The 72,089-nt window shown below is 43.9% G+C and overlaps 1 non-coding gene across 1 annotated transcript; it reads right to left on the reverse strand.

Annotated features, from left to right (window-relative positions):
* Window positions 1–23,391: 23,391 nt before the first annotated feature.
* On the reverse strand, window positions 23,392–23,463 carry TRNAC-GCA (transfer RNA cysteine (anticodon GCA)). The gene has a single exon. It is a non-coding gene; the product is annotated as a tRNA-Cys (tRNA).
* Between the last annotated feature and the right edge of the window lie 48,626 nt (window positions 23,464–72,089).

The following is a 72,089-nucleotide window of genomic DNA, read 5'->3' on the forward strand; positions in this document are numbered from 1 at the left end:
GTACCATACAAAGTTATTAACCAGAATTGGTCATTCTAAGGGCTTTTGTGGATGTTTAATAAAAGATTATTTATCCAAACAGTTCAGACATGACAGTTTATGAATTAGTGATATTTCTAGAATTAAACATCATATCCAAATAGCACATTTATTGAAAAATAAAATAAAAATTTTATTCTGCCAAGCATCTTCTGAACACCTACTCTTTCTTTTCCTTTTACTTATGTATTAAGTGACTGCATGTATATTACATGTTTGTGTCATGCTTTCTAACAGTTGTCATCCTCTCAATCGGCTAGGAACTTGTTTTCCATCAAATAAAAGAGAAGCAGGTTTATGTTACCTTAGACAGATGAGGTTTAGTTTTTCTTATACAAACAGGAGACTGTGGCTGCTGAGGGCTCTGTGTCCAGACTAAAGTCTCTGTTAATCCTCTTGACTTTCTCTCATGGTCACAAGATGGCTGCCCAAGCTCCAGGCATCTATCTTCACTCCAGATGGAAGAAGCAAAGAAGTTGGCAATCCCTTCTTTTTTTCCTTAGCATCCTATGCACAAGCTTTAGTTTTTAACAGCTTTATTGATATATCATGGATAGACAAAGAATTTCATATATTCAATGTGTACATAAGGAAACCTCCATGATACAATCACCATAATCAAGATACTAGACAATTCTAGCACTTTCTAGAGTTTCCTTGGATCACTTTGGTTTGGTTTTTTGATGAGAACACTTAATATGTGGTCCTCTCACTTAATTTTTTTTTTTTTTGAAGCACACAACATGGTATTGTTAACTGCAGGAACTGTGTTAAGCCGCAGATCTCTGAACTCACACATCAAGCACACTTGAAACAAAGAAAACCTGCAGTAACTGACCGTAAAAAGAGCGGAAATCTATGCATTACCTGACAGAGACTGATGAAACCTCTTCTTGTAGCTCTTTGTACAGATTGACATCGCATGGGCACCCATATCCATAGGTCATGAAAGTGAGTATTGAGCTTTTTCCATTTTTAGGGTTAAAATGAATAAAGGAGGAGAGGTTCACAAAGGAGAGTGGGGCAGTCAGCTCATAGCATCCGCCGCTCACACACCCTGACGGTGTATGTCTTCATTTATGGATTTCTTACTCATCTCCTTCACCCTTTATCCTCTCTCTCTCTCTCTGTGATGTAGAGAAGTTTTGTTTTACATCTGTTGGTCTTCTCCCCTTATGACTTCTACTTCTTTTTTTAAATTGAAGTATAGTTGATTTACAATGTGTTAATTTCTGCTATAGAGCAAAGTGACTCAGTTATTCATATATATTTTAATATGTGTGTATATATATACACACACACCTTTTTTACATTCTTGTCCATTATGGTTTATCACAGGATTTTGAATATAGTTCACTGTACTATGTAGTAGGGTCTTGAAGTTCATCCATCTTACACATAGAAGTTTACATCTGCTAACCCCAACCTCCCACTCCATCCCTCCCCTAAACCCTTCTCCCTTTGGCAATCACCAGTCTGTTCTCTATGTCTATGAGTTTGTTTCTGCTTTGTAGACAGATTCATTTGTATCATATTTTAGACTCCATGTATAAGTGATATCATGACATATTTGTCTTTCTCTTTCTGACTTACTTCACTTGGGATAACATTCTCTGGTTGTATCCCTGTCGCTACAGATGGCATTATCTGGTTCTATTTTATGACTGAGTAGCATTCCATCCTGGCGTGCTGCGATTCATGGGGTCGCAGAGAGTCGGACACGACTGTGTGACTGAACTGAACTGAGCTGAGTATTCCACTGTATATGGGCACCACATCTTCTTTATCCATTCGTCTATTGGTGGTTATTTAGGTTGTTTCCATGTCTTGGCTGCTGTGAATAATGCTGCTGTGAACATCAGGATTCATAGATCTTTTTGAATTATAGCTTTGTCTGGATATATGCCCAGAAATGGGATTGCAGGATCATATGGTAATTCTATTTTTAGTTTTCTGAGGAACCGCCTGCCATAGTGTTTCCCATAGCAGCTGCATGAACTTACATTCTCATCAGCAGTGTAGGAGGGTTCCCTTTTCCCCACACTTTCTCCAGCATTTGTTATTTATAGGCTTTCTGAGTTTCTACTTCTTGTATCATGCTTAGGAAATCCTTCCCTTCTCAAACAACAACTGTGTAAATGTCAGTAACATTGTCTTGTTTTGTAATCTTATGTTCAATACTTCTCTTTTTAATCCATTTGGAATAAGCCAGGAGGTAAATCTCGTAACATGTACAATTACCCTTGTACGCCCTAGTGATAATCTATGTGTCCCTTATAACATGGACACACTACCTTTATCATATACTATTAAACTTTGTCATCTGTTTCTGGACACTCTCTTCTCAGTCCATTGATTTCTTTGTCGACCCTGAAGTTAGTGCACATATGTTTAATTACTGTAGCTCTATAATCTATTATATTGCCTGGCACTGTAAGTCTGCTCATTTGTCTTCTGAAATTCTTTTTTGGATTTTCTCATCTGTTTAGTGTTTCTCAAGTTTGAATTATGGTCAGCTTAGTTAAGTTCCCCCTGAGTAGCCTGGGAACCTTGGAGAGTGGTCTGCTCCCATGGCCTTGGATGCTGTAGGCTAAGGAACTGTTCTTGGATGCTCAATTGAGTATTTTTACAAAGTTGACCCTTGAGGTGAAATCAGTGGACTGTTTCCAGGGAAGATTGACCTGGAGATTCATGAAAACCTCTAGGAAGTGTGGATGGGTAATTGCCCTCAACATATACTGAGCTTTCCCCAGAAGAGGATTCATTCATTCATCCATTTTTCTCCTAAAAATTATAAGATACCTGACTCCACAGGCTCACAGAGAGCATGACCAGGACAACACAGTTGCTGGGAGACAAAAACTGATGTCTTCAATGGTCAGTACTCCCATCATTGGATTTTTTGCTTTAACTGAATCTCTATTTTTAGTACAGGATGAGGGTATTTATAGCCCCATTTTTTCAATGATCAGACACCCCATGCCAGGTATGTGGTTCAGACCATAGGGAAGCTGCCCAAGGAGGTGCCACACACCCCCAGGCAGGACAAGTTCCCTCTTAGTGACATATTCCTGGTGACTGCCCAGCTCATTCCAGCATCGTGAGCCATGTGTCAAATTCCTGGGCTTGACACATGTAAAGAGATAATTCACATGATCCCAGCTTGTTTTTGACCGTTTTTTTTTTTTTTTTTTTTTAATGCAGTAAAACTTTATAGTACGACCGGCATGACTCAATGTTGTTTTTGGATTTCAAAATATTGAGGTTAGATGTGCTAATGATTTGCTCTGGAGCTACTTTTACAAGGCGAGTCGGGGCCCGCGCTGCCGGCACGTCTGAGAAAGGCCTGCGGTGTGTCCCAGCGCTGCCCCCTTCCACCGGGCACAGCCGTGTCTGCAGTCCTTGAACCAGAGTCCACGGCTGACAGACTTAGGAGCCATGCATGATGTGATGGTCGCCATCTCCAGATCATAAACATAAATAAAACACAAATCCACCCCTCCTTGTCCTGTCATTGCCGCATGGCTGACAGAGGTGGAGGAGTCATGTTTTTAGGAAAAGCCGTTGGATGGAGCGGAGTTCTCCACAAATCTCTGAGTCCCTTTCCCAGGCCCTTCACACATGAGCTATCTCAGCCCAGCTCCAGCTCCCTCTTTTATTATCTCGTTCACCCGAATGGCAGGCAAGGTCAAAAAGACTGACCTTGGTTGCTAGAAAATAATCTCCTTGTTTTGACAAGAAAAGTCTTGGCTTCTCTGCGAGTTTCATTTTCTACAAATGTTGCAGCATTTATCTTCCAGAGAAAGACTATTAACAGATGCCCAGAGTCCACCTTATCTCTTAAGTGAAACGTTTTATTTCTGGAGAAGATCGTATGACGTGTCTGGACCCTGCCATTGAATTCTCCTTTCTTTCTTTCTCTCTCTTTTATAAATATAAAGAGAGAGGACTGTTTCAGATCCATAAAAGTATTTACTCAACATGCTAACCAATAGGTGTAAGGCAAGACAGTTCACATCAACGTTAATGAAAGGTACTTGTTTGAAACTCTCACCAAAAAAAAAAAAAACCCGCTGACTAACTTGAGGCTTCCGTCTGCCTCTTCATCTGAAAACTAACTTACACAATCATCCCTAGTATCCATGCAGAGTTGGCTCTAGAACCCCTGCAGATACCAAAATCCATGGATGCTTTAGTCCCTTGTATCAAATGCTGTATTATTTATTGCATATAAACTTATTTACTTTATAGTCTTTGGAGCAGAGAAAGGTTTATTGCAGGGCCTAGGAAAGAAAATGGGTGGCTGGCACTCAAAAACCCCAACCTCCTTCTCTTATATATTTAATCATCTTTTGATGACTTATAATACCTAATACAATGCAAATGCTATGTAAATAGTGATAAACATAACACTAATACTATGAAATAGTTGCCAGTAAGAGGCAAGTTCAAGTTTTGCTTTTTTGTTTTGCTTTTTTTGGAACTTTTTGAATTATTTTGTTTGAGCACAGATGCTGAGCCGTGGATAAGAAGGGCCAACTGTCCTCATTCCAACTGACCCCTTTTGGAGCCTAGCTGTGGGGTAAGGGAGGGGCAGGTAAGGGAGGTGGTCTTAGGCTATCTGCATGCATACCTCCCAGCGACTGATGTGGAAAGTCTGGCATTAAAAAATAAAAATAAAAAAAGGACTTGAACTACAAGTATGCCTGATATCTTTTCTTTCTTTCTTTTTTTTTTAAATCATTTTTTTTTAATGTGGACCAATTTTTAAAGTCTTTATTCAATTTGTTAAAATATTGCTTCTGTTTTCTGTTTTGGTTTTTTTGGCCAGGAGGCAGATGAGACCTTAGCCCCCCAACTAGGGATCAAATCCGCAGCCCCCTGCATTGGAAGGCAAAGTTTTGCTGTAGTTGTTTAGTATTTACTTACTGACTGCGCTGGGTCTTTGTTGCTGCTTGGACTTTCTCTGGTTTCGGCTAGAGGGGGCTCCTCTCTAGTTGTTCTTGTGGGCTTCTCATGGCGATGACCTCTCTTGCTACAGAGCACAGGCTCTAGTGTGCACGAGCCCAGCTGCCCTACAGCACGTGGGATCTTCCTGGACCAGGGATCGAACAGATGTTCCTTGCATTGCAAGGTGAATTCTTAACCACTGGACCACCAGGGAAGCCCAGAAGGCAAAGTTTTAACCACTGGACCACCAGGGACGTCCCCTGAAATCTTTCCTTCAATTGAAAATTGAAAGACTCACCCAACTCCTCCTAGGCTGATTCAGAATATCCACAAAATCTCCTCTAGTTTGGACTTCAAGGAGCAAGCTCTGACCCTCCCAGCAGGGAATCTAGCACACTAAACACAGCTCTGCATCCTACCCCACCCCCACTGTCTGAGTTCTCCTGCTCTGACTACCCCCATCTCCCTGGAAGCGAGAACCAGTGAAGGAAGCAAGTCTGTGATAATGGCCAGAACCCAACTCTTAAGCCATTACTGTCAGTGTCTGAGAAAGGAAGTGAGGGTCTTTGACAGGGTCGCTAATGGAATGCGCATTAAATGAGGTGTCTTGGAAGGAGGCGTCCCTGAATGACAGGGGTGGGCATCTCCTCTTCTTGACTCCAAATTCTCACCTCGAAAATGTGGTCACTTTTGTCTCTCTGGACTGCTTAAAGATACTTGTGAAAAATTAAGGTCTACCTCTTTAAAGCTGTGCTGCGATTAGTCTGTCTCTTTAAGAGTGAAGCAAATACTTGTTGAAATGCCTGATTTGGAGAAGTTTGGATTTCAATTTATTTATTGCCCAGTGACGTTTTTCTTTGCTATATATACTTCCTCAGATAAAACAATATTACTCTTGCCTACCACACCAGATGTCCTAATGTTGGGTTCAGAAATTATAGCCAATATATAAACATTGCATGTCTTCCCCTGTGTGTGTGCATGTGTGTGTGTGTGCGTGTTGTGTATACTCTTTAGATCACAAATGGTTCTGACCAATAACAAGAAATGCAATTGCACTGTGGACACAGTGATAAAACAGAATTCATCTGCTTATCCAGAGCATAAGACAGCACAGTGACCGTCATTAACAAAAGATGCTGACTGTTTCTGAGTGTTTCCAACTATGCCAGCATTTTAGATGGCCTGGGAGTACCTATTCCTATTTGGGTAGTAAAGTCCCCGTGTCTGAGAGCTTGCCCAGCTGAACTGAGCCTGAGTTACAGCATGAGTTTTCAGTATATGTGAAAGAGATGAGAAATGCAAACTCGGGCTGGCAACCTTGCAGACCAGTCTGGAGAAGGCATTGCCCCAGCATCCTTGCACTCCTGCCCCTGCAGACTGCTTCCTGGGGCTGTGATGCTATCAGCATTCTTGGCAGAATCCATCTAAGTGATGGATGATTCATGAGCTGTAACTACAAAGATCGTTGACAAAAAACAGTGGGCTGAGAAAGTTGGGGGGTTGTGGGAGGAGAGGGCAATGGGGGCTCATGTTATCTCTAAAAATATCTCTCCATAAAATGTTGAAAGAAGTTCCTTTCTAACTATCTGTATGTGTGCTTTCTTGGGACAATGCTTTTTTTTTTTTTTAACCATAGGCAAGTTTTGCAGAGAAGTTTGTGGCAGGAAGGGGAGAATTTAGGTCTTTTCATTGTCCATGTTTTTCAACGGAGAATCGGTTTTCTTTGGTAGCTCAGGAGCTGGTGTATAAAAGCATACACGTACAATTCAAACAACAGGGTTGGAAAGTGTGTAAGAGGAGGACAGAAAAGTTTGCTTGGGAGAAATTCATTGTCAGGCTCTCCTGTTGCTGGCCTGGGTGGGGTGTGATTTGTTCCAGCGCAGAGCTGCTTTCTGTGTCATCAGATTGAAGCACGCTTCACTGCTCTAGGTGTTCTGCGAAACCCAACCTGGGTATATGTCACCGCCAACATGAGTGATCCCATTAGCCTTTTAATATGTACTTTTGTCCACAAAACCACTGCTGTAAAAGCCCTTGCATTAAGAACAGGCTGTAAATAATCTGCTGGCTGAGCATTGACGCTCCTGTAATTTCTCCCCAAGCCATAGCCTCTCCGCTTAGCAGCGCAGGACGTGAGGTCACCCAAGGTTTGGCCGCAGCAATGTCTGTTTCAGATGACAACTCCAGGTGACTTCATACACACCAGCCCAAATTCCATGCCTTCTCTGGACTCCTGGATCTGGGTCAGCTCTTTGCAATGTGAGCACGTCAGTTTTTCCCTCCTTCCCTCCTGGAGCAGCCCTTAAACGTTGCAGCCATTCCAGTAATTGCACCCCACCCCCATCCCATAAGCAGAGGGGCCAGGACAGAGCCTGGGTGATGGACCATGCGCCAGCTCCTTTTGGGCGTAGGCACGATCGGGAACAAGATTCTGACTGCCTGCATCCAGGGTGGACCCTGGCACTGTCCACGGAATCTTGCCGAGAACAGAAGAGAGACCGAGACGGGGACATTTGCATGACCTTTGACTGAATGGAGTAGCCATCTGCTTCCTGCAGCAGCAGGACGGACTGACAACCCCCCAAGGAAATTTCAGATTCCCTTTCAGGATGGAAAAACCCAAGCATCATTTGAGCTCATCTCTGTTGTCTTTTAATCATCTGCCAGATCAATAAACTACTTCTCAAGGCTGGGTTTTCCAAGACAGTGTCTGGTATAGATTCTTCGCCTGGTAGAAAGTATGTTGGCTGAAACAGGTCCAGACTTATAGCAGGCTTTCCAGGCCAGCTGACCGAGGTGCTGGACCAGGCTTCCAACTTGCTTCTGCCCCAGAGGCAGGGGCTCTGGGTAAGGATCACCCTAACAGGGTTCACGAGCAAAACAAGAGGCAGCTCAGATGCTAATACCAAGCACAGTGGGGATGCTCAGCGCCCCCAGGTGGCCTTCCGGGAAGGGGGCTCCCTTTGGGATGGGTGAGGGTGGAGTCAGGCTCAGTCACCTTCTTACACAGGCTGATGGTACTTTTCCTACTTAACTGTTGCCCTAATCCTGAGAAATACACAGGCTATCTGGGGAGGCCATTCCCCAAAACCCTTCAGGCAGGATGTTGTAATCCACAAAATGAGGCTACTGATACCTGCCTCGTAGGATGGGTGCATGAATCAGGTGCTAGCTACCATGACAACACAAGCCTTCATGTGGGGTTGTGGAAGATATCACAGCCAACAGGAAAACCTCAGGCTCGCAAGCCTTTCAGGAAGAGACACTTGAAGGGTCTGTGCTCAGCCAAGATGCATGAAGGGTAATCTCACCCCGTCCACTTGGCTTAGAATACACTTCTCCCAATTTCTAAACACCCAGGCTCCTTCACTAGATCTGAGCTGGAATTCCTTTTGGACCTTGCTGGAATTCCATTTATTTAATCAGCACCTTAATTAGTTCTTAATTCTCTAATAATGGTGACAGCCAAGACTGTCTTTAGCAGCAGCAAATCCTGCAAGAGTTATCGTGTCTGCTGAAAATCCAACCTATAAACATGACTAAACCATAAAATAAAGCATCGCTAAGACCCATCAAGCTCTTATTTTCTCAAGATGAAGACTTTGATATTAGGTTTGTGTCAATAACTTTTTACATCATTCTTCTGGAAGTTCTTCTAGGCTCCCCACTGTGTGGACCCCTGAAGGATGCTCTTGGTTCGTTTTCACTGGGAAACCCAGCTCTAATTTTCTGTCACCACAACTTGGTTCTCTCAGCTCTCTTGTCAATGAGCTATTAATTCCTAGAGTCAGAAACAGGAGGGGAGACACTTTTGGAAGGCAAGGAGAAAGCAGGGCACAAAAGCCATCATGGTGAATGTTGCTTTGGTTGCCAAAAACAAAAATTTCAGCATAGAGAGGTCACTTAGTCCAGCACATGCTCAGCGTGTTCAGGTAAGTTCTGTCGGGTGTCAGGACGAACTGGGCAGAGCACTGGGCTTGGGTCCGAAGATACAGGTGGTCTTATTTTTTTGAAATACACACCAAACACTTTGGGATAAAACGATGGGATGTCTGTGAAATTTCTTCAGCAAAACAAAAATAGACAAAACAAACCAGAAAAATACTGACAATGACTAAAGCTAGGTGATGGACCCAGGGATTATGATCTATTCTCTCTGCTCTTCTTATGTTTGAAAATTTCAATCAATAAAAAGAAAAAAGAAAACCAAATGCTTGGATTTCCATTTTGATGTTGACATTTATCAGCTGAATCACTGAGCCAGTCACTAGACTTCTTGGCTTCCTTAGCTGTAAAATCAGGGATTAACTTTCATCATTGCTTTGAGGAATAGCAGAGTAATGCATAAAAATCCCTTGTCAACCCTAAAGTACTACACAAATGTCAGTTTTTCACTGATTAAAGTAGAAGATAAATCAATCAGATGCTGGCTGAGGCCGCCAAAAAGTGGCTGAACTTCCCCTAACACAGCTCTACTTGCTAATCCTCATCCCAGCTCCTCCCAGATGGTTTTCTAATTGGAACTTGGTGCAGGTTCCTGCCCCCAGAGGCAGGTTTGGACCTTTCCTAGGCGTGTGGTGACCTGGAGTTTATTCCTGGGATCCATTCAGTGGCGTAACTGGGGCGTAAGAAAGGGCTGGGGAGAAAGCTTGGTTGCCGCTGGGTGGCAACATGACGGCGGCGCTCTTTCATTTTACTGTTGATTTCAGGCCATCTGATGCTTGCAACTGGCTCTCTTCATTTCAGCCTGGACCACAAAATCTCAAAATAGGAGTGATCACTAAGCCCCCTTGCCACCTCCTCTCTGGGAGAGTGAGGTTGATGGCGGATGATGACAGCACCCTGGTCTCAGAGCTTCCAGCTTGGTTGTGCTAAGGAGTGAGTGAGGATGTGAGGTCTCCCTCCAGGCCTGTCCACCCTGGGCAGGTGAGGCTGGAATCCCTAATCCACACAACAAGCCATTAATATTAATACCTGACTTCTAGGATGGCTGCATGAATCAAGCAAGATCCTGACACATGCTGTTTATGGTGTGGTAGGTGTCACAGCACACAGACAAGTCTCAGTCTCAGACATCTTTCTGAAAGCCACATGAAGGGCTCCTCAGCAGGGAGGAGTGAGGAGGGGACATGCTCCCCACCCACTCCCCTGACAGCACCCTCTCCCAATCAAACTTGGGCGTCCATCTGACTGTGTCTCTCTTCAGCATCTGCCTTCCCTTCTTTCCACCCTCCTCTTGAGACCTGCTTTTAACCAACTCCCCATCTGCAATAGGTCTCTAGGCTTCATCTTCCCTTTTCCTGAGGGCATTGTGATTTTATTGGGACCACAAATTAAACCCCCAAATGAAGTGATTTTTTTCAAACCTGTAGGACACATGGGAGTGGGGGGAGGAGGATCTGGCGTGTAGCTTGAGGCAGGGCGCCCAGCAAGAGCTGGGATGTGCTAACTGGATGCTGCACACACAGTGGGGGTGGGGGAGGGGGAGTCCTGGACACAAGCTCGGTTGACCCTGAAGGCACTTTGCATTTTTCTTGCCTTTCTGGATCCTTGCTCAGCTCCAAAGTGATGTCCATGCTGCATTCATCTCTTTTTCTTTTAAAGTCCAAGATTGAAGGGATTTTTACTGATGAAACCTCATGATAGCTACAGACAGACCCTCACAGAAGCTACCACGAAGTGACTTTTCTAATGAATTAGAAAATAATCAGAAATAATTAGAGCAGGGGATTGAATATTCGTGTTCCTGAGACTGTCTCTCATGGGAGGTGTCCCATGCTGGCATTTCATAGACAGGTTCCCTTTTGTGACAGGCTTCCTCTGCTGACCTATTTGGGGTTGTATATTTGGAATCCAGGGTTCCCACCTACGTCAATGGAAATCTTGTGGGCAGAGGGAGGGCGGGCGTCCGGCGTACCCACACCGGACCGGAGTCCTCAAACAACTGGGTGGGGCCAAGAGCTTTGCTCCCAGAGAGAGATGTTATTGTCTGAGACCTCGGAATCCTGCCCTTCATTTGGTGAGAGTGGCTAGAACTTTCTTACTCAATTTTCAAGTGAACAGTAAATTTGTTTGAAGATACAAAAACTTGAAGCATAAATATTTATATCTCAAAGACATTTGTCACGATGTCTAGGCCTCTGGAAGGGCCTGCAAGTGCTAGCAGAGCGGGTGTCTCCTGCCCAAACCTTCATGGGGCTCTGCAGGTTGATTTGTGAAGAGTGTGAAGAAGGAGGAGAAGGTGGGCCCTCTGCCCTGTACCGGAGAGTCACCTGTGTTCTGAGTTGAATGTCTCTGAGACTTACACGCGTGTGCGTTCAGTCGCTTCAGTCGTGTTTGACTCGGTACAATCCTATGGACTGTAGCCCATCAGGTTCCTCTGTCCATGAGATTCTCCAAGCAGAAATACTGGAGTGGGTTTCCATGCCCTCCTCCAGGGGATCTTCCTGACCCAGGGATCGAACCCGCATCTCTTAGGTCTCCTGCATTGACAGGCAGATTCTTTACCACTTTGCCACTAGCGCCACCCAGGAAGCCCCTCTGAGACTTACATGTGCACATAACTATAGAAAATGCACATCTGAGGAAGAGATCATCACTGATGGCCAGGTTTTCACCATTGCTTCCTTGAATTTTTCTCATCGCAGGTCTGGTCTCCATGGGGAGCTGGAATGGAATGGACATCTTTCCCAGAAGCCATGATGTCTGAGGTAAGAGGAGAACATTCAGCTGAATTTTTCTTAGCTTTTGGTACAGTGTCCTTATTTGCTTTAAAAAAAAACAAAACCCCAATGTATCCTTTATTTGAAATGTTGTTTATTAAATGCACTAGATTTCTTCATGCATCTCTTTCCTGTGGGACTCAGAGAAACGGAAATGTCCCTGGTCTTCAGCCTCCCAGCTTTAGTTAAATGGGCTTTTTCCTGGACATAAAGGGCAAAATAAAATGGAGAATAGTTAGGGCAAATATGTTGGAGGAGATGCTCCATCCTACATACCCTGTGTTTTGGGAACACGTGTCATTTTTGTCTTCTTTAAATGTGGGGCCCACTGTCTCCCATTGTGTCTTCAAAGGCTCCCAATAAGCCTCAGACTTAAATTCCACATTATAAAATGTTCTAGGGATGGGGTTTCTGTGAGAGGGTACTGTGCTCTGGTGAGATGATCTGCTTGGGAAAGATGACCTAAGATCTCTTCCTGTGAGCATCCTGTGGGATTCTACCTAGATCTTTTATTGCACTGAGCACATGCTACCCGTGATGGTGTAACCGACTGTGGACATCTCCCTTCTCTGAGATCATGAGCTTCTGAAAGTAAGAGGCATATCAAGCTAACCTTTGCTTTACCCTGCTGCACATTTCTCAGTTCTTATCTTATAGCTTAGTCCAGAGAAATGCTTTTTGATAGAAAAAGCAAACCATAGCCATGGGTTTTTAAGGTCAAACCATTTTATGTTGTTGTGATGGCTCAGTTGCTCAGTCGTGTCTGACTCTTTGCAGCCCCATGGACTGCAGCGTGCCAGCCTTTCCTGTCCTTCACTATCTCCTGGAGATTGCTCAAACTCATGTCCATTGAGTCACTGATGCCGTCCAACCATCTTGTCCTCTGTCGTCAGGGTCTTTTCTAGTGAGTCAGCTCTTCACATCAGGTAGTCAAAGTATTGGAGCTTTAGCTTCAGCATCAGTCCTTCTAATGAATATTCAGGATTGATTTCCTTTAGGATTGACTGGTTTGATCTCCTTGCAGTCCAAGGGCTCTCGGGAGTCTTCTCCAAAACCACAGCTCAAAAGCATCAATTCTTCAGCCTCCTTTATGATCAACTCTCACATCCATACATGACTACTGAAAAAAATACAACTCTGCAGATATTGTTGTGGGATTCTTCAGCCACCTATGATAGTTTTCCCTGGTGGCTCAGATAGTAAAGCATCTGTCTACAATGCGGGAGACCTGGGTTTGATCCCTGGGTCGGGAAGATCCCCTGGAGAAGGAAATGGCAGCCCACTCCAGTACTATTGCCTGGAAAATCCCATGGATGGAGGAGCCTGGTGGGCTACAGTCCTTGGGGTCACAAAGAGTCAGACATGACTGAGCGACTCCACTTTCCACTATGATAGTTTTTGGTCTTCAGAAGTTAAACAATACAGTGTATAGAGAGAAACAGAAATGGAAAACATTAGAAATTGCTTCAGTCAGGATTTGAATATATTTTCTGAAAAGACAAATGAGAAAAGCGGTTTTGGAACCGTTGGTCTACCAGTAATGAGGGAAGCAGACCTCATATGCTGTCCTATGAAAAAATAGTAACATATGTACCAGAAGGTCCATAGCAGATTTGTTTATAATAGCCCCAAACTGGAAACACCTAGAATATCCATAACCAATAAAATATAAATAAAATTATGGTGTATTCACACAACAGAATAGTGCTCAACACAATAGAGCAAGTATTGATACACAAAACAACACAGAGACAAAACGCTGAGTGAGAGGAACCAGACATGAGAAATGTGTAGACTGTACAAAGAAACTTCTAGAAGATTTAAGAACAGTCAAAATATTTGTTTGGTGGTAGATGTCAGGAAAGGTGGGGGAGGGTAGTATAATTGGGGAGGGGCCATAATGACTCCTCTAGGGTGCTAGAAATGTTCCATGTTCTGATCTGCGTGATGTTTATGTATGGTGAGATCCAACAAATTCTCACATTTAAGATTTATGCAATACATACATTTATGCACTTTATTTTATATATATTCAGAAATGCTAATGTTTTTTAAATAAAGGAAAAAAAACACCACTCTTTATTGAGTGCTTACTATGTGCCAGGTAAAGCGTTAAGCACGTGAGGCTTTAAAAATATTAAGCAATTTGCCACAAGTCACAGGTTCTGTGAGAGAATCTTGACTCAGACCCAAACTCTAAACTCCAAACCTCCGTGCTCTGTGGTCCCCGGCCTCCGGCCTCAGGGCTAATCCTCACTTTGCTGGAAGTTGGCCTTTCGGCCTGCGGGTCCTCCAAGCAGGCCAGGTGGGCCGGGGAAGCGGCAGCCGTTTTGCCCTAAGTTGTCTATTTATTAACAATAAACCTCTGTTGCAGCATTAACAGGGCTGTTAAAACATTTCCTTTGCTGTTGGCTGAGTCAAGGCCTTGCCAAGTGGCGGGGACAGTGGCCTGACTGTTGAAGGAGGAACAGTGAATGGAGTTTTCAACAAGGCGGGGAGGGAAAAACAGAACACACATTCTTTGTGGGATTTCTTCATGTTTGAAGTTCATTCTGGCCCGGTGCTCTCTAGGGGAAAGAAAACCTCACTCAAATGAGGTTTCAGAATGCATTTCTCCTCCATCTGCTGTTCTCTCCATTTGTCTTAATTCCCTTAGTTTCCTTTGTTAGAGTTCTGAAGTTGAACTTACAGACCTAAAGAGTTATTAACATTTAGTGAATGGACCCTGATTATCTTAATATTTATTAAGGAGGGGGTTCAAGTATACGAATCACAACACTCATATATTCTCATGAAATGGAGGAAAAGAGAAACCCATCCTGGCTCGGGGTCCGTGAAACTCTGACTCCTGCGTCTCTGCTTCCTGTTGTCCAAAGGGCTGGTCTCTGGGGCTGCCATCTATGTGCTGGAGAATTTCTGGAATCTTGCTCTCAGGAAATTCTGAGAGGAGATTCCCACCTGGTCTTGCTCCAAATAGCACCCCTGACAACTCACTTAGGACTCCATCTAGTCGGGCAGATCCTGGAGAAATTCCACTTTCTCCCTTTCAAGTCCTGGAATCTGACCTGACAGACTGTAAGACCAGAAAACGAGGCTGTAAGGGGCTTGGTGGCCTTCTTAAGAGTGTTACCTTGGGCAAGACCCTCGGTTTCTATGAGCTTCCTGTGGTTTTGCCTACAAAGTGGGAGCTATACTAGGCATACACCAGAAAGGTAATTTGCATAGAAGTGTTTGGAAGAAACTCACTGAGGAATGATTCTGATGATGGCCAATTTAATAAAAGCAGCTGAAAGTCTGAGTCTTCACCCCACTCTCCACCCTCAACTCCAGATAAAATATGACAACAGCTTCGATGCCACATACATACTTAGTGACTTTATTTGTTTTACTTGGTGTAAAACTCTTCTGTGTTCCAAAGATCAGTTAAATGTTAAGTACTTTTAAATGAGTCCTGATTGGAAATGGACAACCTTAATAAAAGTAACCAAAATCCTAATTTTCCAAAGCCTGAACTGATTCCTGTTGACATAAATTCAAATCGCCTTTCATTCACAAATTCAGTGTTTCAGAAATACATGGTACAGCCTGGTTGTCTCCCTATTACCTGGGTTGGCATGGCCATGGGACTCTAATGGGACATTCCTTCCCATTCTGGTCCTGCTGCTGTTTTTGCCACCTGTGTCTTTAATTACACTGGGAAATCCTTAAACTCTCTGTCCCTCTAGACTCCAGGCAGCCCAGTCAGTCAACCAGCTGGGCCCAGAGATAAGCACTAGTTTTTGTCTCTGGACTAGGTCGCTGGTCAGGTTGTGTACCAAGGTTTTTTGTTTCTTTTTTGCTTTTTACTGCTGCTCTAGGGTATTTTTAATATTTATTTATTTTACTTTTTGTTGTTGAGTGGGCTCTTCTCTAGTTGCAGTGAGCGGGGTTATTCTCTAGTTGTGGTGTGTGGGCTTCCCGTTGCAGTGGCTTCTCTCTTGTTGCAAAGCACAGGCTCTAGGGCATGCAGGCTTCAGTAGTTGCAGCACTTGGGCTCAGCGGTTGCACTTCCCCGGCTCTAGATCACTGGCTCAATCGTTGAGGTGCATGGACTTAGTTGCCTCATGGCATGTGGGATCTTTCTGGATCAGGGATCAAATTCGCGTCCCCCCCACTAGCAGGGAGATTCTTTACCACTGAGCCACCAGGGAAGCCCTCTAGGATAATTTTTAAAATCAAACGAAAGCAAGCTATGTTAAGTCTGGGCCTAAGGAAAACATCTCAGCACAGGGCTCTGACCAGAATCTGGAGCTCTGAACAGAAATTATGTTGAACTCTGATTGGTTTTTGTTCCTTCTCCCGTGGTCCAGTAGGTGGCACTCCTGAGCGAGGCTGCTTGCCTGAAGTGGTGGACTCAGTCCAGACTGGGCTCCTATGTCCATAGCAGGTGGATGACTGGGAGGCTCTGCCTTCGATGGGTGGGGAGCACGTCCTGTCCCTGTCATCTGAGGGGGGAAGGGTGTGAAGGCCCTCAGATGAAAGGGAACACAGTGACACCCAGTGACGTTCCGAGAACGGGGTTGGAGTGGTGGTGGGTATCTCACCGGAGGACAGGACTCCTGCTATTCCAGAATCTACTTGCCTCAAGCTCCTGTGGGCAATACTGTTAGATCTTCAAATAAACATTGAGTTGATCTAGAACTTTCCATTCTGCCACTGCTAACTAATGTCTTCAATCCAGACCTTACCTCCCTCAATCACCGTCCTGTCTGCCCTTTGTGTGAGGGACCACATAGTCTGCACCTGGGGCCTCTTCCAACTTTCCAGGGAGGGGAAGGTGCAGGGGCAAGTGGCCTGAGACTCGGCAGACAGGCTCACGCGGTTGGGCCAGAACAGCAAGGCAACTCCTCATTGCCTTATTTCCACCATCTCTTAGCTGCTTTTTTTGATAAGGAAATGGTTTCCAAGTGGCTCAGATGTTAAAGAAACTGCCTTCAATGCGGGAGACCTGGGTTCGTTCCCTAGGTTGGGCAGATCCCCTGAAGGAGGTCATGGCAACCCACTCCAGTATTCTTGCCTGGAGAATCCCCAAGGACAGAGGAGCCTAGTGGGCTATAGTCCATGCGGTAGCAAAGAGTTGGACACGACTGAGTGACTAAGCACATCCACATCTTCAAGACTGAGCTGCTTCAGGTTGTAAACCCAGGGGTGCTTTTACCTGGTGGGGTGGGGACAGCCAACCCACAGAGGGCCAGCCCTCAGGGTGTGGAAATCAGATCTGAAAACAGATTCACCAGGCAGCTATCAGCTCCATGAGCCCTTGTGCTGTGCTTATTTGCTTGGTCTTGTTCAACTCTTTGCAGCCCCATGGACTGTAGCCCACCAGGCTCCTCTGTCCATGGGGATTCTCCAGGCAAGAATACTGGAGTGGGTTGCCATGCTCTCCTCTGGGCCATGAGCCCTTGGAACCATGTAAAATATTGCTTCTGATGGCAATGAAAAGCCTAAAAAACCCACCAGAATTGGGCTACATCTTTCATTTGTTCCATCCCAGTGAAGACCAGGGTTTCTCAGCCTCAGGACTATTGATGTCTGGGCTGATAAGTCCTTGCTGTAGGAGCTGTCCTGTGCTCTGTATCATGTTGAAATCCCTGGCCTCCACCCACCAGATGCCAATAGCTCCCCACTCCAGTTGTGACCCCAAAAGTCTCTAGACATTGTCAAATATCCCCCTGACCAGCTGGAAAGCCCAAAGTCTAGACTAATATCTTTTGTGGGGTGCCCCGTGGTCCATATTTGTGCTTTCACTCCATACAGTGAGTTCACGCTCCTTTGCCTATAGTATTCAAGTACATCTCTTTTTCAAAAATCTTAATTTTAAAAAATGACAGTAAGTGGGCGCTGAGAAAGTGTCAAGTTTTGATATAATACCTTGATAACTAACGTTTAGTGATAACTACTCTGCAACAGTTGTGTTGTGAGGGGCTGGTGTGAAAAGTTAGTGAGGTGGGGAAAAGCCACGTTCAGGTCTCTGTATGGTCTTTCCCAGGGCTTCCTGGGTGGCACAGCGGTGAAGAATCTGCTGGCCAATGCAGGAGACATGGGTTCCATCCCTGAGTCAGGAAGATCCTGTAGAGAAGGAAATGGCAACTCATACCAGTATTCTTGCCTGGGAGATCCCATGGACAGAGGAGCTTGGCGGGCTGCAGTCCTTGGGATCACAAAGAATTAGACACGACTGAACAACTGAACACTATTAATACTACACTTTTTCCCACAATGGCAACCCACTCCAGTATTCTTGCCTGGAAAATCCCATGGACGGAGGAGCCTGGCAGGTTACGGTCTATGGGGTCCGCAAAGAGTCGGACACAACTGAGCAACTTCACTTTTTCCCACACAGTAGTTTAACAGGGAGAAGAATCTCCAAGCCATCCATCCTGGTGGAGGAGACCCCATGGCTGTGACACCTCTGCCTGCCTCCTTCACTAACCCAGCCCCTGTGACAGTGGGGTGGCTTCTCTGGTTGGGAAGGGTACTGGACATGCTCAACTCTGCCTGGGTTTGGAGGGTTGAGGAGCCAGCACTCTGCTGGGAGCAAGAGACACCCACTCCACCTCTCCAATAGCTTCACTCCTACCCCTTCCAGCACTCATGGCTGCAGACCCCTCTGTCTGGGCTTTGTGAGTCTCTCTCTGGCTGATCCACAAACAACCTGGCCTCTTCCCACGGTACAGCATCCACTGAGCATGTGTTCGCCTGAGCTCCGAGGCAGCCCGGGGCTGCTGCTTGGCGCTTGTCCTTCATGGAACATTTGATTGCCAGGCATCTCCAAGGTCAGGAGCTAAAGTTGGCAGAGGAACTACTGTTTCAGTGGTTTCTCCCTTCTCTGAATTACTTTTCTTTTAAAAATAAGTTTTTAAACATAAGCCCTCAATTCTATGCCAAGCCACAGAGTTCAATTTAGCATTTTGGGGTAGCTATTTTAATTTATTTTTACCTTGTACACCCGAGCACGCTATCAGGAGCAGAGCATCGAGAACTGGGCATTATTCTCTTGTGACAGATGTGACTGAAAGGACATGAAATAATTCTTTTAATCTTCCTTTTATAGACTCAAGACTGTTTTCCTTTGCAATAATCTTATTTGTTTCAAGGTGACGCCATCTCTCAGCACATATTTTAAAACACCTCTTGGAGTTTCCAGAAGGCTGATTACAAGCTTACACAAGGAAAACAGGGTCATTATTTTATTATCTCATTTTTTTAATAGATGAAACTTTCATATCTTTTTTCATTACCTTTAAAAAAATTTTTTTATTGGAGTATAGCTGCTTTACTATGTTGAGTTAGTTTCTGCTCTACAGCACACACATACATGTATCCTCGCTTTTTTGAATTTCCTTCCCATTTAGGTCACCTCAAATCACTGAGTTCCATGGGCTGTGCAGTCGGTTCTCATTAGTTATCTATCTGATACATAGTCATATATACATGTCAGTTCCAATCTCCCAATTCATCCTACTCTCCCTTTCTCTCCTTGGTATCATACATTTCTTCTTTACATCTGTGTCTCTACTTCTGCTTTGCAAATAGATTATCTTTTCCCCACATCAAGTATCATTTCAAATTTTCTTTTGAAAGTTTTGAGATTCATTCTTGTGGTTAATGAAAAGCAAGGTCATTTCTAAAAGTAATTTTCCACACATACATTCTGAGGAAACCTTAATTGCATATGTAGGTTTAGGAATTTTGGTGTAAAAATACAAGTCCCATGGCCTTGGAGATGAACTTCATAAACGTCATAGACTCTCTTCCAATTGTTGTGCCAGAAGCGATTTCATTTGTCACGAGTTTCTAGCTCTGACTGCTTTACTTAAAGAAGAATTAGGAAAGCAAGCCACAGAGCAGGTCACTTGGAAGTTAAGGAGATTAATCTTAAATAAGTTGAGAAGAAGCCCAGGAAACTTAAATCAATGCTATGGGACACTTTTGATGTTTAGTATGTTGCTCTGTATTCATCAGGAGTGGGATAGGAGGGTGGAAGTTGGTGATCGGTAAATTAGGGACCACAGGCCCTGTGTACAGTGGGTTGTGCACTGCACAATGTCATGCTGGGTGTATGGGCAACGTAGAACTGTATGGACAACAGCTATAGCACCACCCGGGGTTGTCTGGGTGACAACCTCCAAATGAACTGAGAGAGATGTGTGATGACAATGGAATTTCTAAAAGTAGCAAGGCCTGGCTAGAAAGCTTTCTTCATCAAAAAAGTCAGAAAAATTCTTAGAGTTTGACAGTTTAAATGAAAGTTTAACAGAGGACCTGGCTATGTGATCACTGTAGTTGAGGGGTTCAGGGCCTGGGCTTGGGGATCCCACAGACTTGAATTTGATTTCTGACTCTGTCACTTGGTAACTGTGTGACCTTAGGTGAGTTATATACATTTTCATCAGTTAAAAAAAAAGAAAAAAGGAAGAGCAAAGGGTATTACTCAGTAGGGTTGCTGTGAAGATCAAAAAAGATAATGTCTGCAGAGCACTTGAAAGTGTGCCTGGCACAATACAACTGTTTAATAAATGCAACCTGGTTTTATTGTTAGAAGTTGGAGAATCCACTAACTTCCTGTTACAGGGCCCCTGGACAAAGAGTCCACAATCCTACCAGCTTGAGCTGTCCCCAGGCTGCTGGTTGTCCCACCTGAGATTCCATTTTTCACAAGGCACTTTCAAGAGTGCATTAAAAATTATCTCCATGGTGGCAATAGAACCATAAAATTATACAGCTGGTGGTAACACAGATGCAAACTCAGAATAGAACCAGATGTCCAACCTTCCCAGTGCTCAACCAATGGCAGAGGGGGGACACGAAACTCATCTGGGTCCTGCCTGGAATCTGAAGGCTTCCTGTGTGATTCGGATGATGGCCTTTGCTTTCTGATTATTCAAACATCATCAGGAGCCCCATAGAGAACTAAAAAGAAGAGGTCACTAGGGTTGGGGAATAGGGACTGGAGGGAAGAGACATAATAGTTTCTTATCAACATGCCTTGCCTGGGCAGCCAGGAGATTTGTTTGAGCTGTGAAATAATATTTATTCTGCGTGCCACTGACCAAACTCAGCCTTTGATCTATTTCTCTACTGGAGATTTTTTTTTTCAAATGTTAACTCATTCTGCTTAGAGGGTAACAAACATGTAATGAACTCAGTGATGAATTCAGAAAGGATTCAGAACATTAACTATGCCCACAAGACTCTGAATCCCTCCATGCTGGTACCAGGGTCTCCTCTGTGTATTCACCTGTCCATCATTTGGACAGAAAGGTAGCATCTCACTGGGTCCCAGTGAGACTCCTTCCAAGCCAGGATGGTTTTGTATCAAATACCCAACTGAGGGCAGTCTGGCTAAATCTAAATCGTGATTGCATTATTAAACATTTTTAATGATATGTCATATTTAACCCAAATGTATCAAAAATATTATGTTTTCATATAATCAGTATGAACATTATTATCAATAATATATTAATGATATGTTGCTCCTGATAATATATTCAAGATACTATTTACATTTGTTGTTGCTGTCCAGTTACTCAGTCATGTCCGACTCTTTGCGACCTCATGGACTGCAGCACGCCAGGCTTCCCTGTCCTCCACTATCTCCTGGAGTTTGCTCAAGTTCATGCCCATTGAATCAGTGATGCTATCTAACCATCTAATCTGGTATTTTCATTTGAAAGTGAAAGTGAAGTTGCTCAGTCATGTCTGACTCTGCGACCCCATGGACTATAGACCACCATGCCCCTCCATCCATGGGATTTTCCAGGCAAGAGTACTGGAGTGGGTTGCCATTTATCCTTGAAGTCCAGTGTGCATTTTATGGGCTTCCCTGGTAGTTCAGACAGTAAAAAATCTGCCTGCAATGCAGGGGACTTGGATTCTACTTCTGGGTCAGGAAGATCCCCTGGAGAAGGGAATGGCTATCCACTCCAGTGTTCTTGCCTGGAAAATCTCATGGACAGAGGAGCCTGGTGGGCTACAGTCCATGGGGTCGTGAAGAGTTGGACAGCACTTAGCGACTAACACTTATCTATAGCACATTTCAAGAGACCAGTGTCCACTGTTTTGGACTGTTAAGTTATAGATGGATAAACAGAGGCTTAGGGATTAATGTTACTTCTTGCCTAAGATTCCACAGCCAACGCTTTGCAGAAGAAGAAATTCAGGCAGATCGTCAGTTTGACATGTAGGCATACATAGATCATGACTGAACTTTATTTTTAAACTCCTTCTGAAACAGGCTTTATCTCAAGAAGGTATTTTTGTGTTTCAGTTTCCTAAATGTGTTTCTAGATAAGTTGGACATGGGAAAGTGATGAAGATAGGACCTGGAGTAACTGAGATTTCTCAGCCGGGAAGCCTGGCGCTGGCGGCTGGTATGTCCTGGTCCACTTATCTCAAGAGCATACAGGTTTGAGAAGAGTGTAAGGAATTCCCTTTGGAAGTGCAACAGACAGAATCTGCTTAAAAGATAAGGACTTGCAGAAACACAGAGGCACGTGCCTTGGAGTCACTGGGCAGCTGCCCAAGAAGTTGTCAAGGTCAAGGAAAGGAGCCAGACTTCCTGGACTTACGTAGGTTCAGCTCTGATGCTGCTCTGGGCCCTTCTCAGAGTATCATCTGCTTTTCCATGACCCTCCCTCACACTGGCCAGGATGCATGGTGAGAATAGTTATCCATGCTGGAAACAGAAGCAGTGGACCCAGAACTCCATGTCTTGTTTTACTCATATGGGCTCGGCATGACCATGAAAAGCTACTGTCATGCTATGAACTTAAGCTTTTTCTCACTCACAAAATGGGACTAGTTATACAGACCTCAGAGGGTGGTTGGGAGGATTAACAAAAAGACTCTGAATCACTTGGTATTGTACCTGGTGAAAGAATAAATGTCAACAACAATAAGGGCAGGGACCGGGAAGAGACTCACACACAACGCACATACTCATGCACACAAACACACACAAACATATACACACTCACAGAAACACACACAAACTCACATACATACACACAGAACTCCCCCACGAACTCACACTCACAAACACACACACAAAGATACACACACAACCACCCTACAAACACACACACACAGAGAAATATAAACACACACAAACTGACACACCTGTCAACCCAGGTTGTCATTGTATTTGGGGGTGTTGATGTAACATAGTATCAGTTACTTGCAGGCTGATTAAGGTACCTGGGAGCTGGTTTACACACAAAGGGAGTGAAAAAGCAGAGGTCTTTCTATCAAAAGCAGATAAGCTAACAGAATAGCCTTGCTTGCGGTTTGCATTCAGGCCAGAGCTTTGCTGACTCCTGGCCCAGCTATGCGTTCCCCTCCTGTTGCATGGCGAAGTCAGTCACTTGAAGGTGCATAAAAAAAGCAAAATAAAATTCTAAAGGAAATACCACAGTAGTTACAGCATGTGTCCCAAGATCTCTGAAACTTCGTCTGAAGCTGTCCTGGTTATTCATGTGGTTTATTGGCCACATAGACCCATGTGCTGTGGGTTGCTCAGTCCTGTCCGACTCTTTTTCGACCCCATGGGCTGTAGCCTGCCAGGCTCCTCTGTCCATGGAATTTTCCAGGCAAGAATACTGGATTGGGTTGCCATGCCCTCCTCCAGGAGATCTTCCCTAGCCAGGGATCGAACCCAGGTCTCCTGCATTGCAGGCAAATTCTTTACCAACTGAGCCACCAGGGAAGCCCTTCTAGACCCTGTATGGAGACAAATCAGCTGCACTGCTAAGTGGGTGAGTCTTCCTTCTTGGCCAGAATCTGGAGAAGAACACATGTACTGGCGTCAGACAGACCTGCTTTCAAACCTTCACTCTATGGTTTCGTGTATGCTTCTCCAGGCAGATGAGTTATGCCTCTCAGATGTGGGTCCCTACTCAGCAGAGTGACTGAGATGCTTACAGTTTAGGTGATGGTCTAAGGCTCAGGTTCTGGGCTTAGACTTGCCTGGCAGTTCTGCTCCATGACTTAGAGTTGTGTGACCTCTGAGTGTCAGTTTTCTCTCCTGTTCAAGTCTTTTTCTTTTTGACTTACTTCACTTAGTATGGTAAATTCTACGTCCATCCATGTTGCTGTGCATGGCATTATCTTGTTCTCTTTTATGGCTGAGTAGTAAACCATTGTCTGCAGGTACCATATCTTCTTTAGGATGGATAAGCAACAAGGTCCTACTGTATAGCACAGTGAACTTTATTCAATACACTGGGATAAGCCATAATGGCTAAGAATATTTTTAAAATGTCTTACGTGTATAACTGAGTCACTTTACTGTACAGCAGAGATAGGCACAACATTGTAAATCAGCTATATTTCAATCAAAAAGAAAAAATAAAGGAGCATAGTCATCCTAATGGGCTAAGATTGAGGCTGGCCTCGGTGGACTGCATATGTAAGGCACTAGACACAGACTGGGGCATACAGTAGGTGCTCAGCAGAACTTCACTGTTACTGGCACCAACGATGCATCTTGTACGTACGAAATGCTCAGGAAATCAAATTCTTCCCCGACTCCTTTTCTCACTCTTCCCCAGTGTAAACAATATCTCTAGTTCCAGGTCAAGCCAGGGGCTTACCCTTCCACTCCTCATTTTATCACTGAGTGCCCTCCTACTTTCTCACCCATTAGGGTGACCCAGAAGGTCAGCTCCTCCAACAACGGTCTTTTAGGCAGCAACTAGAACCTTGAGATGCTATTCTCTCTGTTCTGTTAAGGTGATAGGAGACAAAGGATCTTAGAATTGTACATCTGGAAGGAATAGATATCAGCGATGATATGCAAGGAGGTAGAAACCACAGCCCTGGGATGGAGTGGTGAATCCAGAGTTGGTCCAACCAACAAGATGTTGCTGAGCCTGGGCTGTGTCCAAGGGCTTCCCTGATGGCTCAGATGGTAAAGACTCCGCCTACAATGCAGGAGACCTGGGTTCTATTCCCAGGTCAGGAAGATCCCCTGGAGGAGGGACTGACTACCCACTACAGTATTCTTGCCTGGAGAATTCCATGGACAGAGGAGCCTGGTGGGCTACAGTCCATGGGGTCGCAAAGAGTCAGATACCACTGAGCAGCTAACACTTTTGCTTTTTCGCTGGGCTGTGTCCAGATTTAGTCAGCGACTCCTTCCTGCTGGCTGGGAAATCTGAGGGTATTTTGTCATGCGGCTGTCGTTAAAACAAACCCCAAACCAAAAAAGCCTGTTGTGGAATCTAAGGAGCAATAGCTCGAATCATTTATTTATTATAAAATAAGTAGTCCCACATGCTAAGAATTACTTTTAAGATTTCAAAATTAGGCAAGACTTAGTAATATATCTCCTTCATTATCAACATCGGTGGAAGGTTTATTATTTTAAACCAAGTTGTAATTTGTTTGGAAGCCCTGTCTGGCATGCACAGAATATCGATACCAGCAAACCTGATGTTGTCTCATCCTGACAGAGAGGGTTTGGGAGATAGCATATTGGGAAGTGGCATTAGCACTGATGAGTGAGGCCAGAATGGACAGGGAACAGGTCAACTTGTTCACCAGTGGGTTTTATGACCTCTCTTACCCTGAATGGAACTCAGCTTTCTAGGTAACATTCTGGGCTGGCCCATGACCTTGGTCTCACATGGGTGTCATGTGACCTGCAAGGCAAGTACCACCAGAATACCCTCTGGGATGTTTGCATCCTCTCTGTCAATGAGAACAAATTCACCACCATGACTGGTCTGAATCTCAGCTGCCTGGGAGAGCCAAGAGCACAGAATATTCTGTGCAAGCTGGTTCAGGAAAACACTCCCTATGTTCTGCCCTCTGGGGCTTAGGAGATGCCTCGTCATGAAGCTTGCAAAGTTCTGGTGTCAAAGTTCAGTGCTTGACTCCCCCAAATGAGAAATATCCAGACAGCATGGAAATATATTTTTCACAAAGATGTAGCATTTCATTTCCCAGTGATAACTACTGTTAACATCTTGCATATCCTTATAGACTGTTCAAAACACATACATACAATTTAACAAAAGGGAAATTTTACTATATTTCCACTTGGTAATCCTTCTTTTTCTCTTATAATGTGAAAACCATTACAAAACAATGTCATTACTTTTAATGACTGCCTAGAATTCCTTTGGTGTGTTTTTGACTGATAACCTCTTTCACTTGTTTCTAGATTTGTTTGTTTGTTCAATAAATGTGCTATAATTGATGAACATCCTTTTAGACACATTCTTGCAATTTTTCTTGGGTCAAAGGGCAAGTCATTTAAACTTTTCATACATTGCCGAATTACCCTCTGGAGTGGTTATAAAAATTTCTACTTTCACCAATCATAGGATTTTCTTTTAAAAAATGACATTATAACAGGATGAAAAGGACAGGTGGTCTCCACCTACAGTGAAATGAAGGTTCTTATTCAATTCCTTAATTCTTCATCTCAGTTTTCACTGAATCTCACCTCCAATTCAGAGACCTGGCAAGATTTAGGGGAATCAAGGTTTTTAAAAAAGACCATAACTTGAGCAATGAATACAGAAGTCTTTATCATAGATGGAAATTAACGGGAAAACAGTATCAGAGTGAGAAAAACCACAAACAAGCAAACAAAAAGGAATGGAGAAAGATTTTACACAAATGATCATTCTCTTTGTGCTGTTGTAAAATTAGGTACTCCTCAGGCAGAAATTTTATCATAAACTAACACTAACTCTAACCCTCATATTCAATCATTCTTCTTTGTCCAAGGTAAGACAAGACAATGCATTAATTAGAGGTTCCAGATAATATTGTGATAGCCCCATCAGCTGTACACAATTTGATTTTCTAATGTAGCACAAACATTTGGCCTTGTGGGAAATACCAGGGAATTCCTTTGAGAATCTGAATAAAGATTAGAAAATTAGAATTTCAGAAAAAGGTTTCAGTCAGTAGATAAGGAGAGTAATAACCCAAAGAAGTTCCTGGTCTTCAAAATAATTAGATTCAAAGAAGGTTTATTTTCTATTGTTTGCCTATGATCACAGGAAGGTTTCAATAATAGCAGTAAACCTGCTGCCTGAGATGTGTCTACAATTTTAACTTCACAAATCATACTCACATGGACTTAAGAAGAAAAGGACCCTGGGAGGCTCTTTACATTTAGATAAGTAGGAAAATGCCATTCCTGTGATAAAGGCCTGAGGACTTCCTTTTAGGGGCAACGCTGCTGGTCCCGATGGGACCCTGTGGAGCCCAACTGTGTACAGAGATAGAGGCAGTATCTTCTGCTTCCACAAGTGTCGTGGGAGATTGCGGAGGTATTTCCCTGCTGAGGAAAGGTTCTTCAGATTTTGTGGGAGGACCCCCATACCAGGCAGCTCATCATTCTCTGAGTGTTGACCTTCCTGGGCTTAATCATGTCCCCCGAATACTCACAGCTATCAGAGAAACACCTGACCAGCCCCAGCCGACAAAGATGCCAGGCTGCTCATATGTTCAATGCTGGACATACGGAGAGAGAGGTCACCACGTGTCTTCTGTCCTTATCAGCACTGGATAAGCGCAGGTCAGAGACCACTCCTTCTCTCTACATCTCCACCTCCTCTGTCCTTTGGCACAGGTGATCCCGTCATACCAATCAGAGGCACCTCTGTGTTTAACATCAGTCACGTGGAGCCAAACCCACACACCTCATCAGCTCCCCCATCACAGACCGTCCTCCCCCTCAGCCCTTCACTTCACAGAGCAGCCCCCTGCTTCTCTGTCCCTCCCTTCAGATTTCTAGAAGCCACTTCCAGAGGACCTCAGCAAGTTCAGTGAGATCGCTCCATGCACATGTCAACCAACATCTGTTCATTCTCACTATTTTCCAGGCACCATGCTAGATCCCGGGGACAGTCTCTTTCCTCAAGATGATCTAGTTTGAGAGATAAACACACGTGGAAATAATTTTATATTAGTTACCACAGACGTGGGCTGTGTTTATCGTGTGGGTGCTGCCATTCCCAAAATACTGTGCTGTGTTTCTCTGTATAGCTGAGTAAAGAACTTTACCTTTTAGGTAATAGGGAGTGAATGACTGGTCAGGTTTCAGGCATGGATCTTTCAGATGGGATGTGCCCAATATATTTGAGAATAGAACAGTGTGCAGGAGAATGGGAGCCTTTTGCACTAATCCTCCTGGAAGAACATCTGTACCTACATGAGGGTTTTGGCTGTCCCAAGAGGGAGTAGATCTGGGATGTGTTCAGGAAGTGAATCAAAGCATTCAGTGGCTGTTTAGCAATGTGGTGGCACAAGGCGGGCAGAACGAAGCATGAAGAGTGAGTTTACCTGCAGCCAGGTGAGGCAACCAAGGATGCTGCTGCCACTGCCTGAGACAGAAACCCTGGAGGGAGGGCAAACAGAGGGCCATTTTGGGTTGTGCTGAGTTTGACTTGCTAATAGCTACTGCAAGGAAAAAAAAATCACAAGGGAGTGGCCTTTAGGAAGTCTGAAGCTCAGGGCGATGAGCTGTGGCAGAGAAATCTGGGATTACCCATCTCTTATATGTTAATGACTCGTAAGTCTAGGAAATTAGGTGAGCTCAGCCAAGGGAACGTATAGATGAAAACAGAGCTAAAGACCAAGCCTCTGAGAATACTACCGTATAAAGGAGAAAAGAAGATGAAACAAGTTCAGGAAATGCGGGGCCCTCGAGGGAACTCAAGAGAGTGTTTCCAGAAGCAGGGAGAGATCAGCAGTGTCAAGTGAAGTAGATGTTCAATAACGTGAAGAGTCATCGTTACAGTGACTTCTCTGGTGGGCCAGTGGCTAAGACTCTGCGCTCCCAACACAGGGGCCCCGGGTTCGATCCTTGGACAGGAAATTAGATCCTGCGTGCCACAAGGAAGATCAAAGACCTTGTGTGCCACAACTAAGATGCAGTGCAGCCAAATAAATAAATAAATTTTTCTTAAAAAGCCATCATTACGAAGGTCCTTGATATCCTGAGGAACAAAGGTAGCCTTGTGGGGGGCGGGGGGAGTGTGGCGTGTTACTGAGACAGTGAGTGGTAAGGGATGGCTTGAGGAACAGGTGAGAAATTCCAGATGGGAGACAAGAAGTGCTCCACGCTTCCTTCATGAACTTTGGTTGAAGAGAGAGTTGCTATAAACATGGGTAGTGAAGTCAATGGAACTTGATTATGTTTTTGGAGGATGAGAGGAGATTGAGTTAAACAATTTTATCAGCCCTGGGGTAACTCGATGAGGTTTGAAAGAGGGGGAGGAGGAGGAAACGGAAAATATGGACCAGAAGAGGGTTGGGAAGGCCCAGTAAGAGGCTTGAGTTCTGGAGGCTGGGATCCCATGACCTTGAACAGGACGAGGCAGGTCTCATGATCTGATTCTGGAAGGAGGCTGAGCCTGGTGTGAAGGTGGGCCAGTTTTTAGGTGAGAAAGGGCCAGAAGCCAAGGAGATTCACACCCAGAGGCCTGTCTGGTGAGAGTGGAGGGGATCAGGGTCATGTTGTTCTGTCCCAGGGGCGTGAACACTCAGGACCTTGACCTTAAGGTTTGGTGCTGCTACCCCATGGAAATGAATTTCAACTCCAGAAAACTGGAGGGAAGCAGGAAGACTTCAAGTGGTCCTGAAAGGGAATCTGGAAATAGCAGAACGAGGTGAGGCCTGTGAGGGACCATCAGTGACAGAGCAAGTCTGGGCTCAACTGGCTGCCAAGAGGATGGGTGCCCCCCACCCCCACCCCCCACCCCGAGGTGGTGGGTGAACACATTCAAAGAGTGGAGGAGAAGAAAACTCAGAGCCTTTGTGAATGTCTGTGTCAAAGACCAGAAGGGACAAAGCAAGAATGAAGAGCGCCCTGGTGCCTGGGGAGCTGGACCATAATAAGTAGGGGAAGGGCAGACACAATAGGGATGTACTTGTTTATTTCTGTTTTGTTCTGTTCTGTCCTTGCTCATCGGGCAGAGTCGAGATTCATTTCCCTGGGCTGTTGAAGTTGGAGGATGGAGGGGGGTCTAAACATCCATCTGTCTGTCTCTCCCGTCCTTAAAGATATGCATGAAAGGACATTCCATGCCCTCCTCCATCACGCATTCTGCCGCCTCACATCCTTCAGGAATTTCCATCCGAGTGTCAGGCTTCAAAAGGTCCATGTTGGAAAATCATATTATGGAGTTCAAAATGAAAAAGAGAGACAGAGGAGAATTCATGTCCTTTCTGGGGGCTTCTAAATCCTCTCTGGCTCTTAATTGGACATGCTATTTATTCCTCATCGCCTGGAGGCATGTCGGAAAGTCATTAACCAGTTTTGATGCACTGAGGCCAATGTCTATTGTGTTTCTCCCCAGACACGGCTCCATTTCGGAGGTCAGCATGGTTAACCCTCCTTCCTGGTATGCATGACTTTGCACACACATCCATGTAAATATGTGGGAGATTATGTATGTATTCGACATGAGCATCAACTTTCCTCTTTATGAAATTATTTGAAAATTTGAGGAAGACTAGAGTTATTAAAATCCAGTTCCCATAAACAAAGTCAGGGTTGCTAATGAGGAGTCCAGAGATGTGACTCAATCCTGGTGACCACAGTTCTGCAATAACTGCTGAATTTTGCAATTTTTTTGTGGTTGCGGATGTTGTTACTCTCCACTTCAGTCTCCGAAGATCCTGAGTCTCGTTTCCTCCACAGCACTTGCAGCCCTTTTCCGCAACATCTACCACTTCAGTCAAGAAACTGACACAAATATATGTATGTCAACTATACTCCAATTTTCTTTCAAAGGTGTTTTTCAGAGTTGGTGGATTAATCGAAGATTTGAGGTCAAGGTTTCTTGTTTTCATGTCTCCAGTGAGAGATTGTTTTTTGCTTATGAATAAGCTTGGGAGAATCAACCATCTTTCAGGAACTGAAACTTTCATCCCTTTTTTTTTTTTCTGTGACACTAACACAGAAGACTTGACTTCATCCTGGATATGCACAGAACAAGGGAACAGTTGTCTATATGCACCAGAGCTGTGGAAACTCCCCAGAGAAAGTCATGCTGTTCCTTCCTAATGTGTCTTGGGTTTGGGGCATATACCAACTATTTACAGACAGTTCTAAGGTCGCCTAACTTATTTACAGTGGAAATTTCCTACAGTCCACTGTGAGTTCTTTAGTTCTCTAGATGCTGCCTTCTACCCCTTTTTATTAGCAGGACAAGGGAGAGAATCTTGCCTTCTATTTGCACGTCTAAACCTGTCAAACTTGGCAGAATTCTCGGGACTCCTAGTGGTCAAGGTCAAAATTATCTACTATAAAATTGCTGTTTGCTTGGGTCCCCATGATGCTGCACTGGGAAGCTGGTCAAGTTTCCTGTTCAATAACTTATTCTTCAGCAACTCAAGGACCATAGTTTCTCCAAGGCCTGAAGATTCTATATGAAGCAGATACAGCAACCCAATGAGAGGTCCAGGTCAGTATCAGCCATTCATTCACTCTATATTTCTGAAGCATCTATTATGTATAATAGGGCTTCCCAGGTGGCTCAGAAAAAGACACTTGCCAAGGAGGAGAGGCAGGTTCAATCCCTGGGTCGGAAAGATAACCTGGAGAAGGAAATGGCAACCCACTCCAGCGTTCTTCTCTGTGAAATCCCATGGACAGGGGAACCTGGTGGGCTACAGTCCGTGGGGTTGCAAGAATTGGACATAACTTAGTGACTAAACAACAAAAGCAAATTATGTATAATCAAGGACAAAACAGAAGAGTCTCCCCTCTTGGGATCATTTCACTTTAGCTGGGAATTTTCGAGGTTGAAGCCCTTATTTACTGAGCAGCCACTGTGTGTGTTATGCTGTGAAACAGTTGAGATACAAAAAGGATTTATGCCATTCACCTTCCACAAGCTTACCAAGAGCTTCCTAATTTCCCAGTAGCGTTTATATTTCAGTATCTCTTCAGAGGCTTCCCCGGTATCTCAGCTGGTAACAAATCTGCCGGAGATGCAGGAAACCCCGGTTCAATTCCTGGGTTAGGAAGATCCCCTGGAGAAGGGATAGGCTACCCACTCCAGTATTTTTGGGTTTCCCTGGTGGCTCAGAAAGTTAAAAAAAATCTGCCTGCAGTGTGGGAGACTTGGGTTCAATCCCTGGGTTGAGAAGATCCCCTGGAGGAGGGCATGGCAACCAACTCCAGTATTTTTGCCTGGAGAATCCTCATGGACAGAGGAGCCTGGTGGACTGTAGTCCATGGGGTCACAAAGAGTCAGACATGACTGAGCAACTAAGAACAGCACAGCATCTCTTCGGAAGGAAAATGATTCATAGAGGTCTACTTGGTGGCCAAATACAGTTTTGCTTTATCTTTTCATCTTCATACCTTCTAATATATCTCCATGAGAGTGGAGGAAATTCTTATGGGAATTGCATAATTGAATTCTTATTTAGGCTAGCAAGAATTCATATGTCTGATGATTAAAGTTTGGATGTATGGGAATTGCATAATTGAATTCTTATTTAGGCTAGCAAGAATTCATATATCTGATGATTAAAGTTTGGATGTGACCTAAAATTTTAATTTTGAAGATGGCACTAACATACTTGTTATTAGATTAAACTGAATTTAATTAGATCAGCCATCTCTTGACATAAAGAAGGAAAATCCATTTTCTTTAAAAATGTGGCAATTTCTAGGAAACTGGCCCCATAACCCTAAATTAAAAGCAGGTTTCCACAAGTTGGACTCATGCCTCCTTTAGTCCTTGGTATTGTATTTGGTGTGTTTAGTTAGTTAAATAATGGTAACAGAAGAAGGCAGGATGGATGATGTTAAATAAAGGGAAATTTAAGAGAGTAATTATGGCATTAGCCTGGGCCAGAAGGTGAGGGTTGTAAGTAATAAGATATCTGCTTTTTAAACAAGCTGCTATGTCTCCATTTGGCACTGACCCTTCCTGGATAAACTGTATATTTTACTCCATTCCCATAGGCAAGAGAAATTGAACCAGGAGGTGGGTGTTGGGAAAGACATTTATAGGTTCTAAAATATCCTACATGAAGTTACTTAACTTTGTCTTTTAAGTGAAGGTGTTAAAATTCCACTGAAACAGAATATTACAATAAATTACTCTCATATGGGGAGGTACAAAGAGCTTGGTGGCTCTAAGAACCCACTGCATGAAAAGTCTACCTGATTGTTCAGCGGACACCTTGGATGGAAAAAAAAAAAAAAAACCCACAGGGGAAACCTCAAAGCAAATGAGCCTTGGGAGCTTTTAATTTGATTTTAAAGAAATGAATAATGGAGCTCTGCTGGCAATGCTGGGAGGGCTGCTTCCAACGATGCCTGAGATGATTACTCCTGGAGAGTCCTGCCATGTCCTGAGCTTCCACCATAGGCAATGGTCGCTTTCCAGAATGTTGATGAAAAGAGACAGAGAGAGAGAGGTGGATTCTACTCAAAAATTTCCAATTGAATCATCTTCTCTAAGTGTCTTCTCTCCTGACCCTTCACTTAATATAAAAACTCAGTCTCCTATGGTTGCTGGGGGTAAGGACCGGGGTATGGAACAGTTGGGGAATTGGGAATAGACATGTACACGCTGCTATATTTAAAACAGATAACCAACAAGGACCTACTGGATATAGTGCAGGGAACTCTGCTCAATGTTATGTGGCAGCCAGGATAGGAAGGGAGTTTGGGGGAGAATGGGTACATGTAAACCTATGACTGAGTCTCTAAGCTATTCATTTGAAACTATCACAACACTGTTAATCAGCTATACCCCAATACAAAATAAAAAGTAAAAAAGAAAAGAAAAGAAAAACTCAGTTTCAGAGATCTGGCTGTACTTCATGTTGGTTTATTCTATATTCTAAGTCACACAAGCAATGCATCCTTATCTTGGATCTCTTGAGTCAGTTAATGACCTTTATCACAAGGCTTTCATCTGCAGCAATATGTAGCATCAGTTTCTGGATTAGGAGATGCTATTTGCCTATTCATAACACAACTACATTATTAGGTGCTGAAATTGGATTGTCTTATACAAATATTCTTATTTAACCTTTAAACAGAGCCCATGAAATATATACTGTTATTATCCCCATTTTTAGGGGGGAACTTTCGGAAGGTTAAATTGTTTGTCCAAGTTTACTAAGTGGATGATAAGAGGACTTATCATTAAAATATGAACAAACTGGGGACTTCCCTGGAGGTCCAGTGATCACAATACCCCCACTTCCCATTCAGGGAGTGTGGGTTTGATCCCTGGCTGGAGAACTAAGATCCCACATGCTCTAGGGCCAAAAATTATTTAAAATATAAACAAACTGACTCCAAAAGCCTGTGGTCTTACCACCTATGAATTTCTGCCTCAAAAGCCTCTAGGATGTTTCTAAAGATTATAATTGATCTCATTCATAAATCAGGAGAAGCCAGTGAGGTAGCTCAGAAAAAGTCACAGAGAGATGAAGTCATAAAGTTGGCATGAGCCCACACTTAATTTGAGGCAATTCAGATCTCTTCAGGGCTTCTATTGGTTTGCCCCCCTAGCTGTTTTTGCTGGGTTAGACTCTGGGGGCCTTGCATGTAATCTTGGTCTATATATTGCAAATCGAAACTAGTGTCGTTCTTGATCATGAATCAAGGAAATGTACCTTTTCCTACAACCTCTTCTCTACTCCTTTCAGAACTGACTAAGCCAATTTTCTGCATGCCCCCTTCTGCCTTCTCAAGGAGATACTCTTCTGTGGGTGACTGTGTGGATGCCTTCACTGTGAGGAATTCCCTTTGGCTTCATACCCTCCTGGTCAACCCCCACCCATCTGGCAAGTTCCCTTGCAGGTGCCCCCTCTTACAGAGAATTTTCTGTTCACTTCTTGTCCCCTTCCGGCATTTCTTACCTTAACCGAGTGAAATAAGTTCTGTCTTCCCCAGATTTTCATAACATCTTACCTGTACCTTTCTGCTGGCTTTTCTCCGTGTGTTCTATGCATGTTCTTCTTTCCTACACTTAGATGGTGAGTATTTTGAAGAAAGGGACAGTGTCTCGGGCATCAGGAATCTCCTGTGGTACCTGGTCCAGTGCTCTTCACTCTCTTGGTAGAGATGGTCATTATCTGATGAGTGACAGAATGAATGCACAACATCAAGAAAGAGTAGCTCACATTCTGGATGTCGCTATCCCTGCCTCGGTGACCATTTCCCCACACCCCAGTTCTCCAGATGATGCTTATTGAGATTAACTGGCTTCCTCTGATGTTTTAGTTTGCTCCTATGCTGTGACTCCCTGGGAACAGAGATATATATCTTTAACGAGACCACCTGCAGCCTGCACCTCAAGACCAGTCTTGGTCTTACTGGGATGGTGCAGAAATATTTTATGTGGAAGACTTTTTTTTCAATTCAGTTCAGTTCAGTCATTCAGTCGTGCTCAACTGTTTGTGACCCCATGGACTGCAGCATGCCAGGCTTCCCTGCCCATCACCAAATCCCAGAGCTTGCTCAAACTCATGTCCATCGAGTTGGTGATGCCATCCAGCCATCTCATCCTCTGTTGTCCCCTTCTCCTCCTGCCTTCAATCTTTCCCAGCATCAGGGTCTTTTCCAGTCAGTCAGTTCTTTGCATCAGGTGGCCAAAGTATTGGAGCTTCAGTTTCAGCATTAGTCCTTTTTTCAATTAGGAGCAGAAAATCTCACCTCACTTCTCTTCTTTGAAGAAAGAAGCCTTTAATTTTCTATTGAGGAAAATCTCTTTTCCCTACAAAACATGAATTTGTTTTGCCTTGTGGTCCCAAATGCCAGATATCAACCTCCACCCCCACCCCAGCCCATCCACCAATAGATTTAGTACAGAAATTTCTTGCTGAGGCAGGAAATATTCAATCCAGCAGAGCTGGCTGGTCTTGCCATGGGGCTGTTAGAGCCAACTAGTGTTCTGTACCTCGGGTGAACCCACAAAACCGAGCTGATTTAGAGCAGTTCCTCCCCTGCACTGACTTGAAACCTGCCTCTTTTTGCCACATGCTTCCTGCTGGCATGTGGCTTAGCAGTTTACAAGTGGCTGACTACTATACATAGAAAGAAATCGAATCAGGCAACAACGAGAGGACAGGGAGGGAGATCTTTGTTTTCCAGGCTATTTAGGTGAAAGCCAACATCCTAACCACCATCACCGTGCAAGCTTCAACAGCATTTTCCACAGTGTTGGGGTTGTGAACACAGTATGTGGATAGATTTGAAAATTGTCCACAATATCCTGCTGGTCTGTTTATCCCCACATGCTGTAGACATTCTCCGTGTTCTGCTGCATTTTCGGAGCAGTTGTAGAGTGTAGTAAGGACAGCTGTCTGGCTTATTCCACCTTGGGAGCAGCTTTTTATCACACTGAGTGTTTGTGTAGTCATTCATTCAATCAGTAAATATTTACTGAGGTCGTGACTGTGCCCAGGTGCTAGGGACGGAGGAGCTTGCATTCATCAAGGTGATGTTATAGTGAAGGAGAGAACATAAACAAATAAACAGTTAATGACTGTACACCAAAAACATAAATATGTGAATTTCTTCATAAGTGTATGAACAACACAAAATAGAGTGACTTGGTAGCTATTTTGGGGGGAGAGGGGAGGGGCTGGGGAGAGAGGCGATTGGCAGAGAAAGTCCCTCTAAAGAGGTATTTTCAGAGCTGACTAGGCATGGGTCAAAGGGGCCACGAGCTGCTGCCAGGAGTGAATTTCTGAAGAATGAGAACGGAAACAGAGGGAAGAGTTCAGAGGCTTATTGGCAGGGGGCGGTCAGCTGAGAGAGTTTGGTGGTTTAGCTGAAAAAGGAAGATACAGACATGGAGGAGAAAGACAGACAGAGAGATGGGTTTATGTCCAGAGAATAGTTCCACAAGGAGCCCAGAGATGCCGGAGATGTTGTAAAAAAGTTTCATGACGGGTCATTATCTCCAAAACAATAGGGAAGGTATGAGCTACTTTTGAAGGTTAGTAGACTGAATCACTGACACACCAAAATATTCTTATTTCAGTCCTTTTGCGACACTCATTCTCCATCCCCCAATTCTGGGTGGCCATGCAGCCCACCTTCTTAGAGAACAAGATATTTGAAAGATCAGCAGGGAAAATAGACTCTGAGTGAAAAAGGTCAGTCTCTAAAGGTATGATTCTGTGTATATGACAGTCTCAAAATGATGTAAGTGGAGAGATAGAGGATGAGTCAGTGGTGGCCAGGGATTAAGCAGCCAATTGGGAGGGTGTGACCTTAAAGGTTTGGGTTGAAGGAGTTTCTTTCTCATGGAAGAGTTCTATACCCTAGTTATGGTGGTGCTCACACACATTAAGAGACATTTGATGAAATCTGATAGAAATACATACACACAACTGATGCCTGTGAAAAATGGTGAAATCAAATAAAGTTTTGATAATTGATAACAAACTGTGGGTGTGTAAGATGTCATCCCTGGGGGAAGCTGGGAAAGGGTACATTAGAACTCTGTGTACTAATTCTGATACTTTTCAGTTCAGTTCAGTTGCTCAGTCATGCCTGACTCTTTGTGACCCCATGGACTGCAGCACGCCAGGCCTCCCTGTCCATCACCAACTCCCAGAACTTGCTCAAATTCATGTCCATCGAGTCAGTGATGCCATCCAACCATCTCATCCTCTGTCGTCCCTTCTCCTCCTGCCTTCAATCTTTCCCAGCATCAGGGTGTTTTCCAATGAGTCAGTTCTTCAAATCAGGTGGCCAAAGTATTGGAGTTTCAGCTTCAGCATCAGTCCTTCAATGAATATTCAGGACTGATCTCCTTTAGGATGGACTGGTTTGATCTCTTTGTAGTCCAAGGGACTCTCAAGAGTCTCCTCCAACACCACAATTCAAAAGCATCAATTCTTTGGCCCTCAGCTTTCTTTATAGTCCAATTCTCACATCCATACATGACTCCTGGAAAAACCATAGCTTTGACTAGACGGACTTTGTTGGCAGAGTAATGTCTCTGCCTTTTAATATGCTGTTCAGGGCTTCCTCAATGGCTCAGCTGGTAAAGAATCTGCTTGCAATGCAGGAGACACAGGTTCGATCCCTGGGTGGGGAAGATCCCCTGGAGGAGGAAATGGCAACCCACTTCAGTATCCTTGCCTGGAAAATCCCATGGACAGAGGAGCCTGGCCGGCTACCGTCCATAAGGTTGCATAAAGTCAGACACAACTGAAGTGACTTAGTACGCATGCACACATTGAGGGTCTATGAAAGTTGCTCAGTCGTGTCCGATTCTTTTCAACCCCATGGATGATACAGTGACTTCATTCATTCACTCATGTTGGTCATAGCTTTTCTTCCAAGGAGCAAGCATCTGATACTTTTATGTGAGTCTAAAATTATTTTCAAAAAATTCAACACATAAAAGTAAAAAAACTTAATAAATAATGCATTCACTGTTTATAAAATGCAGTTTTATATCATACTTATTAATTGCCAAGTTTTAGTTTCATATTATTTACAAATAATACAAAGATTAGATTTTCTCCTCTTATAGGAATTCCTGGATATGAAAAATAAGAGCCAGTTTTGAATTAAATGCTTATCCACTTTCAAAAGTAAAATTATTTTTAAAGAATCTGTCTTTTTTAATGGCAAGAAAGCACATCTAATCTAGAACATATACTCAAATTCACACAAATAGAAAGTAGATTAGAAGTTAATGAGCCTGAGAAGAGAGGAAAATTGAGTTTATTTCTTAATGAACACAGAATAGCTCCTTGGGGTGATAAAAGTTTCAAAAATGGACAGTGGTGATGGTTGTACGTTTGAATGTAGTTAATGCCACTAAATTAACTGTACACTTCAAAATGATTAAAATGGAAAAGTTTATGTTACATATATTTTATTCTAAAAACTGTAACCCCTCAAAAAAAAAAGTACATTTACTTTGAACTATGGGTGCATTTCATGTTTTATCTGGTATGGGGTAGGAATTCAGAAGTCAGGCTATCTAGATTTACACAAGTGTGGAGATTATCTTATATGAAAATAGTACTGAAATTTCTGAAAAATAAATGAGATGACCCAGCAGGTGAAGGCGGGGAGAGAAAGGAGAGGCAGACCGAGCTCTTTTTCATCCACGTTTAGAATTTGTTAAGGAGCAGCCATCTAAGGAGGAAGGGCAGGATTAACCAGTAAGACACAAGAAACCAGGAGGGCAAGGTGTCCTGGAAGTTTAGGGCAGTTGATGTTTCTAGACAGAGTGGTTGAATAAGACAGGGAGGTGGCATGCCCTGAGGAGGGGGACGGGAGACGTGATGGGTGACCGTAACATGAGCAGGGTCCCCACCTCTGGACCAATATAACGGAACAGACAATGATGGTCGTGGACTGGGGAGGACACAGCAGGGGCAGTGGAGACAGTCCTCTGTGGGAAAACGTATAGCAACACGCATGCAGGTAAGGAGAAATATGGGTTTTAGAATGGTGGTTGTTTCGAGCTGAAACATACCAGAGCAAGTTTGTATCCTAGTGGGAGTGACCCAGGAGAAGGAGGTAGAAACAGTGATAAGCCATAGCGTTTGATACAAATACTTGAGGGTCCCTGGTGTCACCCTGTCACCCAGGCCCCTCCTCTTGGGAGCTGGAGTAAAACCCAGCTCAGCTCTCCCTAGAAACTCACCACCCTTCATCCCTTCCCAGATCCGAGGGCTCCAGTTCCTCCTTCTCCAAGGCTGCAACTTTCATCCTTTTCCTTCCAAAGGTCTTGGGCTTTTAAAAGAAATTTTTGTTAACTGTCTTTTGACAGTAGAATCCAAACTCTTGGGATATGGAAGGAAATTCTCTTCCATTCTAGTGCAAAGACCCTACAGATGGCAATGGAAGACACAGCTAAACATTCACCACTTTATTCTCTTCCATTAATTTTTTTTTTTTTTTTTTTTTTTGCAGCAGGGTCTGGCGTTCCTTTATTTTTCACCGTAGCTTTTATACCCTAAGTTAGTACATTTTTAAGGGGAGGTGAAAGATAAGCATACAAAGTTTACTTTAACATTATGTCAGTTTGTCCTTCACGAAACCAGGGTGTTTTCTGCATACTTCTTTGTTCATGAGAGTCTTTTTTCATAGTGGATCTTTGTACATTATCTTCTGGCCTTGGGGCCTATTAACATTTTATGACCTAGGTGAAGGCAAAGCTGTTTTCCATAGTCTATTTTTTTTTTTTTTTAACCATAGTCTATTCTTTATTGTTCTATTTTGCCTTGAGTTTAGCAGAAAACAGAAAAGTTGCAGTCTCATGGTACAGCAGGTTGCAACATAGTAGAAATACAATCCTGTTAACACAAAGGTCAGTGTTTTGGCAAAAGTTCTCAGCTAAATTTATCTAAAAAGTTTACCATACAAAGACTCTGCGACTCCAGTGAGGCAGCCTCTGTTTAGCACTCCTGGTTAAAATTAACAATCCTAAACACTTATTTTTCTAAATCTTTAACTGTAACCACTTTTAGAATATTTTTGTGTTCTCTGATAGGGCCTCCTCACCCCCCGAAGGGCTCTGTGCCCATTAGGGCCTTTTGTGATCAGGTTCTTTATGCTGTCTATGATTAAGGTGTTGTGAGCAGTCATGTGCATTAGTACGCATTTGCAAAACAAGTCAGAGTGCCAGCAAAAAGGTTTTTACTTGAAACATTTCCTTCATCCCTGACCCCTTCATAGGGAACCAGCATCCAGGAGATTTATTAATTAGGGTTCTATGTTGGTCTTTATTTAGTGAAAGAGGAGCAGGAGAGCTCTCGGCAGGCAACGCAAAGACCCGCAACAGGACAAACAAGGACAACAGCAAGAGGGGGAGGCTACAGGGTGGGGTATCTCTTCCATTAATTTTTAAACAACTCTCATGCCTCTTTTGTGTAACTTGCCTTGTTACTCAGTGTGTTAGTAACATTTTCCTATATCACTTAACACTCATTAATGGCTGCATAGTGTTTCATGTTTTAGACATACTATAATTTAGTTTACCAACAACTTATTATTGGAGATTTAGTCTCTAATAAATTTAATTTGTTTGTATATCTCTGACTTTGCCCTTAGGACAATTTCCTAGAAGTAGAATTTTGGAGTTAGAGTATAAGAACATTTTAAGTACTCAAGAAAACATCATCAACAGAATATAAATTGTGTCATGGTTAATTTACTTGGGTCTTTCTGTTTTGTCCATTCTGCTATTAAAACTGTTTTGCCTTCTGTGGGTCCTCACCCTGGTCTCTTTGATTAGGAAGAAGAAAATAGTATTTGCAAAATTAAAAGCCTGCGGCTTTGAGTTTCCAGCCAGCCTTGGACTTGGTTAAGACTGTGGCCATCCTTTCTCTCAATGGAAAGGAAAGCAAGATTATGAGACTTCTTGGAGAACACCAGTTTTTCTTATCCAAACAGTAGGATGAAGTAAGTGGACACAGAAACAGAAACATATAGATATCTTCCTGGAAATATTCAGAGGTTTTATAAAATGAAAAGAAATATATTTCAAAAGGTGTCTTGAGTTGTATTTGTTGTTGTTGCTGTTCAGTCTGTAAGTCGTGTCCCATTCTTCACCACCCCATGGACTGCAGCCTTCCTCAACACATCAAGAATGTCAGCAAAGGCTTCTTTAGGTCTGGCTTTGCAAGGAAAGAAATGATGACAGACAAGCTTACAGCGTCCACTCCCTGGGACTCCTGGTGGGTCACAACAGGGCTGGTCTGACCAGGCAGCTGACTGGAGACCCAGTGGCCAAAAGCTGAGATGAAATCAGACTTGATGATATGGTACAGAGTCATGTCTTCCTTTAGAAGCCAAGTGGTTTTTCTTCTCCAGTTAACAGAGTCGTGGTGACCTTGGCAAGAATAGGGAGATCACATAGAAATTCTGGACCAAGTTTCTTAAAAAAAAAACTATAAGAAAGGGAGGTTGCATTTTTTTGTTTCACTTTCCCATTAGTCTCTTCTGCCCTTAGCCCACTCCAGGGAATATGTTTTGCCTAAAAATGATGAGTGCACTTCATCAGTTATTTCTATTGGATCTTTATAGTTGCTGGCTCAACCAGAAAATGTTTTTGTCATGAAACACTTCCACAGAATTGGAAAGACAAAAACAAAATATAGCAAAACAAACTACCCTCTTTCTTATACATGCCAAGTTGACTTGTTCACTTTTCACAAGCCCCAGAAATTTCCACCAAGTCAGGCCACAGGGCAGCATGTTTGAGAGGAGACTTCAGAGAGTCAGAGATATTTTGAGGAATTAAACAAGTTAATAGCTGTAAACTACTTTGAATTATCCTGGTTCATGTAAATGAGGATTACAATATAAATTCCACTGGGGGAAAGGTCTTTTACTGTTGCTATTTTGCTAAGTTTTTTTTTTTTTTTTTTTTTTTTTGATGTGGGCTATTTTTCAGTCTTTATTGAATTTGTTACAGTATTGCTTCTGTTTTATATTTTTTTGTTTCTTTGGCCACAGGCCAAAATGCGTGTGGAATCTTAGCTCCCCAACCAGGAATCGAACCTGCATACCTTGCATTGGAAGGCGAAGTCTTAACCACTGGATCATCAGAGAAGTCCCCCCGGCAATGAACTGTTGTTCATTGAACAACAACAACTCTGAGTGCATATTAGGGGCCTGATACATTTTGTTGCTTACTTTCAGCACTGTAGTTTTCATTGGCAAGTTCTCAGTTGCATGCATACTAATATTAGTAATAGCAGATGCTTATTGAGTCTTATTCTGCCCCAGGCATTGTGCCAAAATTACCTTTCTTTTTCTCTTTTATTCCCCAGATAACCTCATGAGATGTTATCCCTTTTATGCCCCTGTTATATATGTGGATACTGCAAATCATGAGAGATTAAGTCACCTGCCCAAATCCACATAGCTAGTAAATTAACAACCTGGATTAAAACCAGAGCAGTCTGGCTCCAGGGCCATGATATGAAATAAAGTAATACTCTGAGGAAAACCAACATGTGAAAGATTAAGATGTTGCAGAAGCTTCATCTTATGAACAAAATCTGGAGTGTCTTGAAGAAACAACATGAAGTTAGGAAGATATCAACCGTCTTTGTCCATGGGGTGGGCTGCTGTTGGCCTCCTAATCTCGTCTGGAAGCCAGGATGCTGCCAACCCCCGAGCCTTTCTGCAGGGACCCTGTCAACTGAGCTCTCCTCCTTCAGCTACATTTTAATGTATGACTGAGTCTCTTTGCTGTCCACCTTAAACTATCACAACATTGTTAACTGACTACATTCCAATACAAAATAAAATATTAAAAAAAATTCTTTTAAATTTCAAGACAGCAATAGCAGAATTTTAAACAAAATACAGGACTCTTTTAAAAGCATGAAGCACCATACACCTGCACAGGTGTCACACCTATTATCTGCTCTGAATTTGCAGCTCAAGTAAAAGGTTCCTAGAAAAATTTAGAAAAGAGATGATGGTGACTTAGACTAGGCTGATGGCAGTGAAAACGTAGGAAGGTACATGAATTTAAAATATGTTTTAAGCAGAAATGGAGACACAGACAAAGAGAAAAAAATGTATAGACACCAAGGGCAGAAGAGGAGGGAGGGATGAATTGGGAGACTGGGATGGACACATATGCACTATTATAAAATAGAGAACTAATGAGAACCTACTGTAGAGCTCAGGGAACTTGACTCAGTGCTCTGCGATGACCTAAATGGGAACGAAATCCAGAAAAGCTGAGATGTATGTATACACATGGGCTTCCCCGGGCTTCCCTGGTGGCTCAGATGGTAAAGAATCTGCCTGCAATGTGGGAGACCCAGCCAGGTTTGACCCCTGAGTCAGGAAGATTCCCTGGAGAAGGGAGTGCCAACCCACCCCAGTATTCTTGCCTGGAGAATCCCATGGACAGAGGGGCCTGGAGGGCTACAGTTCATGGGGATGCAAAGAGTCAAACACAGCTGAAGCAACTTAGCAGGCACCCTTGTAATCTATAGTTATATTTTATAACTTTTCTTGGTCCAGGATCTAATCAAAGACAACAGATACCATTTCGTTGTCATTTCTCTTTATTTTCCTTGAATCCAGAAAATTCTTTCTTGACTTTGACAATTTTGAACAATCCAGGCCAGTTGGTTTGTGGCATGTTATAGAATTTGGATATTTGGAATGATGTAGAATTTGGATATAGCTGACTGTTTCTTCTTGGTGAGATTCAATGTATATATTTGGGGGAAGAATGCCACTCAGGCAATGCTGAATCTTTCTCAGTGGATCACATCGAAAGTACCCAAAATGTGTTCCATTATTATATTTACTAAGTTGGATTTTTTAATCCAATAGATTTCTCGATTATGAAGGTATTGATAACTTTTCTTCTCTGTAAGTAATTAATAGTTTTTGAATCACGTTTGAGACCATGTAACCACCCCCTCCTAGACAACTTTCTTCCATTGGTCCTACCATCCTTTGGTGATGCTTGCTTCGGTCAGTTATTACATTTGTAACTGCAAAATGCCTCACCTACATTTGACTTTTTAGAAGGATTATTTGGGAATAAAGCTCCCATCTCTTCTAGGGTTTTTCTGTACTGGTCCAGACAACCTACTACTTCATTGAGTATCTTTTGGGAAGAGAGCTGAAACCTTAAAAAAAAAATTCACTAAGATGTCAAAACCATTTTCATATTCAGCAGTTTTGTAACCAAATGAACTCTAGAGTTCCATATCGTGGCTTGTAGCTGCTACGAGATTTTCAATAAAGAGACACATTCTTATGTATCTATCCATTTAAACAAATTATCTGTGGGTTATTTGACACAAGAAAGTGCCAGTGACCAACCAAAGAAGGCAGCTGCCATAACATAAACAGACCATTATTCTAGTTCATCCTCACAGTCCATTTGGAGTTTAATATTATCAACCATAGATAAGGTAAAAAGTAGTCACAAATTAATATAAAATCACTTAGCAAAATACACTCTCTTGCAGTGTTTGAGTCCTACAAGAAGTCATGACACAGTCTCAAAATTGTTCTTTTCCTTCAGTTCAGTTCAGTTCAGACACTCAGTCATGTCTGACTCTTTGCGACCCCATGAATCGCAGCATGCCAGGCCTCCCTGTCCATCACCAACTCCCGAAGCTTACTCAAACTCATGTCCATCGAGTCGGCGATGCTTACAGCTGAGATAAAATACTGACAATGAGAAGGACAACCTGGTCCTCAGGTTATAAATGTAATAGGAGAGTGGAGTTTAAGCTTTTGGGTTGAGAGACTATAGAAAACATAAATCTTCAAAGTAGTTCAGAATTATTTTCCCACAAAATTAGATTTCTCTCTGGGGAGCAACTGACAATCCTCTGGCTGAAGTCTTGAGATTCACCCTTCAGTAGAGTTCTTTTCTGAGTCATTCTCTTAATGAGCTAAATTTCTTCTGCATCATTTAAAAAACAAACAAACTAAATAGCCCAGATCTAGGAAGTTTTAAGAACAATGTCAGTTGGATGTCATTTTTCCTCTCCATAGTTCTCAAATGCATTTCATTCTACATTGTAGCATGAAAATGACTAGGTTTGGGATGCCACATACACATATAGTGAGAAAGGAACAAGAAAGTTTGTTCAAGCAAAAACCCACTGCATGTAGGCTCTGCCTCCTGGGAAAATAGTCTAATTCTGGTCTGGAGCAGAGAGTTCTTGAATAGACTTAGGAAAACACTTCGATGAAGCTTGACAACACATCCTGGAGAAAAGAATGGCAACCCACTCCAGTATTCTTGCCTGGAGAAATCCCATGAACGCAGGAGCCTGGGGGGCTACAGTCTATGGGGTCACAAAGAGTCAGACACGATAGTGTCTAACACTTTCACTTTTCCCTCTATCACAACAGTGTCTTCACTGACAATGCAATCTTTCATGTAATTAAATGGTAGAGATTGAGTGCACACTATCCATCCATTACTCACTCCCCACAAACTGACCCCCAAAGATTGTAAATGTGATCTGAATTAGTTCTCATCTTTATCTATTCCACTTTGGGGTAGAATTAAACAGTTTACCTCACATCAAATCAGGAGATTGGGGGAAACTGACATCCCCACATAAATTTTAAGAACAGTCTCAGACCGTGAAATCTCAAGTGGGATTCTGAGCAATCTCATCTAACTACCAGGCTAATAGCAGCAATAATAACACCAAAATTGTAACAACAATGAACATTTATTAAAAACTTCCAGTGCTAAGCACTTTAAATAGGTAATTTAATATTCACTAAAATTTCATAAAGTATATAATATCATCTCTCTTCTATATATAAAAAATGAGGTTCAGCAAGGGCTTCCTTAGTGGTTCAGATGGTAAAGAATCCATCTGTAATGCGGGAGATCTGGGTTCTATCCTTGGGTTGGGAAGATTCCCTGGAGGAAGTCATGGGAATCCACTCCAGTTTTCTTGCCTGGAGAATTCCCATGGACAGAGGGTCCTGGGGGGCTACAGTCCATGGGGTTGCGAAGGGTCAGACATGACTGAGTGACTAAACACTCACAAGGTTAAGTAACTTGTCCAAATGTCACCTAGCTAACACATGGACAAGACAGGATTCATCATTAGATGTGCCTGACTCTTTTCTGGCCATGTCTGTCTTTTCATCATTTAGGGGCTCTATGAAGAATTTAATGATATGCTATTGAAGGAGTCCCACTTGTGTAACAGGAAAATCTAGTTTTGACCCTACTAATGCCACTCACTAGGCGGGTGACTTGAGTGTACCAATTCTCTTTCTCATTCACTTGCTGTGTAAAATGGAGATAGCCACAGATATCTGGTCTACCTCTCTAGATAGTTGGGGACTAAAACAACAATGACATGGCTTATACAATTATTTTGAGACTATTATAAGATCTTATTATTTATAAAGTGAAGTTTGCTTTATAACAGGTGGTGATAGAGAAAAATTATAATAAAAGATTGCAAGCAAAGTGTCTTCTAGCAGCCTTTGGTAATCTTCTGTACTTTCTAAAGACAAGCAGAGAGGATGTCTCTAGTCTCTGGAATGTATGAAAAAAGTAATCCTAAATGTGCCATTTCTTGAGCTGATTTGCAATTCTCTAGATTTTCTGTTACAGAGTTAATCATATAGAATCATTTTGAATAAGTTGTAGGAAAGTTATGTCCATAAAAACAGTAATTGTAATAATGTAACATTATGACTAATTATACTAAACTATAAATATATATTAAGTACTTGTTACCACAGGAAAGAACAAGAACTCTTTTCAATTCTGAAATTACATTTAACGTCACTCTGGGTGACTCAGCTGATTTCCAGCACACAGAGTAAAATGAGTAGATTTTGCTTATGACATGTCTGGTCTCAACATAATGCACTTGTAACCAGGGAGGTTTAAGCAAATCAAAATTATGCTTGTTTTTAAAAAGTTCAAACAAGTATAATTTCCCTGGCAAAAGAGTAAGTACTTGTAAGATTAAAGCCTTGTCACTCAGCAAAAATACTTGCTCGTGTGCCAAAAGATCTGTCACGCCAGGAATCATTAGTATTGCAACAAAAATATTGTTATAGGTAAATCTACTAATTTACTGACCATTGTTGGATGTGAACTGAAATACAAGTCAAAAGAGTCTTCTAAAGCCAATATTAAAGGCTCTTATTTTTGTTCTTTCCAAATAGATCATGGAACTGTAAGGATATCCTAATATCTTATTAATGATTATGAAAACAAGCACTTATTTAAAATTTACATAGAACTTGGAATAGTTATAAATATCTTACAAATACCAATCTTTTAAACTTCTCAATAAGCCTATATGATATTGTATATCAATTACTACTTACTACATAACAAACCACTTCAAAATACAGTGGTGTAAATAATGCTATTTTTTTTAGCTCATGATTCTGGTGCTCAATCATTTGGACTGGGCTCAGTGGATGGTCTCGACTGGGCTTATTCTTGTGTATGTGGTCAGATGCTGTTTGATGGGGGGCTGACTGGTCTCAGAGAGCCTCCAGGGGGATTCTTGTCTCTGCTCCATGTTCTCTCTCACTCCTGAGCAGAGTAACTGGGCTTGTTCACGTGGTGGTGGGGCACAATTCTGAAAGACAGGCAAAGCAGCCAATGCTTCTCAAGGCTCAGGCTTAGAACTGGCACCTCATCACTTCTGTCATATTTTATTGTCCAAAGCAGATCACAGGTTCAGATAGGATTAAAGAGACTGTGAAATAGACTTCATTTTCTGATGGAAGGATTGTGGACATTTCTGCAATCTTCTACAAGTAGATGTTCTTACTGTCTCCATTTTACAATGAGGAAATTGAGGCTCAGAGAGATTATAAAGCCCATTAAGGGTCACACAGCATCCTGCTATTCATTTCCCTCTTTAATCGCAGTTATTTCTATGCTACTTTAAGAAAAAGATATATCAATATATTGAGTGATATTCAATTCTGTGTTATACATGATATATATTTCAGTGATACTGAATTCTGAGGAATAAAGAATTCAAACAAGCTTGAAACTAAACTTTAAAGTGAATTTGCAAAGCTAATTCAAAGTTTAACTTCAACCACAAAGAACACCACATCAGCACACTAGTATATAAGAAAATGTTATTCCTCTTTTGAAAAGAAAGTTAATACAGGGATTTATCATGCTTTGAAAGGAATGAAGCTGGTTTTCCTTTCAGTTTTTAGAAGGAAGAAAGTTCTGCCTTCTGCTTTTCCTCAAATATCACAAATAAATCATGACTCCCGTTTAAGTTGGAAAATAGGGTTTTTCTAGACCTTCTGAAGAGTCAGTAACATTTTGTGTGTTTAAATGGTGGTGGGATGCCATGATCCTTCCATAATTCAAAATTTGGCATCAGTAACTATGGAAGACTGGTCACAGTGTTCTGTAGGCAAAGAATGGAGCCTTAAAAGCCTTTCCTGACTCATTTTTTTCATCCCAGTCTGGGGTGGGTGTTCCTTCTTAATTCTATAATGCCCTGAACCCCATTGGTATCGTACTCACTGCCCTTTCAGGAATGGTCTATTCAACCCTCTTCTCCACTAGGATGTGAGTTCTTTTTTTTAAATTTCAACATTAAAAAATGTTATTATAATTAAATTCATTAGGGTTTGGTATTTTCACAAAACTAGCTCTTGGATTTAGTTATTTTTTTTATTGTTTCATAATATTTATTGTAAATTAAAAAAAATTTTTTTTTAAATTTTATTTTATACTGGAGTATAGCCAAATAACAATGCTGTGATAGTGTTAGGTGAATAGCAGAGAGACTCAGCCATGCATATACATGTATCCATTCTCCCCCAAACTCCCCTCCCATCCAGGCTGCACATAACATTGAGCAGAGTTCCCTGTGCTATACAGTAGGTCCTTGTTGATTATCCATTTTAAATATAACAGTGTGTACATGTCTATCCCAAACACCTTGATTATCACCCCCGCCCTTGGATATGAGTTCTTCGAGGACAAAAACTGAGCATTGTGCATATTTGGATGTCCAATACCAGCCCAATGTCCACTGCCATTATGCAGAGCTCATTAAGCAATTGGTCAAGGAGGGAGTGGATGAACGGGATGATATACTGAATTGCCAATGAGTGGGACCCTCCCTAGAGGCAGGACCCAAATAAAAATGCCTAGAAAAGAGGTGTGCCTTCTTGCCACATGGTATAATTGCACTGGCCTGCAGGCTGGGCAGGGACTATTTGCAAGACTGTTCTCCTCCCTGCAAGGCCTGCAAGCATAGCCCCCAGCCTTTCTGGCTCCTGTTCCCCAACTGCTGGGAGCACACAATTTCATAGTACAATGCAGGAAAGGGCTTAAGAGATTCATTTAGCTTCTCAGACATCAAAAACCTCTTACAAAACAATATTCTGATGAATGAAGGGTAAATTAGTAGGCAACATGTGAATTAGAAGTCCCTGGAGCTCAAATGGATGAGAAACCTGAGGGACCAAGCATCTGCCCTTCTGTGGTCGGAGTTTCTCAAATAGACTTGTCGAAGTCTCCCTCCCAGACACACCGCAGGCTTCCCTCTGTGCCATCAGGTGGGCCAGGCAGGTCTCCAGTGGTCCCCACACCAGGGCTCCACACCTAGTGAACGAGGGCCCAGAGGAATGAGATAGGATCTTGTGCTCAGGGAGTTTTTCTTAACTCATGGCTTTACCAGTGGCCCCTGGAGGTCTCTGTTCCTGGTGGGATTATTTTGGGTGAGGCTTCCCTGGTGGCTCAGAGGTTAAAGTGTCTGCTTGCAATGCAGGAGACCTGAGCTCGATCCCTGGGTCGGGAAGATCCCCTGGAGAAGGAAATGGAAACCCACTCCAGTATTCTTGCCTGGAGAATTCCATGGATGGGGGAGCCTGGTGGGCCATAGTCCACGAGGTTGCAAAGAGTTGGACATGACTGAGCAACTTAACTTCACTTCAGAAAAGAGCAGTTTTATTGCTTTGCCGAGTAAAGGAGGCCACAGTGGGCTAATGCCCTCAGAATGTGTGTCCCAACTTGGAGAGGGTAGTGAGAAATTTTATACTAATGGTTCAAAGAGGGCGTGATCAGCTCATGGACTTTCTTTTGATGGTTTGGTGATGAGGTAAGAGGTACTCAGTATTATCACCCTTCAGTTCCAAGTGGTCTGGAGTCTACATGCTTGTGAGATGCATACGGTTGCCTTCTTCCACCTGGAGGGGGTTTCAGTACCTGCAAACTTGCTCAAAGATAGTGTTGTGTGTACTTATTGATGGGGAAGCAGGACTGTGTCCCGAGGCTGCACTATTGTTTCTCTTAACTGTTTTTCCCTGATCTTGCATCCCCTCTCTTCCCTAATTAACAACAACTCGAATCTGTCTCTTGGATCCCAGAGAAGATCACGGAGGCTAAATTAAGCCTGTTTCCTGTAATCCAAGGAATGGAGGACACAGAACATCTTTGTGCCCAGGAACCCTACAGGGTCCTGCTTGGTATCAGTGTTCAGTTGGAGAAAAACATTTCTGGTTCTGCCAGGGGAGAGATTTGATAAGTTGAAGTGAATGCGAAGATGTGACCAGAAAGATGTAGAAACCAACCTGGAGGAACTGATATTGGAGGAGGAGAAAGTCAGTGACGGGCTCTGTGTCTGAGACAGTGTCAGTGTGTGGTCCGTCACAGTCATCACTGCTCCCTCCTGCTTGCCTGTGTGCTCCCTGGCACTCTTGAGATCCTAGTGGAGAATGTCACATCTGAGCATCACGAGTATTGACTGAAAAGGAAAGCACAATCTGATCTTTGTTGCAAAACCTCTTATATATCTTGGCCTCTCCCTTGCCTCTTTGGAGCAGTCCCACAGAGCTCCCTGAGAGGCTGTGTCCCAGGCTTAAGTCCTCAGTGCTATCTGCCAAATAAAACATAATTCTCAACTTTTAGGCTGTGCATTTTTTTTTTCAGTCAACACTGAAAAAAGATCAGGACCTGTGGACTGTAGTCCGCCAGGCTCCTCTGTCCTTGGGATTGTCCAGGCAAGAATACTAGAGTGGGTCACCATACCCTACTCCAGGGGATCTTCCCAACCCAGGGATCGAACGTGCATCTGTTGTGGCTCCTGCATAGCAGGCAGATTCTTTAACACTGAGCCACCAAAAACACTCAGAATATTAGTCAAAAGACTAATGTTAATTAAAAACAATGTTTTTAAAAATTAAAAATGTTTTTAAAAATTAAAAAAATGTTAATTAAAAAAAAACAGCCCAGACATCTCAAGTGAATGAATTTAGCACTTTTCTATGTGAGGCAAGACACAAGGGCCTGGACTCACTACAGTCATTCCCTTGATGTGTACTGTAGCAATCTAGGGCCAGTATCCTGTTCTCTCCATCCTGAATCTCCTTGGAGTGCACCGCTGGTGCAGTTAAAATGTGATGGCTTGATGGCTGCAACATCCTTTGTTTACTGATTTGGCAAGTAACATTTTTTTTTTCATTGACACAAGAGAAGTACTTTTTCTAACCCTATGACAGGATGTCATTGAGTTTTTGCTTGAAATTTCTCACTGATGAGAAGACCACTCCTTTCAAGGCAGCCCATTCTTGTGAACAATTCTCAAGAGAAACCAATACAACATTGTAAAGCAACTATACCCCAGTTTTAAATAAAAGAAATCTGAGTCCGTGTTACATCAAAACACAGGTTAGGTTTAAAGAATGTATCCATAGACAGACCTTTGGTCCCTGGGTACCCTCACATTCCCCTGCTCCTCTGAATTGATTTCCAACTCCTTTACCCTCTGGTCTTTGATGTGACTTAAGTTTATCAAAAGCTTTCCAAATTATCATGCCCTAAGCTAACTACTGTTCCCATGAAATGTCTGTGTTCCTAAAGTACTTCACATCATTATTTCTTTTATAACATGTAACGTGGATCATCTCAATGAGAAGTTGGTGTTGTGTGGCTGAGAGCTAGAGGTTCAGGCTGCCAGCTAAAGACTATTGTAGGAACTTTACACAGATATCTTTGCGAACTTATTCTGCCTTTGTACCCTAAAAACAATCACCAGGCTTATCAAAGCTAGAGTGAGAAAAAGAAAATCAAATACTAAACAGACTCTGAATTGCATGGGCTTCCCAGGTGGTGCTAGTGGTAAAGAACCTGCCTGCCAATGCCGGAGATATGAGATGCTGATTCGATCCCTGGGTCGAACCCATTCCAGTATTCTTGCCTGGAGAATCCCACAGACAGAGGAGCCTGGCAGACTACAGGCCTTGGGGTTGAGAAGAGTCAGACATGACTGAAGTGACTTAGCATGCAGGCACATAGATAAAAGTCAGTGTTTCAGAGCCAGAAAAGTAGGTCACAACAGCATTGACAACCACTGGCAGAAAACAAAGGAAAACAAGGCCCCTTGGGCTGTCGCCGTGTGTCCTGCGCCACCGGCTCCACACCAACCACTCCCCCATCAGGACCACTCCAGGAGCCGATGGCATGTTTGTAAGTCACGTGGAGCAAAAATGGTCCACAATGAATTGACCTCTTAGATCCAATTTGCCTTACGAAAATTTGCCTCATAGGAACAAAATCCTGTCCTAAAGCTGTGATTTGATCTTCAAGAGATACAGAGTCTGTCCTATGCCCCATTTTCTATCAATGAAGCCTGATTTCTTTAAAGTGCACTCACTGTGTCATTGTAAAGGGCAGCAGCTCTAAGAGCCTGGGAAGAGCTGGTACTTCCCGTGTATTGGGCTGTGCTCAGTAACTTCAGTCGTGTCTGATTCTTTGTGACCCGATGGAAAGTATCCTGTCAGGCTCCTCTGTCCGTGGGATTCTCCAGACAAGAATACTGGAGTGGGTCGCCATGCCTGCTTCCAGAGGATCTTCCCGACCCAGAGATCAAACCAGCATCTCTTATGTCTCCTGCCCTGGCAAGTGAGAGCTTTACCACTAGCACCATTTGGGAAACCCCCTGTGTATTATCCTTGCCCATCTTTATGCCTGGCCTGTCTCCCTGTGGGTAAGGCTTTCTGTACCTTATCCTGATAACTGGCAAAACTGTGAGCAAACTGAAGTTTCACATGAGGTGAAGCAGTGCAATAATTGGAAATTATTTCTCTGTATGGATAGGTTCAATGCATCATTATCAGGTTCAGTAACTGGAGTTCTAGCTGCAAACAGAATTAAAAATTGCTTCCCCATGCTCCATCCAGTGAGCAGGGCTCAGAGCCATGCCAAGCTCGAAGGTTCCAGGCTTCCTCCCAGGGCTTCCTGCTGTCTCTCCACTGCACTGAAAACCAGCTGTGGTAGGCTTCTCATCTTCTATTCCCAAACTAGAAAAATTAAGGTTGCGGTCTTCACAACCACCTAGATTGGCTATTTTAGAAATCAGGGATGCCGAAGGCGAGCCGTGACTCGAGGGCACAGCCTCGGGATGTGAAATGCAGCAAATGGCATCCCCTCCCCTTGCTGGAGAGGGTTCTGCCCACATCCTGCATCTCATCTCACTGGGACCACTCACTCCAGAGGCTGCTGCTTCCCTCTGGGATGCTCATTCCATGCCTAAATGATGAAAAAGATGAAAATGCGCTAAAATTAAGCAGGGCTTTAGTTTTTCCAGTCCTCCCAACCCCCGGCAACCAAAGCACTGCCACTTCTCAGTGTTTGGATGTGAAAAAGCTCCATCCCCGTCCCCCTGCCAACCACCACCGCATTCCTCCCGTGGGACACAAAGCAGCGACGGGGGCGAGGATTCATTTCAAAGAAAGAGTGAAAGATGGAGCCCTTAGCTGGTGTCACTTAATCTGTGATGGCATAAAGCAGGCTCTTTTCTGTTTACTGGACACTGATCAGAGATCGGGTGACGGCCAGGGAATAGGAAACAGGACTCGTGAGAACCCCTAGGCGGTGGTGGTGGGAGGGATGGCTTCTCTTCCCGCCCAACCAGTGTGAGTATGCTTCCCTCCTCCTTGTCGTGGGAGCGATGAAAGCTGCCCTTCCAGCTCCAGAGCCAGTCCTGGCTGCACTGCTCAGACGGGGCTGGGGAGCAGGGTTCTAACCCAGGCAGGGCCTCCTCTGAGAGCAGAGGAGTGGGGCTGCTGGGGGTGGGACCCTTCTCCCAAGGCCTGGGGATGCAGACTCGGGCCTTCATCTTCCCTTTTTCCATGACTGTGGTCATACCTGGGTAAGCTGCAGTCTCTGTAAGCCAGGGCCCCTTCATCTAGAAAACTCAAGGCATTCAGCTAGAGCCCTAGATGACCCTTAATGACAGCTCCATTTCTGGGGGTCTGTTCCCGGGGTTCATTCATGAATTCATCATTCATGTGATGTCACTGGGTTTGGGGGTCTATGAAACAGAGAGAGGGACTAGATTTCCTCCATGGGTCCTCATTCTATATTCTCTTTGCTTGGTTATCCACCCATTGCGTCTTCTTTTCCACATACAAATTCCTGAGCAGATGTCTCTGAAAGCAAAATTTCAAGACTAGTCAATAAATTTTTCTTTTAGACGTGGACTTGCTTATTTCTCTCTCTGCAGCATGTAGATGTACAGACGCCCAGTAGATGTTTGATGAGTGAATTCATTTCACCAGATGTGTTGTGATGAGTGAACTTGCAAATCAGAAACTGGAGCTATGGTTCAGCCAGGAGAAGGATGATGCTCTGGGAAGAGACCAGGGGCATCTTGAGAAAGGAAGGCTCATGAGCCATCAACCCAACTTATGGTTCTACTTATTTCTGGACCCTTTATGACAAAAACAAATAAAGTATGCTAACAAATATAAAAATTCAGACTTTTTTTCAGATAGTGAAAATATTTGCTCTTCTCAGACATAAAATGAACCTTAATAGGAGGAATGATAGGAATAACAAAATACAGAGAAGGGCAAAATACCTTATCTTTCATTACTCAGGTTCAACGCTAGTCAACTTTAGGTGTCAAAACATTTATTAAAGAGAAATTACACAATGACAGTAGGGGCACCACCCAAAGTAATTACCTTCTACCTCAGGGGAAAGTGTTAGTCACTCAGTCATGTCTGACTCTTTGCAACCCCATGGCCTGTAACCTGCCAGGCTCCTCTGTCCATGGGATTCTCCAAGCAAGAACACTGGAGTGGGTTGCCATTCCCTCCTCCAAGGGACCTTCCTGACTCAGGGATTGAACCCAGGTCTCCTGCATTGCAGGCAGATTCTTTACCAACTGAGACAGCAGGAAATGAAAATCCATTTACAATTTCGCTCCAGAGATAATCACGTTTCAAGTAATCAGGCAAATCTAACAGGGAAGAGAGGCTGGGTGAGCCACGTGGGGCTCAGGGAGAGCCAAGCCTGCCAGGACTCTGGGTGCTGGGAGGGGAGTCCCACGGATCTGTGAAACCTTGAGCCTTTGGCAAAGTTCAAGGCATGAAAGCTCGGTCCTGCCCCAGGAGGGTCTGTGTACTGACCCAGTTGTACTGACTTAGGAACCAGCTGAGGCGCTTCTCCTGCAGTTATTTCTGAATCTGAGAAAACAGCACCATCTGCAAAGACCCAGGGGCCTCATCTCTAGACAGGAAAAATCCCCCTTATTATCTTCTTAAATGATTTCCTGTAGGTTCCCCTCCAGTTAAACCACTAAGCTCCCGCTGATCCGGCTCCCTCTGACTCATGGGAGGACCAAACTAGGGAAAGGAAGCGCAAGCCCCCAGAGCCTGGTGCAGTGCGATGTGTGCATCGGTTCAGGCTGGTGTTACAGAAAATGGAGGCGTTTTCCCTCAAAATCCCGACAGGAAGTGGGTGCGGACAGTTTGCTGGGGGACCCGCCTCTGGCACTGTGTGTGTGTGTGTATGTGTGTCGGCAGGGGGTTGTCCCACGTGGTGAAGCCCCCCTCTGGCAACAGCTGAGCCAAATTCCATCACCCACCCCCCGCCAAACACGCACCCCACCCCAGTTTGAGGTTGTGAGCATGCGGGATCCCCGTGGGGACTTTTGTGTACATTCATCCTTTTAGTGTCCCAAGTCTATCAGCATCCAGTACCTACAGAACAGCTTGTCATCCTACAATTTCACACACACACAGTCTCGTATACATCTCTAGGGTTGGGGTCAATATGCCCATTTGACAGGTGAGGAAACTGAGGCTCAGAGAGGTGACTTCACTTGCTAGGTTTGCTGGCTACAAGAGACGGGGCAGCCAGGTAGAGATTCTGGATCGCCCATCTCTGTGGAGGTTTCTGCACCGCGCACCAGACCATGTTAAGCTCTCAGTTTTCCAAGACTTGGCTCCTGAGTTCCACAGTTCTCACAGGGCTCCTCCCAGTCAGGGCAGTCTCCCCTGCATTTGTAATTTCACAGACACCAGGTGGGAGCCTCCAGCAGACAGCATCTTCTTACTGGAGCCCAGGGTTCCGCATTCCATTTGCCTCACAGTGTCTGTGGGTGTCTTGGCAAAGTTTGCAGATCTCCAGGGAAGGGAGGAGCAGGAAGATGCTGTAAGGAGAGGTAGGGATAAGGTCAAACATTGGCTCATGTGGGTGGCCAGGCATCCTGGAAGGACCTCCAGCCCCAGGAGAGCTGGTCTTGCCACTTGCCTACTCCCCAACCCCTACACACCCCCCACCCCACTCCCACGGCAATGCTCCCATCATATCGTTTCTCCTATTCATAATGATTAGCCCATGGAAGGCAGCACTATGGGTCTGCAGCACGTGTGCATTAATGGGTGAGGTTAAGACCACCCGAGGGAAGATGCAACAGACAGTCTGACCCCACTAGTCTAGCACCCCACTCAGGTGCTAGAAAGCCAGCACCTGAGGTTCCTGGATGCTGCAGACCACTCTTGCCCTACCCCGGGTGTTCTAGAAAGTTCGGTGGATTTGCGTCCCCTTCCACATCTCCCTTTTCTGGCAGCACTGCATTTCTGTAGCTGTCCTTCCTCCAGGCTGTTTCTGAAGTGCCCTGTCCTTTCTGCAGTAAACAGTGTGGGGAGTACGCTTTGTTCTGGGCTCTGAGTCCTGCTCTGAGTGACCAGGTCTCACTGTGTTAGAGGAACGTGGGCTTTTGCCTCTGTCATTTCTCTTTTGCCATCAACCAAGCTGGATCCACCCTTTCCAGTGCATCTGGGGGTGGGGGCCGACTTGACTCTTTCTTCCACTCATGTTGGTTCCATGATCCACGTTCACTATAATGAGGGAACCTTCTGTTGTCAGGACATGAAGAGCTCGCAGCACGGAACAAAACCCAGAGAAATAAACCAGTGGGGGAGTTTCTCAGCTTGTCCACTGTTTTTATTTTCATTTTCTTAGGTTTAAAGAAGCCCAAGAGTTTGTTTTTACAAGCTTCTCCCCCATCTTCTGCATGCTAGGGCTCTTTGAAATATGTTCCTGTGATAAAAATCTCAAAAGCTAAACTATAATCAAACTTGGATATCTGCAAATCATCTGTAATGTAAAACCAGACACTGCCACACTGTTTACAATCTTCTTTTCCAAATCAGAGCGGAGGAGTGGCTTTTTGCCAGACTTTGGGAGAAATTTCCATTTGTTGAGTTTTTTTTTTCCCCCACAATATATTGGGGAAATTAAATATTGCATGTTACAGGATATTCACAAGCACATGTTCGTTCTATATTTCGTCTTTCAAAAATATCGTCTTAGACTTCAAAGTGGTAGAAATTATTTCTAAATTAATGCCTTCTACTTTGTCTTCATTTTAGCCATCACGTCCTCTCTGGGTTACTTTTCTAGGTTTGTTTATTCAGTTTTCTTTCCAAGCAGGAAGGACAGAGTCTCAACACTGGTGCATTTAGAACAGTGAAAATCATAGGTCAAATTAAGCAGTTACTTATCTGTATTAGAATGCAGAAGAGTCGTCTGTGATTCTAGGCAGCCAGAGAGTGTGGAAAGAGACAATTACCTGGAGCTTTGGAATATGTCTCTGGTCCTGAGGTTCTCTTTGGGTTGAAACAAGGCGGCCCCTCCAAGAGAACTGACGGGAGCCCAGGTACCGCCCTGTGCTGTCTGCTCCGGTCCTGCTGGGCAGAAGCTCAGCCACTTCTCAATCCCAGGCTAAGCAGGGCTTCATCTCTTCCAGGTTTCCTGGATCCAGGAACTGGATAAAGTTTCCTGGTTACAAAAGGCCTTCCCAATAGGGTAAACGCAGACTGTGGTGTTGGCCAAACTCATAATGTAAAGTAGAAAGAGTGGGTAGGTATTAAAACAGATGAATAGTGATCATCACACAGTATCTGGTACACAAATGGAAGACTCGGAGTCCTAAGACAGGAAGACATGTTGCAGAGAAGCTATCCCATGGGGAGTCTAAATGAGGATGGTCAGCAGGGGTCATGGGTCTCCAGTGCTGTGGCCACTGAAGGATTCCTCAGAGGCTTCCCTGATAGCTCAGATGATGAAGAATCTGCCTGCAATGCGAGAGACCCAGGTTTGATCCCGGGGTGGGGAAGATCCGCTGGAGGAGGGCATGGCAATCCACTCCAGTATTCTTGCCTAGGAAATCCCATGGACAGAGAAGCCGGTGGGCTACAGTCCTTGGGGTCGCAAAGGGTCAGACATGACTCAGTGACTAACACTTTCACTTGTTTTTAGACTGATTTCTGGGTGAGGAAATCGTGACCCACTTCTCCTCGCCTACAAATCAGGGTGTGGTACCAGTCTGCTATTCGTCTCACTCCACTCACTTCTGTATCACATTCACAATCTTTGTCTTATTGTAACCAAACCAAACTTGGGTCCACTCGCCTGCAGGCAGAAAAGTCGATCTCCTGACATCAGGTTGTGGGTGAAGGAAAGCGCAGTGTTTACTTGTACTGGTTTCATAAACCAGAATTCATATCTGGATGAGGACATCTGTTACACATGGAGGCACCTACTAAATCTCCCTCAGATGCCCAGGGAGTCTACATCCCTCAAGTAGATAGATTTGCTCAAGAACTCTCAGCAATGACCACTGCCCCTGGAAAGCCCTCTCCAGTTTGCATGGTGCTCTCTGCATGACCTTGCTGGATTTCATCCTCACAACAGCAGTGGGATGTGAATACCAACTTGATTATCCCCACTTTAATTTCCTTGGGCCACACAATTAGGAAGTGAACTCCCCATCAAATGCTTTTCCTTATCTCCCAGGTTCACAGAGAAACGTTCTAAAAACTAACATCCTCTGTAGGGCACAAGATTTGAGGTCACAGTCCCCTCCATGAGCCTGGAACATGCTCACAGCTCCATGATAGCCACCCTCCAGGTGCTGTGGGAATCAACAGAGAGAAAGAAAATCCTCCCACTCTTTTGGAAAGATCCGACCCCACCTGTCAGTTTGTCATTTAAAAAGAAATTTAGTATCTTTAATTTTACATCATTCTTCTGGTCATTTAAGAAACAAGTGTCAATGGAATGCCAGTTTCGTGGCCATCACAGTGGTAAGCTAAGTACTATGAAAAATTCAGGCAAATTGTGACACAGTCCTTACCAAAGCAGAGCTTCTTATTTGTTTGTGAATTCTAAGCTGCAAAGGTCTAGATTTAGATTTTATTTTTCAAATGCTCAATATTTATAAATAGAGTTAAATTATGGCAAATTATCAGAATATTTCCAAGTGTTTGTACAGCACATCTAGGTGCTTTTTGTGGTTTTTATTCTCTATCTGGAATATAAGGAAATGGAGTAACAGGTTGTAAATTTGTGATCAAGTAGTCAACTAGCCAAGAAGTTAGCCAATCAGAACACAGGATGTGCAAAAGGTCTGCACAGCCAAGACCTTGGTTTCTATCAGCTCCATATGAGATTTCATGGATAGACATGTACACATATATGTACACATTCATGCCCACTCACACACACACATGCACAGGCACGCACACACACAGACACACACACACACGGGCACAGCATTATAGAAATATAGAATAGAAAAATACCTGTTTCTATCCTGTGCTGTCCAGTGACAGCACAATCTCTTACCCTGGGTCTTCAGGAGAACCAGAAATCTCTAGTGTGGGGAGAGCTGTGAAAATGCCTGCCTGACACTTGGAGAATGATTGCTCTGCCGGTGGTGAGGAGACACCTCTGGCTGTCAGTCAGAGGCCCTGGGACGGCTGCAGCTGCCGCCGGACACATGAGCAGCGCCTGTCCGTAGGTGCTGCATGGCTGGACCGGTCACAGCCTAGGCAGCGTCTCCCCGGTGCCTCCTGTGAATGGTCCACGTTCAGGCTGGAGCACAGCTAGCTGGAAGTGGCTTTTATTTCTGCCTTCCCAGACTCGGCAAGGAACGTCAGGAGCCTTTATTAGTCACCAGCACAGGGGCTCCTGTGCAGGTGAGCCAGAAGTCAGAAGCTGAGGGGCGGGATGCAGGTAGGGCTGGCCTGGAGCGCTGACCCGAGCATTAATTAGAAACACCGGTGTGCTTGTCCGAGCCAGCTTGTATAAGCTGCTGGGGCCTGTGTTCACTTCATAAAGAAGTTTTATATGGTATTCCTGGCAATAGCCGGACACTTTAAAAGAAAAATAAAAAGAACATTATTAGTAGCTTGGGGTGGGGGGAGGAGGCTCCCTTCTCTGCCAGTCCATGTCCAGCCACCCCCTTTTCCCTCTAAAAATTTGAAGGTGATGTCTGTTAGAGGCATGTAGCTTCTGCCTCGATAGGGTTTCCTAGTGGGGGCGGGGATGGCGCCCACCACCCCCTGAGTCAGTTCACTAGCCTCTAAAGTGGAGATTATAGTATCTGACCCTCCTTGCCTCCTTGAGTTGATGGAATATGTTTCAGTAGAGCAGAAAAAAGGGCTTTGAAGACTGCAAAGTAGTTTGTGGAAGTATGGCCATTCTCACAGTTCTAAATGCTCAGGCCCAAAGATTCAGGATAATAATGTTGAGAGTTTAGAGCGGTGACTCTCAGCTGCTGGGGCTTTTCCTCCCTAGGGGACATTGGCAACATCCAGAGACTGTCTTAGTTGTCATTTTGGATTGATTGGGGGCAGGATGGGGGAGGAGCCCCAAGCACCTTGTGGGTGAAGGATGGTGCTCTTCAACCTCCTGAAAGGCACAGGACAGCCCCCTGCAACAAACAGAACAAACAGTGATCCAGCCCCAGACGTCAATAGCGCCGAGGTTAAGAAATCCTGGGTTGGAGGCGTGCGAGGTAACCTGGACAGGTTCTCCCAAATCCACCTTCTGCCTGAGTTTAGCCATTTCAAAGAAACGAAAGGGTACTGTCCCACAGCTTGTAATGACAGATCAGGGAACAAAGGAAAGCTGGACAGCAGTGATAAGTCAGTGGAGACCCAGTCACATGTACTAGTTATTAAACCATTGTCTCTCATCCTCAGTTCTGCCTTCCATGCTGGAAGGGAGCTGCAAAGGACTTTTTTGCCTGTGGCATCTGCTAGGTACTGCCAACAGAGGGCGCTGGAGCGACTTGAGGAGGAAGAAGGACCGTGAATTCCTGGGCGTTCAGTTCTGTCATTTTCCTAGCAGCGCTGCTTCACCCTGGCTTCCCCAGAATGGGCAGCAGTAGAGTCCACCTTGCAGCTTTCCCAGCATCAGTAGCCCCTTTGATCCCCTGAGAAACAGCTCCACCCCTAGAGGGCTCCCCTTCTCAGAAGTCAGAGTTTCAGCTCCATGGAGCCATCCTCAGAGCTCCAAGTCTTAGTAACCCCAATCTCTTCCTTTGTATCTTCAGCCTAGGGTTTCTTCTCCCAGTTTCTATCTCCTTAACATCCAGCTGTTCTGTTTGCCTTTTCACAATTCTTAATATAGTGAATTCTGTCTTAGACGGGATGATGTTATCTGGTTCTTGACTAGACCCAGGCTGACACAGACATGAAGCCCTGTCTCTTTGGTACAAAGAGGTCCATGCCTCCCTTACCCCAGCAGGCGTGAGTGAGAGTCACCTTGCAAGGCAGTTTCCTCAATGGTGGAGACTGTGAGAACTTTGTTCTGTTTTCCCCTGGATTTGTAAAGAACCTTGTGGCCAGGTATTCCCACCAATGGTGACAATGTATCTCATCTTGTGGAAACAGAATGGTGGGGTTGAGGTCCTACAAACCAGAAAGCTTGTGAGTTCTTGGTGCTAAAAGTGGTTCTTCTGGGTCTCCTCTGGCCAGTGGTCCCTTTGCCAAATCCAAAAGACAGGGGACCACAAGGTAACCTTCCTCCTCCTGTTATGCCCATCAACAATGCTTGTATCTCTTCTCTATGATTCAGATATACTGGAAAGCAATTCTGTGCAGAAAATGAAACTCTCTCTCTCTCAAAATAAAAGGTTTACAAAAAAGAGAGTCTGCGGTAGAAGAGCATCTTTTGTCAGAACTAGAAAGACAGCAAGAAATGCCCCAGCTTGGAAACACACATCACTTGTTTCATGGGAAGAGATGATGAGATGCCTATCTTTATTTTCAATGAAGTAAATATTATTTAAAAAGTATACTTCTTGTGTATATTCCTCTGTCCCAGCTGGAAACAGTAGTTGCAAAACAGCCCGCAAGCAGCAAAGGGGGAATTAGGAGAAAAGAAAAATTTTTTTTAAACCACATCTGTCTACTGCTTCACCATGCATGGCTGGAGTGCTTCCTTTCTAGTAGGATGAAATGAGAAGAAATGATGCATGAGAGGGGTTGAAGCTGCAGGGGTGTCATTCTTGAAGCCTGCGGATGAGAAGTCATAGTTGTCACGCTGTGCCCTCCTCATCTCCCTCTGTCCCCAGGAGCACCATCCTGCAGGCTCTCTGAGACCCCCCCAGACAGCCTCCCCCATCATCACTGTTCACAAGAGGCTTCTGTGATTGTTCCCTCAATATCTTTCAAGAGGAGAAACTGCCCCGGGGGACGGGGCTCCTCTGTCATCTCTAAGTGACCACACTGAGCAGAAGCTTAGTGACCCTGATGGGAACTGCCACCCCTCCCTTCTCACCCACCCCTTGCTTTCAGAAGGATTGTCAGAGGAGGTGGTCTGGAGACAGATTGGACAATGGGGAGAAGAGGGTGACTGGGGAATGAAGCTGCCCAAGGCTCTTGGGAGAACGATGCTGTGTTCCCCTGGTGAGGCAGTGTATCTGGGGCCCCTCAGAGTCCAACCCACCCTCCTGGCACGGCTGACGGACACGCTTGTCAGGTTAGCGCCCTGGGAACAGAGCTCCCCTGGACGCCTGTGCCAGAGGCTGGCCACGGCTCCGCTCTCTCCAGACCACTTGGCACTCACCAGCTGGGAAGTTTCTGCCAAGCCTGTGGCCAGTCTGGCAGTTTGTGTGAAGTCTGGGAGATTGCTTCTCAGACCTCTGGTTCCAGTCGCAGCCTTCCCCCACGAAGGACTGTGGCTGGTGCATGGTGGGTCCATGGGCTCTCCACCTGCCCCTCCCAAGGTCAGAGGCCAAGTCCTACTCCAAGCAGATGGACACTGCATTCGGGCCCTTCACTGAGTTCCATCTGGGCTCCAGGACCCTTACATACTGTCATCCTCATGGCCTCTTGGTCAATGCAGGCGCTCAGAATGAGGTAGGCTCAGGAAGATTCCCCTGGAGAAGGAAATGACAACCCACTCCAGTATTCTTGCCTGGAGAATCCCACGGACAGAGGAGCCTAGTGGGCTACAGTCCATAGGGTCACAAAAGAGTTGGACACGACTGAGCGACTAACACACACAGGCAAATACATAAACACCTGGGTGCTATGGTCCCAAACACAGCTTGGACAGAAGAATGTGCCAGTTCTTTGTGAGAGTAGATGGTAAGCAAAAGTGAGGCAGAGTCAGTGTTGGGATTCTTAATTGGATACATGTGTAAACTGAGGTAAAAAGTGACTCTTTGACCCCTAAGTGGTTAGAAGTAAAACCAAGATTAGAACTCGCCTCTTAATCTTCAGTCCCGACACTTCCTGCTAAGCTGGAATTTCTGCCTTCCTGGGTTAAATGAATTTTTTAAAATTTACATATTATGCTGAAATGGAATTGAAATTTCTTTGCATCAAGGATTCTGGTACTTGTGAAAATTTTCTGCTGAGTTTGATGTGCAGATATGAATTTTTCTTGTGAGAGGATCTATAGCTTTCATGAGGTTCTCAAAGGGGTTAGTCTGAACAACACAGCTAGCCCTGATGGATACTGTTGTGATGGGGCTGAGGTCAGGTTTCGGGTGACATTTTCATAGATGTAAATGAAAGGGGGGTGGGGCTTCCTGGTTGTCAAGGCTGGAGACCTGGAGAAGACTGATGTGAGGGAGAAATAACTATCCCATTCCTCAGAGTCAAGCAGGGTTGCTTAACTTGGCAATTGATGGAAACAGTTAGAAGCAGCTAGTTTCTAAACTAGCTGGAGAGACAGGTTGGGACCCGGGCCCTGGGACACTTTGTGGCAGTGCTTTCTCCTGGACAAACATCTTCTTGAGCAACAAAATATAAAGAAACTATAAAAGACTAAAAATAACTGTGTGCATGCATAGTCAGGGCAATTTATGGACAACAAGATATAAAAAGACCAAAACCCAAATGCTGCCTCTAAAGAGCAGGGAGCAAAAGCAGGGTGTGCATATACCTCCTGCACTCAACACCACCTAAGGTGAGGGCAAACCACCTAAGCCACCACCCCAGCCTGACCCCTGGACAAACCCCGACCCTCACCCCCTAAAAGGAATCAGCTCACCCCACCTCCGGGAGTGCACAAGGGTACCTGTTACTTGTTCTCACTCTCCCCTGCTACAGCAGGAATAAAAGAATGCCTTGCCCGAATTCCTTGTCTGATCTCTGGTCAATTTCTATTAAATTGGGAAGACCAAGAACCCTGGTCAGTAATAGCATGCTGTGTGTACTTAGTCACTCAGTTGTGTCCAACTCTTTGTCACCCCATGTACTGTAGCCCACCAGGCTCCTCTGTCCATGGGGATTCTCCAGGTAAGAATACTGGAGTGGGTTGCCATTTCCTTCTCCAGGGGATTTTCCTGACCCAGGGATCAAACCCAGGTGTCCTGCATTGCAGGCAGATTCTTTACCGTCTGAACTACCAGGAAATATCAAGAATACTGGAGTGGGTAGCTTATCCCTTCTTCAGAGGATCCTTCTGACCCAGGAATTGAACCGGGGTCTCCTGCATTGCAGGCAGATTCTTTACCAGCTGAGCTACCAGGGAAGCCCCAGTAATAGCATATCCATGCTTAAAATCCCATAAGGACAAACTAACAGAAGCTTAGACCCCTGGAACAAGGAACATCCTTGAAGATCGTCCAGCTTGGAGTTCCATGAACCTAGCTACACACTCGAATTACTTGGGGAACTCTGACTGCATGCCATGTCTGAAACTAACCCTGGAGGATTCTATTGTAACTGTTCTAGAGTGGGACAGGTCAGGTAAGTTCCAGATATCAAGAATTTTAAAAGGTGATTCTCGGGGACAATCAAGGTTGAGAACCACTGTCACAATCTAATCCAACACTTTTTGCTGCAAAGAAAACCAAGCCAAAGAGAAGAATTCCAAGGTCATAGAGCTTCCACAGAGCCAGGATTTGAATCCAGAAACAGGCTTTGTCTCTTTCTTTGTTTAGAGAGTACATATATTTACCTGAAAATGCCTTGCTAGTCTGAAACAAAAGTGATGTGGAGCTATTAATAATAGTTTTTGCATAGTTTTGCATAATAGTTTTCCCTTCCCCTTCTGGGAAGGGAAGTTTGTGCATAGCTGACTGTGGCTCAGATCATGAACTCCTTATTGACAAATTCAGACTTAAATTGAAGAAAGTGGGGAAAATCACTAGATCATTCAGGTATGACCTAAATCAAATCCCTTGTGATTATACAGTGGAAGTGAGAAATAGATTTAAGGGACTAGATCTGATAGACAGAGTGCCTCATGAACTATGGACAGAGGTTCGTGACATTGTACATGAGACAGGGATCAAGACCATCCCCAAGAAAAAGAAATACAAAAAAGCAAAATGGCTGTCAGGGGAGGCCTTACAAATAGCTTGGAAAAGAAGAGAAGCAAAAAGCAAAGGAGAAAAGGAAAGATATACCCATTTGAATGCAGAGTTACAAAGAATAGCCAGGAGAGATAAGAAAGCCTTCCTCAGCGATCAATATAAAGGAATAGAGGAAAATAATAGAATGGGAAAGACTAGAGATATCTTCAAGAAAATGAGAGATACCAAGGGAACATTTCATGCAAAGATGGGCTCAATGAAGGACAGAAATGGTATGGACCTAACAGAAGCAGAAGATATTAAGAAGAGGTTGCAAGAATACACAGAAGAATTGTACAAAAAAGATCTTCACGACCCAGATGATCACAATGGTGTGATACTCACCTAGAGCCAGACATCCTGGAATGTGAAGTCAAGTGGGCCTTAGGAAGCATCACTACAAACAAAGCTAGTGGAGGTGATGGAATTCCAGTTGAGCTATTTCAAATCCTGAAAGATGATGCTGTGAAAATGCTGCACTCAATATGCCAGCAAATTTGGAAAACTCAGCAGTGGCCACAGGACTGGAAAAGGTCAGTTTTCATTCCAATCCCAAAGAAAGGCAATGCCAAAGAATGCTCAAACTACTGCACAATTGCACTCATCTCACATGCTAGTAATGTCCAAAATTGTCCATGCCAGGCTTCAGTGATACATGAACCATGAACTTCCAGATGTTCAAACTGGTTTTAGAAAAGGCAGAGGAACCAGAGATCAAATTGCCAACATCCGTGGATCATCAAAAAAGCAAGAGATTTCCAGAAAAACGTCTATTTCTGCTTTATTTACTACCCCAAAACCTTTGACTATGTGGATCACGATAAACTGTGGAAAATTCTGAAAGAGATGGGGATACCAGACCACCTGACCTGCCTCTTGAGAAACCTGTATGCAGATCAGGAAGCAACAGTTAGAACTGGACATGGAACAACAGACTGGTTCCAAATAGGAAAAGGAGTATGTCAAGGCTATATATTGTCACCTTGCTTATATATTGTCACCTTTAACTTATGTGCAGAGTACATCTTGTGAAATGCCAGGCTGGATGAAGCACAAGCTGGAATCAAGATTGCTGGGAGAAATATCAATAACCTCACATATGTGAATGACACCACCCTTATGGCAGAAAGTGAAGAGGAGCTAAAGAGCCTCTTGATGAAAGTGAAAGAGGAGAGTGAAAAAGTTGATTTAAAGCTCAACATTCAGAAAACTAGGATCAAGGCATCTGGTCCCATCACTTCATGGCAAATAGATGGGGAAACAGTGGAAACAGTGGCTGACTTTATTTTTTTGGGCTCCAAAATCACTGCAGATGGTGATTGCAGCCATGAAATTAAAAGACGCTTACACCTTGGAATAAAAGTTATAACCAACCTAGACAGCATATTAAAAAGCAGAGCCTTTGCCGACAAAGATTCGTCTAGTCAAAGCTATGGTTTTTCCAGTGGTCATGTATGGATGTGAGAGTTGGACTGTGAAGAAAGCTGAACGCCAAAGAATTGATGCTTTTTGAACTATGGTGCTGGAGAAGACTCTTGAGAATCCGTTGGATTGCAAGGAGATCCAACCAGTCCATCCTAAAGGAGATCAGTCCTGAGTGTTCATTGGAAGGACTGATGTTGAAGTTGAAAACTCCAGTATTTTGGCCACCTGATTCGAAATGACTCATTTTAAAAGACCTTGATGCTGGGAAAGATTGAAGGCGGGAGGAGAAGGAGACAACAGAGGATGAGATGGTTGGATGGCATCATTGTCCCAATGGACATGGGTTTGAGCAGGCTCCGGGAGTTGGTGATGGACAGGGAGGCCTGGTGTGCTGTGGTCCATGGGGTCACAAAGAGTCGACTGAGCGACTAAACTGAACTAAACTGTGATGACTCTGAAGGCCCTCCCCCACACAGCTCCAGGGCTTCCTGCAGGGTCAGCTGAGTCTCTGTCACTCCTGCATCTAGGCTCAGTGTCTCCCTTTGCCGAATTCTGCTTCCCTCCATCTTGTACAGGATTGTTCCCTGGTGTTCTTCTCCAGTTAAACCATCTGCACACACACCTCCATCTCAGAATCTGTTTCCAGGAACCCAGACTATGACGTAGCGGAAGTCCACCTTTCATTTGTATAATTCATTGACATAATTATGAGTGAGTGAGTGAAGTCACTCAGTCGTGTCCGACACTTTGTGACCCCATGGACTGTAGCCTACCAGGCTCCTCTGTCCGTGGAATTCTCTAGGCAAGAACACTGGAATGGGCTGCCATTTCCTTCTCCATACATGGTTATATCTCAACCTATTTATATGTTTCTGCTTTGATCTAACTTTTAGGACACAACCTCACTTAAGTTATTTTATTGTGTCCCAGTTGGAGGTAAGGTCTCTCCATTTTCAAACCAAGGCCTTTGAATTACAAGTCAAAAAGTAATTTTTGACTTCATGAATTTGCATCACAGAAAATAATTGTCATACATTCACGCATTTATGTGGAATCTAGAAAAATGCTACAGATGATTTTATCTGCAAAGCAGAAATAGAGACACAGTAGTAGGGAACAAATGTCTGGACACCAAGGGGGGACAGGGGGCGGGGGATGAATTGGGAGATTGAAATTGACATGTATATGTATACACTGCTACATATAAAATAAATAACTAGTGAGAACCTACTTCATAGCACAGGAAACTCTACTCATTGCGCTTTGTGGTGACCTAAATGGGAAGGAAATCCAAAGAAGGAGGAAATATGTACATACAGCTGATTTGCTTTACTCTAAGCAGAAACTGACACAACTCTGTAAAGCAACCATACTCCAGTAAAAATGGGGAAAAAAGAAAGAAATAAAATGAGATGTGGAAAAGAGAAAGCTCGTGATTGCATTAATGTTCAACCACACAGTGAGTAACACAGCCCAACCTTCCAGGAGGTCACCTTTCCTCTCTGCCTTGTTTAGAAACGTAGGACCCCAGTTACAAGGCTTTAAGGTGAAATGTCTGTCCCTGTGTAGCCTTGGATCATAAGGATGCTCCTAGAAAGGACCTTTCTGTCACTGTGACAAGATTTTGAATATTTTTCTAACTAGGTGACATCAACTAAGATTCCGATCTCTACCATCCTTGCTTAGAGAGCAGCTCCTTTCATAGACTTAGTTGCTAAAGAAAAAACCCAAGATACATTTTTACAGTGTCAGGGCCGGGGGAGTGGGGGAGAGCATCCCTCGATTCGTGTGTTCTCTGAGACTGTTCACATTCCACAGTTTATGTGCTGAGACCAGGATGTGTTTTGTGAAGAAAGTTATACTTGACTAAATTGTCCTCCTGACGTAAACCTGTAATTTAAAAATTATATATATTTAGAGAACAAGTCAAAACAGGAAACGCATTCCCAAAGAGGATAAAGATATTTATGTGTTAAAATACCTACTACTACCATAGTCGACCTAGGTCCCTGTATTAAAATAGAAGAACTCTGAAAAGTACAGAAACAAAGAGCAAAGAAGTTAGCCTGTTGTCGTGCTTGTCAATGGGGCCAAGGTCTTCTGGTGGGAACATATTTCTTCCTCGCTCTCCTTCTTGACAGAGACCCTGGTGCCCACTGCCTCCCACCTAGGGGCTGTGGCAGGAGCAGAGGTTGAGTTGAAACAAAGCTTGACAGAAAAGAAAATATGATTTTGTGGGAAACAAAAGACGTTAAGGGGTAGGAAATATCAACCTAAAACTCAAAGTTAGCCAGAGTAGAAGAAAGGACTCAAAAGTTAGGCAAAGGTAAATAAGAGGATGCCCCCAGAAGCCCTTCAGCCAATGATCCTAAGCTGGTCCTCCCTAATTGGATCCAGGTGTAAATGAGGCCTCTCTGAAAGAGGCACCAGTGTATGAGTCATTTGACCCCTGTATGCCATGTTGGGCTTCCCTGCTGGCTCAGTGGTAAAGAATCTCCCTGTCAATGCAGGAGATGTGGGTTCAATCCCTGAGTCGGGAAGATGCCCTGGAAAAGGAAATGGCAACCCATTCTAGTATTCTTGCTTGGGAAATTCCATGGACAGAGGAGCCTGGCAGGCTACAGTCCATGGGATCGCAAAGAGTCAGACAATATGTTAGGGACTAAACAACTACAGTGCTATGTTAATCAAAGTTGTTTTGATGCAAGGAAGGATAAGAAGTGATTTCTGCTCTAGGAAAACATTAATCTAGTTGGAGAGACCAGAAGGACACATATAAAGTCAAGTAAGAAGTCTAGACTTAAATAACAGTGAATTAAAATAAGAAGTGTCACTGACCAGTGGCAGGTTGGGCCCAGAGAGATCTTTGTTTCCATCCTTTTGCACAGGAACCACAGCCTGTGGGCCCTGCAGAAAGAGGTTTTAAAAGGATTGGCACCTTGCATTTATCTTGCAAGAGTGTTGGGGACTTTATGTAAGACTGCCCTAAAAGTGGTTCAAGGCAGGCAGAACATCTCTTTCTCATATAGGTCTTTTCCTAGAGTTTCAGCTGATGGAAGTGTGGCTAGGGGTATGGATGTTGCGTGCATTTCTGTTCCACTCCTGTTTCCATGCAGATCTGGCTGTCTGTCCCTGGGTGATGTTTACACATCCACAAAGCAGATGACTCCACATCAAAGGGTGCTCTATGCTACCTGAATTGTTAACTCCTTTAGCTTTGATCTTTCAAAGCACTCCCTACAGTGCCTTATAAACAACAGGTATGCAGTAATTGTTCAAAATGAGTGAATGAATTTTTAAATGTGGTCTTGAATGCATGAATAAAAGCTGTCCTACTTCAGGAGAAGGGTGAGATTTTGAGAAACTTCTCATGGTCTAGACACATGCTTTTCTGTGATCCCACAGATTGACTATGACTAAGTCCACGGAAGGCAGCCTCCAAGATGACCCTAACAATCCCTGCGTCTCTGATAGTGGACTTCCCAGGTGTCTCCGTGATCATGAATCTACCTGCAATACAAGAGACATAGGTTTGATCCCTGGGTCAGGAAGATCCCCTGGAGGAGCAAATGGCAACCCACTCCAGTATTATTGCCTGGAAAATCCCATGCACAGAGGAACTGGCAGGTTACAGTCCATGGGGTTGCAAAGAGTCATAAGTGAATGAGTGACTGAGCTCGTTCTCAGCGTGTCTTCTATGGCTATGCCCTGTGTAACCCCTTCCCCTGGATTGGAGCTGGACCCAGAACTTTGCTCCTAATGAATGGAACATGGCCAAGGTGATAGGGTGTCCCTTCTGAGATGGGGTTGTAAAGGGATGGTGGCTTCTGTCTGCAAGCCTGCTCTGACACTCTCACCTGCTCACTCTGAGGGAAGCCGGCTGCCACCCCGTGAGCTGCCCTATGCAGAGGCTCCCATGGAAGGGAAATGGGGGTGACCTCCCCCGCCACCAAGGCCCTCAGTCAGTAGCCTAGGAGGAAACTGGATCATGCTGACAACCACGGGAGGGAGCTGAGAAGAGGCTTGTCTCTCAGTTGAGCCTTCAGATAAGATGGCAGCCCCACCCAAACTTCTACTGCAGTCTTTTGAGAGACTATGAGGCAGAAGTAGCCAAACAAGCCGTCTCTGGATTTCATAGGCATGCAGTCACAGAAATGCTTGCTTTAAGCCTGTTAAGTTTTGGGGGCAATTCATTATCTGGTAACAGATAGCTATTACAAAGTCCATTATAAAAGTAAAAATTATTAAGTCATTTTATAGTTGTAGAAACCAAGATATCAAAAGACTAAATGTGTTTTCCACGGCCACCCAAGGAAGCAGTAGCGAAATAAGAAATGAAGTTAGTGCCAAGGCTTATCTTCTCCTTAACAGAAAATATGGATAGGATTTTATGAGAAAAGATGTTAGTGGAGTCCATGAGCTTCATCGTCACAAGTCACCTTTCCTCCTGTATTTCCATTTTTAAGCTCTGTATGGAGTAACCATTTAACCATTCAGTACTGGACCTTCTCTCAGGAAACATGACTCTGTTAACAAGATAGCTTGATCTTTTCC

Source organism: Muntiacus reevesi, chromosome 2 (assembly GCF_963930625.1).
Source record: "Muntiacus reevesi chromosome 2, mMunRee1.1, whole genome shotgun sequence".
In the NCBI taxonomy this organism is placed as follows: Eukaryota; Metazoa; Chordata; class Mammalia; order Artiodactyla; family Cervidae; genus Muntiacus; species Muntiacus reevesi.